Genomic DNA, 72,089 nt, shown 5'->3' with positions numbered 1-72,089 from the left:
TTCAAACCCCACAAGATGGAGTCAAGTTACAAAGAGCAACAATAAAAGAATATTAGAACAAAATCTGATCTTGAAATACAATATGTTGTAGAAGTGACAAGAAGGGCAAAGACAAATACATCCAGCCATAAGAAACCAAATCCCATGAGATTTGATCATTACAATCATTAATAAGGCATGGAGATGCATTAATGCCATGGAACAAGCCCCAAAATGTCGATTCAGCATTAAAGATCAATCCTTGCAACGTGCCATAGGCACAACAAATAAATCCACATTATTCTTAAAGAAAATGCAGGATGGGATAACATGCAAGTTAACCTAGTGCAAAAATATAGAGTTGACCATGAACCATCGATGTAGATCTTCATTCAAATATGGATGAAAAAGGTGCTGCAAAAATCTCCTCAAAAAGTGAATAAAACCCAATTGTAGATGCATATTTTCCTTTATAACCACAGATGGGTGAGATGCACTCAAAATACCCACAAGATGCCCCAAGATCTAATGGCCATCGTATCTTCACAAGAGCAAAAGGAAGCAATGCAAAAATACTACCACTGTTTGATTAAAAGCAACCTAGCATAAGAATGATCTTCCATGTGGCATGCAACAGTTGGTTGGCACATTTCTTGAATGTTCAGTTGAAGAGGTAGCAATGATTATGGTTAACACAAAATATTAGCTCGGGTAGAAAACACACGTTAACCCACAACTCGACATGAAGGAAAAATGAGCCAACTCGGCAAGTGCTTTCTATGTTGCGTGAAATAACTACCTTACAACTTTGCATAGCGACATAGAGACAACCATAGATGATCCTTAATCTGATGGTGAGTAAATTGGCCCACCACTTGGCATTCATTTGTCAGCACATTCCCCAATACACAGTTGAAGAGTCACTTCTCAAAATAGAAAAAATAGTTAATGCACAATGTTAACCCTAGAAGAAACATTTATTAACCCGCAACTCAGCACATGAAGGAAAAATGGGCTAACTCAATCAATGAAGGGACTAAACTAGCTTGGCACATGAAGGAATTGATCTAGCTCAGCATATGAAGAACTTGAGTTAACACAAGATGTTAACCCGACTAAAAAGCATGTCAACCCACATCAAAGAATTTAGCTCATTGAAGATTTCTCAAATCAATTATCAATGATGGGCTGAATGGGGGCAAAAATGGCCAACAAGACCCCCAATGGCTACTTGGGATTGACAAAATTATTGACAAAGTCATTTTGGGTGTTGGGTTGGACATGGGTCATGGCCCTTGGTAGTGTATTGGTGGTAGCAACTCTCAGGTTCAACCTATAGTCATCTGGTCCTCAGCCTCTCCATAAGGCGTGCACATTCTGAAAACTTTAAAGGGGTGAAGAAAGGTAACCACTTTCCTGGAAGAGATGATGTGGTATAAGGAGGGCACTAGGAAAGGCCATATAAAATTGACACCAAGCAAGTGTGAGGATGCCAGGGGAACCTCTAATTCCTCAGATTGCTCAAGAAACCTCAGGGGAAGAGGTAGTGTTAGGCATGTGGGTCAATTTTTCCAAGGTAGGTGCATATATTGCTACCATAGCAGGTGGGAAGTGCCCTCGGGGACTTGTGAACAAGGGTAAGGAGTAGGTGAAGGGTGTTGATTGAGGCTTCCCAAACTTCACCAAAGAAGACTCAAACAAGTGGTTTAAGTGTTGTTGGTCTATGTTTGTGTCACTTCCAGTCTTTGGTATTGTTATGTTACTTCTTTTTTACTATGTATGGTCACTACGAATGCAAGGGTGTATGATTTTTTGGCTAGGTGTTCATGCCCATTTTGTCTAATGTAATATAGGGTTGTGGGTGGAAGTCATTTAAGATTTGTGTCAAGATACTCATAATAGTGGCAAGCTTTTAATAGTTGATACATTGTAAATCTTATCTACTTTAATACAATTAAATGTTATCTATCTAAAAAAGGATAACAATATATTCACTATAATACATATGGATTTTTCTTTCTCTAAACTAATTCATTAATCCAACATGGAGAGATTTTATTTAGGATCTTGAATACTCAAACTACTATTTTTTTTAGTTCAACTAATTCAAATCATATACACATTTTGGGTTTATTTGGGCTAAGGAATATTTTAGTTTTTAGTTTTTCTTTTCAACATATAATTTGTTCATTTGAATCCTCTTGTCATTATACTTTAATGTCTAATAATTAATATGGCAACTGTAGGTTGTATTTTATTCATGTTTATATTTCTTCTTCTTTTGGGTGAAACATTATATTTATATTAATAATAATTGATTCAAAAAAGCTCCTAGAGAAAAGAACCAGAAAAGAAAAACTTTGGTCATTGCTTGATACAAAAAAGGGATGCAGCAGAAAAAATATTACATCAAGAGAGAGTATCTATCAACACTAATGAATCTTGTCCTAGAGATTCCTAGATCGAGAATATAGTAATTACAAAGAGCCCAAAACTCATATGAATACAATTCATTGATTGGTGCCAAAGATAAGACCTAGAGCCTAGCCAAAAACTGTCACAGAGATTACCATCACTAATCTAGATCGAAAACTTCAATTAAGGCCATGATATTAGAAGGCCATCTGATGCAAGTATAATCCAAGACCTTGACCTGCATATAGTATCTCAAAAGAACAAGTGAGATCCATAAAAGAGAAAACATGCGAAATCATAGAGAAGTCATGATTTACTATCAAATAAAATATGAGGATCACTCAGCCTTATTCTAAACATATTATTTTGTCTTAATGTTTACCAAGTTGGGGAGATCAAGAAGGTTAAGTGGGGAAAGTAAATAGCTAATATAAACCCCATCAGTACCCAAATTGGGCAAACAATCAACTAAAAAAATTCCTTCTCTATAAGTATGCATGATGTAACATTCAGAAATTGAATCAAGAAGAGACCATACTTAATGTAATATATACTGTATGGACCAATTATATACATGATGTTTAATACATGCATTAATAATAATGGATGAATCCCCTTCAACATGTAACTTAGATATAGAAACTGATTTTGCAAGTTTGAAACCAAAAAGCAAGGCCAAGGCCTCAGCTTTGTTATTAGTACACTGAGGGAGAGAATATGATTTTGTTGCAATCACATGACCTTTAAAATCTCTAATGAATATGTCATAGCCAGAGTTGCCTAGATTTCCTCTAGAGGCCCCATCAAACTTGAGTTTGAAAAAACCCTCACTTGGAGGAATCCACTTGGATTGTGCTCGGCTAAGAGGAATCTTGGATGGACATAATGGCGCAGGAAGATGAGGAAAAAGTAAACCCTTCTACTACTAAATAACATAGCCACCTTAAGGAGAAAAAATGTGTTTACCCCTATATTTACTTACTGAAGCATTAACAAGCTCAACAATTGATCTCTCTAATCCTTTCAAAAATTGAGGTATTATAGATGACGTCTGTCTAAAAATTCTCTTGTTTCTTTCCCACCAAATTGTCCATACTATAGATGTAGGGATGCACTTCCAAAGACATGAAAACATTGATTTAGAGTATAAGATTGGCCATGCTTGGAATAAATCCCATAGAGAATTAGGTAATGGCATATGGAAATTAAGCTTATCAAGGATAAAATGCCAACAATCTTGGGCAAAAGGGAAATTTAAAAGGAGGTGATCTATTGTTTCTATAACTTGCAAACAGAGCACATAGTTAAAGGGATCAGAAATATTCAATTTGTGAAGATGATCACTAATTAAAATTTGGTTCTTCAGTGAAATCCATGCAAAGCAACTTGCTTTTGGAAAAACTGAGCTATTCCAGCAAAAGTCAAAAGCACAATATGTGGCTTGATTATACTAGTTATGTTGGAGAGCCAAGTATCCTAGTTTAATAGAGTATTTACCATCTTTAGATAGAACCCAAAAGAGGCAATCTGAATGATTAGACATAAAGACATTCCTTTTAGTTAGTACTTGTTTGAATGAAGCAGCCTGATAGTGGGATATAGGAAGAAATGAGGAGTCTTGCCAAATGACTAGCCCTGTAAACCTATGAATAGCTGAGACATAAGTAGAAAAGGATGTCACCCAAGCTTGAATCACTATGTTTGAAAAATCCTTTAGAGAATCAATAATGGCAAGTGAGGGCGGGGGGGCATTCCATAAATCAAACCAAAAATTGACACTATCCTCGTTGTTCACTTGCCATGATATGAATGAAGTAATAACTTTTTGAGAAGCCATTATGAAATCCCAAATGAGAGACCCCTTTGGTGGGTCTAGCATAGTAAGAACTCTGGAAGGTTCCAAGTTATCTAAATATTTCTCTTGCAAAAGGCGACACCATTTGGTAGAGGATTTTTCATACATTTTTCAAACAAGTTTAGCATTGAAAGCCCTATTCCTATTGGTAATGTTGGGAAGTCCAACACCTCCTATTCTACAAGAGCTTGACATGGCATAAATAGAATTTTGTAGTATTTTCTTTTGAGCATTCAAATTATCTAACCAAAGAAAGGTGTGGATTAAAGTTTCAATTTGAGAGATGATACTTTTAGGGGCTTGTAGAATGGAGAAGTAATAGTTAGGAATGGTAGAAAAAATAGTTTTGATAAGCAAGATTCTACCTGAGAGGGATAACCATCGAACCTTCCTAGCACTAAGTCTATTATTGATATGATCAATCGCAAATTTCCAATAAGAGGGTTTTTTTAATCCCATAAAAAAGGGAACACCAAGATAAGTAAAAGGTAAATAATCACGAGGAAAATCAAGAAGAAAAATTATTCTTTGAGAAGCCAATTGGGATGTATTAAAAACTTAAATTTTAGATTTAGTTGCATTGATACATTGACCTAAAACTTGTGTATATAGGTCAATGGCTTTCTTCATACTCTATGCTTCTTGATAAGTAGATGATCCAAAAAGTAATGTATCATCAGCAAAAAGAGAATGGGTTATGGACAAAGATGTACCTATAATATTGATACCTTTCCACAACCCTTTTTGATTAAAAGAGTTAATAAGTTTGTTGAGGGCCTCTACCATAATGATAAATAAGAATGGAGAAAGAGGTTCACCTTGACGAACTCCTTGGGAAGAGGCAAAGAAACCTGTTGGTGGACCATTAATGAGAATAGAAAAATGTGCACCTAAAATGCAAGCTTTAATCCATTTACACCACCTAGAAGAAAAACCAAACTAATGGACTAGAAGAAGAAAAGACCAATTTAGTTTATTGTAAGCCTTCATCATATCTAATTTGACAACAAAGGCCGAAATAGTATGTTCTTTGATGGAATGAAGGGTCTCATGGGCTATAATAGCTCCCTCAACTATTTCTCGACCAGGAACAAAACCCCCTTATTCCCTTGATATAATTTTTGGAATAATGGGCTTAAGTCACAAATAAATAGCCTTTGTGATAATCTTATAGATAGTGTTACATAAAGAAATAGGACAGAAATCAGCAAAAGAATAGGGATCATTAACCTATGGGATGAGAGCAATATTGTTGGTATTACAGTTCTTCAAAATAGAAATATTTCAACTGGATTCTTTAAGAGCCTCAAGCAATTCAAAACAAATTACATCCCAACATTTTTGAAAAAATAATGCAATGAACCCATCAAGGCCTGGTGCCTTATTAGTAGACATAGAAAATACTACACCATGAATCTCAAAAAGAGTAAAAGGCGTCATAAGAATCAAATTGTCTTATTTTGTAATCAAAGAAGGAATGGAATCCAAGATCTCATCCATAAAGTGGGAAGAGAGTGGATCATGCAATGGAGGGGAAAGAAGATTAGAGAAGAACCTTACACTCAGTTTGAATGCCCTTAGCGTTAGAAATCAAATTTCCTAGATGGTCATGAATTGTAAAGATTGTGTTATTAGCCTTCTTTTGGTTGGTAGATACATGAAAAACTTAGTATTCTGGTCCCCTTGTTGAGCCACAATTCTCTAGACTTTTGTCTCCAATACTCTTCTGGCTTACATAATTTAGACCACTCCTCTTGCAAATTATTTTGTCTTGAATGCATATCAGCATTTAAACCATGGAGTAAAATGTGTTCATTAATCTTAGCTAGTTTTTCTTCTACCACCTTTTTCTCCTCAAAAATATTTTTTTTTAAATGTTTATTCCAAATCTTGATAAGCCCTTTGACATATTGTATTTTCTTGTCAAACTGAAACATTTTGGGTCCTAGCTCTAGTGGAGTATCCTTCCACCATTTTTCAAGAGGTCATCAAAGTGGGGATGACGATAACATACAGTTTCAAACTTAGAAGATGGTATAGAAAAACTAGTAAGAGGAGAATCTGATGGAAGAATGGACAACTGAATAGGGAAATGGTCAGATTCTGAATATGGTAGTATATCTAATTTGATAGTATAATTTGCCAATTTCCAACTACAATCTGGTGGAACCCATCTCTTCTATTAGTCCAAGTGAAAGATCCAGCTTGTGGGGGAACATCAAATAGAGCATTATTGTTAACAAAGGCATTAAAGTCCTGGGTAGCTCTAGGTGGGGGAATAATACCTCCATACTTATCCCTAGGATGAAGAATGGCATTAAAGTCACCGGCAATAATAAATTTGGCACCTACTAATTGCTGGATAAAACCTGTAAGAGTAAGCCATAAACTTTTTTTATTAGACGTAGGGGTAGGCCCATAAACATTAATCAAATGAAATGAAAGTTTAAAGTGTTGAATGGATAACATTTGCCAATTAGTTTCTTGATGAAGATGTTGAGCCTTGATAGTCTTTGGATTCCATAATACAGCAAGGCCCTTAGAAGCACCTAAGCTAAGAACATGTGAGGAATTCCATGTCAACCAACATCCAACATATTCCTAAAATTTATTTGTTGATAGCTTAGTCTCCTGAAGCAAGATTATATCACATTGAATAGAATCAAGACACTACTTGATCCTATTACATTTGTCAGGGGCATTAATGCCCCTAACATTCCATGAGAGGATCTTCATAACTGACAAGGAGCACTCCTAGTGCTCCTTGTCAATTGTTTAAAGGTAGAAAAATTACCATCCAAAGTTGACTAGATCCCTGCATCAACTTCTATTTTAGCTTTTGATGCTTTCGATGGTCTACCCCTAGGCTTAGAAGATTTCTTAGTTATAGGAGATGGTGAGAGAGGGGTTGCAACATAGACGATTTCTAGGAGAAATCAAAACTAACATTAGTAAGAAGTGGATCAACAATAGGGATTACTTTAGTGGTGAATCTTTGCCTTTTGGCAATCCCGTCTGACAAGTCAATCATCATTTGGCAAATAGCACATGCAACGTAGGTCAACTACGTCACCCGATATGGATTTGGGTCCAATGCCCAAGGTAGTCGCCCATTAGTTATCACATGATTGGTCAATAATATTGATCCAATCGCCAATGCAATATACATTTTGGATACATTTATTTTAAACATATCGCTAGCCTTTGCATTTTATTTCTTATTGGCCCATGTTCTCTCGCCATTACTACAACCAAATAATTTTCCCTACATTAAGTGTCGCCAACCATTTTATCGACGTGTGTCGATCACCAGCCCCATTTAGCCAACTATTTCCTACTATGGGCTTGCATAGGAAGGTGCATTTTGCTTGCATTTGACATTCCCTCTTGTTAATCTAGCCTAATTCACCAACCTAGATTAGACTATAAGATATTATTATTCTACACAATTCACTATTTTCTGGTCTGGAGACTGGCATTTCTTATTGCTACCGAACTTTTAGAGTGCTGAGTGCATTGGCCATTAACTCGTGGACCCTGGTTATTGTAAAAGGCAAGTGATTTTTAATTTATTTTTTATGTCAATGGTGGTACTGGACCACTAGTATAGTGGTACTGGTTATTTTTTTAGTTTTACTATCCAGTGTGCGTTGGTGACTAGACATCTCACATGCTAGGATAGCCTATAGGTTTGTGAATTATATTGGGTAGTACCGTAGACTATAGTACCATAGTAGTAGTACTATTTTTTTGAGAATGAATCATATTATTATTATTATATGTATTCTAAGTAGTTGAGTCTTTTTTTCAACAACTAAGTTAATTTTTTTTGCAACCTTTATTGGTTTGCCATGTCAAACAAGAGGGGTAACAAGGTTCCAATAGGATCCCTAAAAGCCAAGAGAGGCCACCATTACCAAAACGCAGAACCATAGCGACATATTTTGGTGGTGGAAATGTTGGCAACCTACAAGATTTACAAGTTAGATCTCCAGTGGTTATTGAAAAAGGAGATTCATCAGAAGTTGGACCCTTAGAGCGTATTGAAGTTCAAGTTGGTGAACTTGATATCTCTGTCAAGGACGAACTTGAACAAGATTTGGAGGCACTTACCCTAAGTAGGGAGTCACAAACTAAGATTATAGAGTTGGATTTAGTCCCAGACCAGTCAGGTGAGAAAGCCAAAACTGATTCCATAAATCGTGTTCATGCACAAAAGGGGAAAAGAAAATTGGAATCGACGAAAAATTGATCTCACTGGGATCTGTCCAAAAAGAATTTTCAATTAGAATGGGTGGAAAAGTACTGGTTCATTGAACCAATGCCCAATCCAATCGATGGTGAGCCTCTTGCAAAATGCAAATGTAATATTTGCACAGAGATAACAAAGAAGGAGAAGAGGTTGCAGCTTAAAATTGATACCATAGAAAAGCATGTTGGTAAACTTTACAAGAAGGAAACTATAGATGGAGTTGAAAAATCCATGCTAACTTGGAAAACAAAGGAGAACTGTCTGCATATCAGGAATGTCAAAATATATGAGTTACACCAGCAATTATGGGAGAAGCATTCTGCAGTAAAAGGTTCCATTGAAGATTTCATTGGGAAAGCAACGAAAGTGCAAAATATGAGAAATGTAGTTCAATTAAGTGTGGTGTTTTATATATTGCAAAGAGGATGTCCTATGACAAACTACCCTTCAATTCCTACCTTATTGCACTTTTTGAAAACTCAAAACTATCCGAACAGTCACTGGTCAGTAAACAGCGGGTGGGAATGGGATAGATGTCTTGCACAAGTTGGAAAAGAAGATTTGAAGGACAAAATTAAAGACTCTAATTTCATTGCATTGTCTCTAGATGAAGTTATAGCAATTGATAATACTTCCTAGGTGTGCATGCATGTTTATATTGTAAACAATCTTTGTTGTCAACCATTTCTACTATCTGTTGCTAAATTGAATCGTAATACGACAATTGAAAATTTATATGAATTATTAAAGACTACTCTAATTAAATCTAGAGGTTTGGATAGCATGGAGATTTCCAAAAATTTGGTGTGTGTTGGAGTGGATGGAGCTTTGATTACGCAAGGTCATAAAGGTGGTCTTTGCAAAAAGATCATGAATGATTTGGCACCCTATGCTATTCTCATTCATTGCATGGCCCATCGAATGAATCTAGCTTTTAGAATTGTTAGCAATTTTGGTTGTGTAAGTAAAGTGGAATCTCTAATCAAAGAGATTTACCAATACTTCTGTCACAGTCCAAAACGAATTCGGGAATTTCAACACTTTGTTGAAGGACTTGCTGATGGGAAGAAGCTTCTTAAAGACAATGATACCAGATGAATCTCTTTGGATGGATCAGCGCATCGAGTAATGTTTGAATACTCATCATTGCTTGGACTAATCCACTATGTGTAAGATAGATTCCCTCGGCTATATTCAAGCCTAACTAATATTAAAGTAATCTTAACTTTATCATCTATTCTCCCCATGCTATAGGACATGAGAAATATTATAAAAAAAGTTCAACAAAGAGCTATGTAAATTGCAGAATATAATAAGCTGCGTAAAATGACATGTAGTAGCCTAGATACTCTATACCGATTAATACCATTAGATGAAACAAAGTTTGCAAAGTGGTTAAAAATCTCATATTTGAACAATCCTAGAAAATTTTTATATATTGATGCAAATGATAAGGTATATGCCAGGGTACGTGGAGTTAACATACCAATGTAGTACTATGCCCACGTCAACCCTGACTCCAACCCCAAGGAAGCAGGAAACAAAGTTGAATCAGTACCAAAGAAGGTACTTTCACGTCTTACAAGTGAAGACTTCAAGAAGATCAAAGACTTTGTGCTTGACTCTGTCAAGTGAGTTTGCTATAATCTTTCATCAAAAATCAGATTTAGATTCCCTCCAGAGGAACTGCTCGAAGCAATGTCAATTGTATTTCCACAATATTGGTCTCTAAATTGTCCAACTTATTTTTGAAGAAGGATGACAGTTTTGATTCAGCATTTTTGCAAACCTAAAGTAATCAATGGAGTCACTATAAATGGAATTTTAGATGAATCTCGACTGAGAGATCAATCATATTCTTTTGCAAACATAATGAGGGAACAATATGCTCTTATGGAGAACCCAAATGAAGAGGGAGCGGTAACAAAGCGTTGGAAAAACTTTGGTGAGAGAAATCAGTTGAGAGAGGCAATACCAGAATATTTCAAGCTTACTAATTTATGTTTGACAATGATATTGGGTTCAGTGGAGGATGAGAGAGTTTTCAGTACTTTGGGCTTCTTGAAGTCAAAGGTTAGAAACAAATTAGACAAAAATTTGGATAATTGTCTAAGGCTCTATAATTCTAGGTATGAGGTAGAAAATTTCCCCTATGACAGGGTTGTCAGCATTTGGAGAAACCAATGTCAAAAAAGAGGGATTGCCACCATTTCAAACCCAAGTGGCAGTGGCAGTGGCAGTGGTTCATATCCTGATATTGGAAGTAATGAAAATGATGTTGACTTTGGCATGCATAGTGAGTCTAACACTTACAGTGAATTTGAAGAAAACACAACAGACAATGAAATATTGTATGCAATAAATGAGGAGGATTCTGATGATAGTGATGCTAAGCCGGTCCAGGTGGAATGGCAATTATAGTAGAGTCTCAACCTCAAGTTCTAACTTATGTGTGAGTCAAGTAGTAGGCTAGTAGCTCTGATCTAAGACTCTACCTATTAATTAATTATGTAACATGTTTGTAGAAGTTAATTTATAGCCTTCATTCATTGTCCCTTTATAGATGCTTAAATTATTATTTTTTGAACATGTTGATGTTACAAACTTACATATTGAGATTTTCATTGATTCTAGTTTCTTTAAAAAATTGTAACATAATGCATTTAACAAAATAAGCTCTATTTATAAAAAAAAACTTATTATAATTTATAATTATAAATCATCTTGCAACATAATACATTTAACAATTTTCAATTACAACCCTTTGCAAATGAATCAATGTCAAATTGAAATGACCATGAATTCCCTTTTATAGATATAAGGGAGCAACAATAGTTGTAGGTCGGTTTTTAATTATATATATAATCATATTATTACTACATAATACATTATGTGTATACAACATAGTTCCAAGAATCATGGCGATTCATATGATTCAACAATTCGATTCACAATTCGATTTGAGTTTGCCGATTTCGATTCGGTTTTGATTCTTGTTACTTTGGTACTATACAATCACATTGCCAATTGTACAATTTTTTCAAGTAGTAGGACTAGGAAAAAAAAATTCCATCTGCTCTGTGTAGTAATAGTATACCAGTTCTTGGCTGCCCAACTATCCTAATATGTTGGCTCTTGATTCCTTTAACAATTAACATTAAACAAAGTTGAAATTAAATCCAAAATTTGAAATTAAAGAGCAACAAGTAACAAAATGATCATAGTACTATCACTTACTAAGTTGTTACTTAGTGCTATTAGCTATGAGTCATGATTGCTAATGACAGCAACCATAACAACTTCAGTTTGAGAAGATGACCTAGCTTCTAAGAATTTCTTTAGGGCGCTCCATTTTGCATCATTTGGAAGCTCCATTTGTTTGAGGTTGTAGCTAAATAGTTGTAACCTCGTCAACAATAAATACTTTTGAAAGATATTTTTACATGAATGGAGAAATTTATCTACAACTTCATTCATTGTTAACAGTGGTTTGATGCAACTTGCAATTCTTTCTGGAGTGGTTTCCTCAGGAAAGTTGCCTAAATCGTAATTCATGTTGTCCTGCAACCTTTTCATGTAATTTTCTTTTCCAATGAATCTGCCATTTGAGTCAGCTGGATTTGGTAATCCAATAGTCAACAAGTTCAGTATGATGTTATTCATCTTCTTCAATTCTTTGGAAGCAGATTTGAGAGCTTCACCTATTTCTGTTACTTGCTCACAATGGTGACCGACTTCAATGGTCATTATAAAGGCATCCAAGCGGTTGTTTATTCCATGATTTGCCAAATCTCTATCATTGGATATCTTTACTTTATTCAAAATTTGGTCAAAAAGATTTTTTAAGGAATTGGTGAAGATTTATCTTTTACCAAAAATATCACTTTTTACATTTTCAAAGACAAGTCTGATATTGCTATTTAAATCAAGCCATTCAAACAAACTATCATTGTTTTTCATTATTTTGCCCCAAATTTTTTTTTTGATAAGCTTAACCATGTTTATTATAGTATCCTTCACATGATGGTCTTCGGAAGAGGTCGCTTTTTTTTCTACCATTACATTCTCCATCTTTTTCTTCATTTGAGACATCTTTTTTTCACTCTTTTTTTGTATTTCCTCTAGTTGCCCTTGCTAATTAGTTGCTCTCTTCCTTTCATCCTCCAATTTCTTCTTCAAATCTTGGATTGTCTTTGCAGTAGTTACCTCTTTTTTCTTCTCATCCTCAAGTTCCCTTTTCAAATTATGGATTGTCTTTGCAGTGGACGACTCCTTTTTCTTCGCATTGTCCAATTCCTTCTTCAAATCATGGAGTCTTTGAGTAGAGTCAGTAGACTTCTCTTTCTTCACGTTCTCCAATTCCTTTCTCAAATCGAAGATTTTCTTTGCAGCTAACTCCTCTTTTTTCTTTGCATTCTCCAATTCCCTCTTCATGTGGTGGATTGTGTTAGTGCTTGCAATGGCACTAGACTCTATTTTATTTGCATTCTCCAATTCCCTCTTCATGTGGTGGATTGTGTTAGTGCTTGCAATGGCACTAGACTCTATTTTATTTGCATTCTCCAATTACTTCTCCAAATTACTGATAGTTTTTGCAATTCACTCCTCTCTTTTTTTCATATTCTCCAATTGCTTATTCAAATTTTTGATTGTTTTGCACTAGACTCCTCTTTTTTCTTATCATTCCCCAATTCCTTTTGCAAATTAAAAATCATATTTTCTCTAGACACCAAATGTTTCTTTTCATTCTCCAATTCAGTCTTCAAAATATTATTTTCCTTGGCAGCATAGTCTAGCTCAGTTTTCAATTTATTGTTGACCTGTGCACTACTCTCTATAGACTTGAACAACTGTGCAGTAGAGGCTTGTTCATGCTAAAGTCTTTTTTGGCACTCATCCAATTCTTTAGTCAATTTTTGCACTTGTTCATTCATCTTTTCTTGCTGGACAATTGCCTCTATAGGAGAAGATTTATTTATCCTATTTTGCAATTCTTTAAACCTATTGTCTTCTGCTTTCTCCTTCACCTTCACATTATCAAGATATGCTTGTAACTTTTCTATTTGTTTTCTAAGCCTTTTTTTTTCCCTCTCCTCTTTCAAAAGTGTAAAGTAGCCCATTTTGTTGCTCTCTTTTGATATATTGATTTTGTCAATATTTTTCACTTTTGACAAATCCATTTGAAAACTGGTAACTTGTATATCGTTAGGATTTATTACATTTTGTGGTGGATTATTATCTCTACCCAGGGGCATAATAGCCATGAAGTTCATCATTTCATTGTTTGGATCATATGTTGAAAATATTCTGTTAGTAGATCCATGACATTCAACAACTGCATCACTTTTCAAAGTCTTCATAATTTGCCTATTTCTTTCACTTGTCTATTCAAACTTTGATGCAAACTCGTTCAAACTAAAATTTGGTTTGCTAACACAATTGAGTGTTCGAAAGGTGAATTATCAGTTGTATTCTTGTGTGCTCCTCCAAATCTAGTTAATCTTACTCCACCTACAATTTTATTTTGAGGATTGCCAACAGACTAAAGATGGCCCATTCCAAATTCTGGCATTTTAGGACTATTTTCTAGGTTTTGTACAAAAGCTACTAGTGCATACATTGGTGAAGTAACCGCTAACATTGTTGGTAGTGTAATTGTCATAACTTTTTACTTTTTTGCACAAGGTTCATCCATGCTAGTGCATGTGGGATCAACTACAACTGGATTCGAAGATTTAACAAATAATGTTTTGGGATGACCTTCAAAAGCAAAGGCATAATGTTTTTTCCTCTTTCTAGATGAATCATCTTCATTCTTAGAGAGTCCAATGATTGGTTTACATCCTGTTTTGGGTGGGTCTGGTACAGGAACTAGATTTCAAATCCCTTCACCACTTGCACCAATGGGCCCTATACTTGCATAACCCATTTTTTGTATCATACTTGCCCCTCTACTATACGTTTGTTTAACAAAATCACTCATTTGAAGTGTAACAATATCTCTGCCCCCAGTTGACCTAGAATCCTGAATACCTTGAATGTCAGCATCAGACTAGAGATCCTTTTTCCTTTCATTATCACTGTCACTACCAAAATCATATAATACAATTGGATGCTCTTTATTCCAATAATTGCTGAAAATTTCATCCTCAATTTCATCAAAACCAACTGATGTCTTTGGTTCGCCCAAATTTTGCCTCATTTTCCAAAAATCAGTCATCTTGGTTTGACACCACATTTCAGTTGTGCATGCCTTTTTAATTTCTTTAGGCATAGACCTCTTAAAAGGTAGAGATGTTTTATTGTAGAAATTTAAGTATGTCAGAGGCTCTGATTTCTGCAATGTCGTAATTTGGGATGACAATTATTGCATTGAAATATTATTCTCTGTTGCATGTTTCTCCATCTCTTTCTTAACCTCATCCCATGAATCCTTGTTTTTAGACTTTTCTATCAATGGCATCTCTTAATGTTGATATTTGCTCGCAGAGTTCCTATTGGAAATAAGTCTCATTTTTATTATGTTCAGTGGATCATAATTCCAGTGACTGACAAAATCAAAGCCAAAAAAATTTACCAATTCATTTGCCAGTTTGAAAGCCTTTCTCTCAAATGTGAGGCCTCCAATTGCAAAAGGCAAGGAAGGAAATATCGTTTTCTTTTGTTGTCCACTGAAAAGTTCATCTACGCTCTCCATCTTCCGTACATATTTCAATGCAAAAACCCTTTTTATAACATGCATTGGAAGTTTGCAGGGTTCAACCGCTGAATCATAAAACCTTAAGATAGTGTACTCTTCCATGAAGAACCAGTCAGCCAATTGAATCTGACTTCCCAGTTGAATGCAATCTTTACAAGACACAGGCAATCTAGGCATCGAAGTGCCTATGATTTTTTGGTATAGGTGTCAAAAAGAAGTCTACAAAATGGTTGTAATTTTTATTTGTAGCAGTCATCCTCATCTTATGTGTCCACTCATATACTGGACTTGGAGTCTCTAATTTCTTCTGGGTTCTCTCATCAAACTTATAGACCTCAATATCAAGCTTGTTGTTCTCTATCTCAAATATTGAGTGATTCTTTGCTAATAGAAGGTAGCACAAGTAACTTGTGAACCTAAATGTCTTGGTCTTGCTTGTAGTTTTACTTTGTTTAATCATCAGTAATTGTTGTTGCATAGATTCAACAATGTGCTAAACAAAATTATATCTTACATCTACCTGCTCAATTGACTCACCTCGACAATGGATATTATAAATCATTTCAAGAACATTGGCCCCCACTTCCTTGTTACTATTTAATAATAGAAAAAATGATAACAAAGAAATAGTATTCTAAACCCATGGCACAAAAATATCATATTGATAAGGAGGCTTATGGTCTATGTCCAGTGTAACACTAATAGAACTAGAGGACTCTGAGTTTATTAAACCCTTAATAAATGAATCTTGAAAAACTTTTTCCAGTTTGTCATAAGCCTGTGCTAGTTTATTTAAGTCAATGCGCTCGTTAGAGCTTTCTAGTTTAAACCCTAGCCCTAGGTCTAACAGAGTGAAAAATTCACTCTCACTTATGGATAAAATTTCCTCCTGGGTGTTTTGATTTACAATTGCCTTTCTATTTTCATCGTAATTATGAGCACATAGCATTACAATTTCAGGGCAAGGGAATACTTCAAGTACAGCAAGGTTTGCTAATCCAATAACCAGAGCAGCTAGTTTATTTGTATGTGCACCAATACTATTGTTATATTTGTAATAAATTCTTCCCTTCTGTGGATCTTTCCACTTATTAAACAATGAATGTCTAATTTTCATGATTTTTAAATATCCATGGATAACAAGATCAAAATAATCATGACATTCATCGGTGAAACCTAGGGTTTGTAGCACTTGCCTAAGTTCTATAATGTGTTTCTTTTCATTTATGCTTGCACTCGTACAAGAGGTTTTTGACTTTGTTTTGCCCATGCCTGCTACTGGTTATTACACAAAATTCTTCTTCAGGGCCTATTTAAAATAATTGTAAAGTGTAAACCTAAGACAGTTAAAATCAAAATTTCTATTGTTGCAAATTGCAATAAAAAAAAATTTCAAAAAATTAAATACCCAGAATTGAGATTGGATAATTGATACCCAAGTTTCACACTTTCAATCTTCAGAACACAAAATGGAATTCTGTCAGTCTGAGAAAATTTGAAATTTGAAAACCCTGTTAATGTATTGGACTCTAAAAAGCAATTAACATACAAGATAGGGTTAATATTTAAAAAGAAAGTATTGAGTAATTAATGGTTTTAGGTACTTTATTAATAGTATGTACAATGTATATGTAAATGACATAAAGAGTCAAGACTCAATAATTTAGTAATGTACATAACAATAATAATAAAAATTTAAAAAAAGAAAAAATTATTACATTGATATACATTTGAATAAATTTGTTCATTTTAAATAAATTAATTAATAAAAATATAACTTAATTATCGATGATTCAATATGATTTTCGAGTGAATTTGCAGAGTGATATCATCACACATCTGTCAATCGTGACATCGTGACATTTGTCGAGGACATGTGTCACAATTTCGGATGAATCTAGGCGCCTGGGAGAGCATTTCCCAAATCAGCCTGAAATTCATCTCGGGTCGTCGATCTTTCTTTTAGTCAATAGTTGGGATTTCAATTTTCAAGTAGAATCTTGTAGCACACGTGTCCTGATTTTGGGTTAATTTAATTATTGATATTCAATGAAGATATATTAAACTTTATAAAATAAAATTGGTGCAAGATGAAACAAGTGCCACTAGTACTTGTCTTTAGTTTTTATATAAATCTAATTTAAATTTAATAAATTTATTATAATATATAAAATCTTTTAATTAATAAAAATGTAATATAATTATATTTTTTTGTAAATTTGTAATGATGTTAATTTAAATTTAAATTTTATTCATAAATATATTATATAATCATTGATATATATGTGCTATGACATATATATCATATGGTTATAATTTTATTATATTATATTATAAATAATTATATTATATGTTCTATTATATAATAAATAATTATAAATAAAAAATAATAATATTTTTATAATAATAATAAATCTTAAATGATTATATAATATAAGTAATATTATTTTTAATTGAATGACAAAAAAATATATTATAATTTATAAAAAAATACATTATTAGTACTTGTCGATAGGCTAAGTACTATTGCATCACTTTTTGAATCATTGCTATTAACTAGTTATTAAATAATTCTTTTCCAAGCAATCTTTACTAATTAGAACTAAACATGTTTTAAAAATAATGTATTTGTATAGTTTACATGCTCATTTTTTAAGTTAATAAATTGTGAAATTTATTTATTGATTATGTGTTTGGTTACGAAAGTTTTAGTCTTATATGGGCAAACTCTAGAATATAAAAAACTAACACTTTTGTTACCAGATTTTTAGCTATATGTTGATTATGAAATTTTTAATCTTATATGATCAATTTATAAAATATAAAAACTAACTATTATAATGCAATAGTGAATGTTTATTTAAATTAATTTATTAAATTGTAATTTTATGCAAGCTATTATAATCCAATAGTGAATGTTTATTTAAAATTAATTTATTAAATTGTATTTTTAGATGTGAAGAATATTATATCTATAACTATTATATTTTTTTAATATTTATTATATTTTATTGATTTATTTATCAAATTATTGTTTTGGATATAAAAAACTAATTTTGTGTATTATTTATTATTTAATTTTATTTGTGATTTTTATTAATTGGACTTCTTATTTATTATAAGGATTGATATTAAATATTATTTTAATTAGTTTCTAACTATAATCATTCAATTTAGTAGTATATAATTTTAATAATAAAATAATAAAAAGAAAAAAAATTAAAAATGATATTATACACTATTGAATGATATTACAATAAGTATATTTATTTCTAATATAAAAATATTTTGAAATTTTAAAATAAATTATATAACTTATATTTGACTTTCACAAATACATTTTTCTATATATATATATATATAATTTATTATTTAACTATAATACTAATAGGCAAGTACTTAGCCACTACATGGCCACTTGTTACAATATAAAATATTAAATCAATGCACTTACATTAAAAAAAAATATGAACGTTAATGAATCACATTGAAAATGAAATATTTAATGCTTAACCCTAAGCCTAGTAGCTACCAGCAAGTACTAATAATTATTAATAAATTATAATGACAATAGTTTAATTTAAATAAAATAAATAAATTTCTTTTTTAAATTACAAATGTTATATTTTTGTTTATATTTATTATTTAGTTTCAAAATAAAAATGTAATATAGTTTAATTATCTATAAATTATTAACATATATTGATAATTGTGATAATTGTTTATAAACATAATTATTAATAATAATATTAACCAAGTCTTCCAATTGGCAATGACCGGACACATGTCAAGATTCCAGATGAATCTAGGCACATGGGAAAGCATTCCCCAAATCGGCTCGAAATTCATCTCTGGCCGTTGATCTTTCTTTTAGTCAACGGTCGAAATTTCAATTTTTGAGTAGAATCTTGTAGTACACATGTCCCAATTTCAAGTTAATTTAATTATTGATTAAAATATTTCAATTGATAAAAATGTAATATAATTATTATTTTTGTAATGATGTTAATTTATATTTATATTTTATTCATAAATATATTATAATAGTACATATATATCATATGGTTATAATTATATTATATGTTCTATTATATAATAAATAATAATAATAAATCTTAAATGATTATATATTATAAGTAATGTTATTTTTAATTGAATGACAAAAAAAACATATTATAATTTATTAAAAAATACATTATTACAATATGAAATATAAACCAATGCACTTACATTAAAAAAATAAAAATATTAACCAAGTCTTCCGATTGGCAATGACCAGACACCTGTCACGATTCTGGATGAATCTAGGCACATGGGAAAGCATTCCCCAAATCGGCCCAAAATTCATCTCGGGCCGTCGATCCTTCTTTTATGCAACGGTCGCAATTTCGAGCAGAACCTATTACCAATCAAAAAAATTATTATAATAGTTTTAATATAGAAATAAAATATTTTCTTGTCTATTACAAAATTGATTTTATTTTCTATCATAACTATAAGCTTTTTATTGTAAAGATGATATGAAAAATTCAATGAAGATATATTAAATTTTATAAAATTAAATTGATGCAGAATATCATGAAATAATAATAATAATATAAATAAAATAATTACAATTTAAAAATATAATTGCAAATGCTATATTTTTATTCATATTTATTATTTAGTTTCAAAATTAAAATATAATATAATTAAAATATCTATAAATTATTAAAATTTCACATATATTAAAAATTGTGATAATTCTTTATATACTATTCTTCATCATTTAAAAGATTTCATAATGAAAAAAAAAGTTAAGAATAGGTAACAAGATAAGTATGAAATAAAAATTTAACACATAAATTATCAAAATTATATTTAACTTTGTTAAGGCTATAATCTATTAATCTTTAGTTTTCTTTGAAGCTTCATTTGTTTTAACCAATCAGATTAAACAAAAATAGTTAATTATTAACAGTTAACTATTTTTAACAAAGTCATAGACTAACAATAACATTTCAACAGTGCATTGAGAATCAAGGTGCCAAAAACAAACTTACAAAGTCGTAGACTAACAAGAACAACATTTTGAGAAGCCAAAAACTATTTTTTCATTAATAATATTTTGGACTGTACAATGTACATAGTACTGATTCATATTTCATAGCATAGATATTCAAAATAGCTGATTAAATCAACTTAGTTTTATTATTTTGTAATTTACGAAAAAGGGCAAGGCACAATCCAAAAAAAAAATTAAAAATAAAGATATCTTTAAAACATTTTTTTGCCCTAAGGGCAACAGGTAAGGAAACAAGTTACAATGTTCGGAAACAGGGTTGAGGGAACAGGGAACCAGGGAACCAAGGAGGCTGGAAGCATGAGCGGGCTGAGGGGCCGAGAGTTTGAAGCCTTTAATCAGAAAGGTCTTCAAGTTCGTCCACGAGGAATTTGTTGGAGAAGACGATGTCACTGAACTCATCCAGCCATGTGAAGTCAGTCTCACTAACGTCGTCCAACGACAACCATTTTCGCAGAAAATCCCTTCTGAGCCGTACCCACTTCCAATGGCGAGTCAATTATTGTTCGTTCATGCCGAGCAAGAAAGGATGCTTATGTATAATGCACCCTATGTCTTCCCCCCAGAACTTGTCTGCTACATCTGCAAAAGGGATGCCAATACCCGGCCCCGATATCTGCTCGGCTAATACAAAAATTTTGACATCATCTTCTAAAAATATTTCATTAAAAATGTTACGTAGAAGCATCAGCATGTCTATTTGACTGCCTCCAAGGTCGAGAAGAGACACAAGGAAGCGAGAGGTAATATCCATGGACACACGGTACATCTTATCGTTTCTCAAGAATTCATAGCTGAGTACCATGAATATAGTATGGCGGATAAAAGGACTCTGGGCATCTACCTTGCAAACCATGGCAAGGACATCATCAGGAATCCTTCCCAGAAAGGGCTTTTGTAAAGCCATTGTAGTGCATTTGAGGCGAATTGGGGTATCCATGACTAAGATTCAAGAAACTCTGTAAACTACAATTGCAAATCGAATTCAGATTGAAGTCTGAAGAATATGAGAAATGATAATGAAAGAGGAATTGAAGAGGCTATTTAATGACACTTGCTATTTAATGGCACTTCCAGAGCCATTATGGCAGTTGCATTTAATTCTTTGGCGTTTGTGATCTTTCATATCTTGATTTTTCATATTCCTATTAATTTTAAGTGTGTGAAACGCGGAATGCACTGGCATTAATGTCGAATAGTTGATAGTGCTTGACATTGAGTAATGATTTGCATGCAAACCTTTCTACGTGTCTCCATTCCAAAGAATTATGTGCGACTGCAAGTCTTTTCAAGCGAGTGGCCCCGAGATGCATCTTCTATTGTTGATCTCTAAGTAATCAACAATCAATAAAACTATTGTATTTACTATTAACAATATGAAAGTGATGGTAGCTGACTTGGTAATAGTGACACTAATGTAACGATGTTACGAAATTATTAATAACACACCTAAGACAGTACACAAGTTGATACTTGAAGTGACTACTCAGCAGTCACTATAGTCACTAGCCAATACATGTGCAAATTTTGCTTTCAGACTAAACAATTTTTCAATTTACCACTGAAGATTAGCCAAGACCATTATTATTCATTTTCCTACAAAACAAGTAATTCACCTCTGACATTATTAATTCATTTTTAGCAAGAGAAAAAATAGCCATCATTTATTTATCCATCAGCCAAAAAAAATATTAATTCGCCACATTTAAAATGATTTTTGCTGGGGCAAGACGAAAATCGCCAACATATAATATTTTATTTCCCTATATGGAACAAAGAAATTGCCCTCGACATTAAAATTTTCCTGCCCACAAAATGTTGGATTCACAAGCATTTTAGGCTTTTTTTTCGAGAGGGGTTTCTTAAAGTTATCCCTGATCAGCAAAAAGGGACCTAATCTGACTAGAACATCTATTTGAGCATGATACTTTTTGACTGCCAAGCCAAGATCTAAAACATTCATAGAGTCCTCCATCCTAGGTGAAGGGAGGTCCAATTTAAAGCGTACATTATCCTCATGAGGGTCATGCAGCATGTTATCTTCATCAAAGAATTTGGGAGGAATTGGTACACTACACTCTACTGCTAAAATTTGGGCATATTCAGAAGACAATGAATATCCTTGGGAAACTGATGCAGCCTCTAATCTAGATAAGAAAGAAAGGGGTTGGTCATTAAAAATGAGCTCATTAACAATAGCATCCATCTAAGAGGAATAAATAACTTCTTCTTCATTGGCAGTCAGATATGTAATTGCAAGTTTAGAAAATGTTGATAACGTGAAAAGAGACTGATCTAGACTTATCTCGATGAGTATACCATTCAAAGAAAAGATGGGTCAAAAACAACATAAAGTTTTTAGCAAAATCAGAGGAGAAGGACACTAAATTGGGAGAAGCCAAAAGAGGAAAAGAATTCCCTAAAAACAAGCACTGGGAGTTATTAGGACCCAAACAGTCTCCGTGGGATTGATCTTTTTGTGTATAACAATGACCTTTTGATGAATGATAAACAATTGGATTTACAAATGAGAAATGATATGGGTCACTTGACAATTTAGCTTGAGATACACATGCATCATTAGGGGCAAAAGGAACGGACTGTGTCCTAAAACTACACTTTGGTGGGTTAAAGTTATGGTTACTGCAAACTATCAAATTAGAGCAACTTGGATCTCAACATTGATTAGTAAAATGACCCAACCAACCTGCCACCTTAACCACAGTTTGTGTTTCTTGAATAATAATTGTTTGGTTCCAATGTCCATATTTAGATGACATAATTAAGGAAGAATGTAATGGTTTATTCAAATTTAGTAAGGCACAAAACCTTATAGAAAGAGATGGTTCATCAAAAGGCACTAGATCATGTCAAATGAATACCCCAATTTTATTTGCTATTAATTCAATAATTTGTAGATCTCCATATTCCATTGGTAAAGCAGGAAGCTCAATCAAATGGCATAAAATCACAAGTTGAATGACTAGGTTTAAAATTTGGAGACCAAGCAGTGGTATAAATTCCCAACCCTTTACAAAACCAACTCTTAATCCAAAAAGCATTATCCCGAGCAAGCTTAGAATCAAATATAGCAATAAAAATAAAAAGACTCATGATCAATGTAGAATAAATCAATAACACCATACCAATAACAATTCGCCCAAGAAAGAAGATCTGCAGCTAGGAGGAAGGCCAAATCTTACCAATGATTGTTGTGTCAAGCATGTAAGCGATTTGTGGTTCGAGAAGTCCATCTTCAATCACAAGAAGCTGGGCACCACCCTCTATGAGTGTGGCATTTGAAATATCCAGATTATAATTGGGACCAATTGATCTTACTGAAGGTGTAGACCCCAATTTTTCCTTCCAAATTTTGGCAGGCTAATTTCCCATAGATTTTTTTTACCTCCAAGTGAAATATTATTAGGATAAGACAAAAAATTTGGATCGATAATGGAGACACTATTTGGCCATGACACATAAGAAGGGAGTTGATAGTTGAAATGTCTAATTTCCTCACCAATTTTAGAAAAAAAGGTGTGGACTACTAAAGTGACCCATGACAAATGTCAAAAATCCACTGGTTCTGGGGTTTGGTAGTCTTGAGACCGTGTTTTATCTTCTTTGCACCACGTCCACTATAGCCAGAGCCATATGATATGTTGAAATCCCTTACACCTATTTTTCCACCATGATAACAAAGAAGAGGAAGATGAGCTTGGTTCGAAAGCCTCCCATGCACATCAAGAGCTCAAGTCCTTCCACCTCATTCATGCTCAACAGAAAACTCAACCAATTCTCCTTCTACCAGAGATCTAAATTCATTATAGTGAATCAATGACTTGTGAATGAAAATATCTTTGTTGTCATCATTAGGGGGGTTAAATCCATAACCCTTTTGTAAATCGAACCACTTGACCTTTCTGATCCTTTTCCCACTCTGCGCCATATTTGTGTTTCAATAATCCAATTACAGACCTTAGTAAATGTATACAAAATCACAGATCTGGATTCGCTGAAGGTCGCAAGTCCTGATTTCCTCTCATGTAAATATAGTAGAAAATTAATGATTGTCAAAGATCACAATTCAGAATCCTAGCCTGCAAATTTGATTCTAACTTGTTGATTTTGTATTTGAAAGATAGGTTACGGCCCTGAGATACTATGTCAATGTCACCATTTTAATGGCTTTCAAGGAAACGAAATGAGATCTGGAATTCACAGGATTAAATTGCACCAGTTCTTCAAATTATCCAGTCAGTGTTAAAACTTATGTTTTCTTCCGCAAATTAATCAATCCCAAGCAACATTTCGAGGTTTCTGAGCAGAAAGGGAATTGATTCTCTCTGCAACCTTGCAGGCACTACTGCCAATCTTTTGTTGTTCTGACTGGATGGCCCTTGTAGTATTTCTTGGAAAGCCTTATCTAGAAGAAGGGTTTCGAATGAAGAACTAATCTAGTCTCCTTCAACTGTTGTTCCTTCCTCTGCCCTGCCTCTACCCATGTACAAACAAAGATAATTAAATATCCATTGAGATTTCGTTGTTGTTATTCTTTGGAAGATCGCTTTAATTATTTGTTTGCTTTTCCTTATTTGTCGTCTGTGTCTACTGTTTGCTCCAAAAACCTAAATCAATTTGTGTCGAAACAACTTAAATTGTTAATTTTTCGCATTTATCTAATTTTATTATTATAGAAAGAAATACATTTAAAAGCATAAATATTATTTTAAAAATTGTTTTGCATTATATAAAATATAAGATATAATACTATTATTTTAACAGTGCTTTTAATGTTAAAGATATTTACTTGTAAAGATAATCATGTTGTTACATCCCAATGTTTTACCTAATTTAAAATATAGCCGTTGAGGTTCACATAAAGTCAATTAACGATTTGATTTGTTATAATCTTGCAAAATGGTAAGATGGTTAGTCATTATAATTTCAAATGAAGATAACAAGCTAGTTGATCATTTATCACGAATTCATGAAATTTAGAAGATGGTTAACCGTTATGATTATTTATGATTAAATAATTTATTATGATAATATAATTTAACTGTGGAGAATTTCCTTGCAGAAAACACATCGAAAGGGTGGAAGCATTGTCAAAAAAGAATTAGGCACAGGAGCATCACCATCTTTGGGCAAATGGGTCGAGGACCTAGCGACTTGAAACAAGATACATCTGTGGGACCCGCATGAGTTATTTAAATAAATAATTTGAAAAACATAAATAATTGGGTTAAAATATAAAACTTACCTCAAAGGATTTAACATGATCTTTCACCTTATTATTATAATAATAGATATATCTATATACATACATATAGATATAAAAATGAGATGGCACCATTATATTATAATAATTTAATAAAGTGATGTCACCCCATTAATATTTACATTTTACATGTACATATATAAATATAAGATTATAATAATATACCAGATATAATAACATTCGAATTATAATCTTCCAACTCTATTCTTCCATTTTAATATTCTTGTTTTTAACCAATTAGCACTTGGCATGTTAAATTGATTTAATACTTGGTATTTGAATTGACATGTTATATAACCGACAGAAGCCAAGAAGGCACGGCCTTCCTTTAACTTAAGTTGTGCATGAAGTTCAGCATTTTATTATTTATGCTCAATGGCCTCAACGTTGAGTCTCTTACCTTGAATGTATTTCACACATCTCAACCATCTTCATATTATTGCATTCCTTTGTTATCATTCTATCATCAGCTTTCTAATATCTATTGTGTTCCTTGTCCCTTTAATATCTTTTACATTCGAGCCCACATAATCCCATGAGTTGAAGTTCACTATATTGACTTCCAATTTATGCTCCCCACTGTCATAGAAATTATGTCATGAGGACTTAGACCTTGGAGAACTCTGCATTGAAACGTCTATAGCAAAAAAGGAATAGTTTCCAATTCGGATATGCAAGGGATTCGAGCATATTCTGAGTTTATATCAGGGCTTGTGATGACATTACCATATTATTTTATTTTCCAACCAGCCAGTTAGGCATCTTAGATAATTATCATATTAGATTTATTTTCAAGAATCAATATTAGATGTTACTTATTCAGTATCCTTATTATCAATCATTTTTCCTTAAAACTTCCATAATGATTAGATACAACCCTTATGGAAGTGTATTTCCAAATGCATTAAAGTCTGGAATGAAATATACTATCTAATGATATTTTCCAAATAGTCTCAAGAACATAATCTTCTAGTCACAGTTGTGATAAGCATACTAAGCAGCGAATCTATGCATAGAGCAGATTGCAACAAGTTTCAATATTTATCATGATGATATTTTGTTTGAATTTATAAGTTGAGCTTTTTTAATTTAGCCTTGTTCATGGCAGGTGATAACCAAGTAACCATAGTATATATCCTTATGCCAATGGATATTAAAATTAAACAAACAATTCCAAAATCTTTAAATAATATAATCTCTCAAATCACATATTGTGATACGCTAGAATGTATGTTAATTATGAAACAGTTGAGAATCAACAGGAAGAACCGATTGTTCTGAGAATTCTGAACACCTTGGACTCACCCGACTATGTAGCCAAGGAAACAGTTGATGAGGTGAGAAAGGAATCTGCAATTACATGAAACAGTATCAGTTATGACATAACAATGTTTATCATTTTTAAGAATCATTTAATAGCTCATGCATGAACATGTTTACCTTCCTATTGTCAAGTCAAATGGTGTGTTTAGATACCAGGATGCTCAGTGGATGATAGGATGATCATTGTCTATTTTGAGTAGGGAGGGCCTTTCTCATTAGAGATTGTGTGGAGAAAAGTTAAGGTCTGAAGTTGAGTAGTAAAACCCCTAACAATGTTTCACCTCTTCTCAAGTTGTCGAGCGTACAACAGAGAAAGATTAGCTATGCATTCAATTGTTTGTCAGAAATAGGTATTATCGCTTTTATGATGTATATGCAAGAAGGTAAAGATCAATTGAGTTATATCATCGTTACAGTTATTTTACACTTAGAGGCAAGAGATAGATTTATGGATTGTCTTTCATTTATATGAATAATAAATATGAGCATATCTTCTATCTTGTCATATTGCGACAGTTAAGCAATCAAAAGGAAAGAAATGATTCAATGGTATATGAAGCCCTAAACAATACAGTGGTATTTGAAGCCCTAATTGATTCAATGGTATCTAGAGCCCTAAATGATACAGTGGTATCGGAAGCCCTAAATGATTTAGTAGTATATGAAGTTCTAATTGATACAGTGGTAACTGATGCCTTAAATGATCCAATTGTAATCAATGCCCAAATTGATACAGTGGTATGTGATGCCCTAATTTTATTTAGTGGCATTTAAGGAGAATCATCATTTGATTTTGATATAGCAGTATTGGATGGTAGTTGTTTTAGATTAAGGTAAAAACATGTTTTGAAGGGGCCCCGAAACCCTTTACATCAAAAAGAAAGATATACCATGAAGCCCTACCAAGTTATAAAAGGACCTGAAACCAGCTGAACATCTAAACCAGGTTTTACTGGGACCTGAAACCAACAGATGCATCCAAAAAAAGCAACCAGAAAATACACTGGAACTTGGGAAGTAAACAGACTAGAAAGCAAAGCAACCAAACAAGCCTCCCAAACCAGTAACCAGCGAGCCAATGCCACAACCCGCTTACCACCACAAAAAAACCAATCTGAACAGGGGAACTTAAGGATTTTCCTTTTGATTTGAAGTTTCCCTTACGCGAGCGAAGGTTCATATCTAAAAGGGGAGCGGAAGGCTTAGATCTCTTACTCTTAACGGCTATCCACCCATCCTCAATCTTTGTAGCCTCAGCAACCCAAGCCTCAGAGGAAATAGAACAGTGGACCCCAAGGGGCGTCGAAGCCGCACCAATCTCCCTATGAGAATCAAACGACAACTGGCACTTAGGAAGAGCATCTGAAACAGGGGTAGAGACCACCTCCTCTACCACCAGCTCCAAATGATCGCTAGGAGAGACCACAGCCACAGAATCCACAAAAGTATTCAAGGATTGTTTCACTGTATAATGCTTAGAAGAGGCCCCTAACCACCAAGAAGGTGGTTGCCTCGATTTAGACTTCCCAGCAACACACCTAGCAGCAAAGCAAATCGCCTCAAGGAGGCCCTTAGAAACATCCAACTCAACAAGAAAATGCGCACAGGTCGAGTGGAAAATATCGAACGTGCCAGAATCCACATATAAGAAATCACCAATAACATTCCCAATAGTTTCAAAAACCAAATCATGCCAAAGATGTATCGGAAGATTCTGAAGTATTGGATGGTAGTTGTTATTTGGTATTGTTATAGTGGTATTTGTGGACTAACCTAAGTGGTTACAGAAGCATCCCAACAATGATTTTTTATTTTGAATTCCATGGTATGTATATTTTGTGAATTTTAATTTCTATAGTAATTCATTATTGATGTTTTAAGTTCTTAGTTAAGAAATTTGTATTAACTGATTTTAACTGTCAATCTCTTTCATATGAACGAAACTAACTTATCTTCCTATGAAAATGAAGTAAGATTTATATTTCTTTTAGTATGTTAGTTGTTAATTAAGATTTGGGAAAACTAGTTGTTACACACATCCTTGAAATTAGAAAGGATGTTACACATCTTCATATGGCACTAATAGTAGCAATGATGTGGGAAGTTTCATATTTGTACATATAAGCATATGCTCTAAAGCAAATAGAATATGTAACACATAATATATAAGTAGAAGATATTTTTTGAAGCAAGTCAAATTGTGATATTAATGTTGGGATTCAACTGTGTAGTTTTGAGTCAAACTCACCAATCTATTCTTCATCTCCTAGGAAGTTTGAGTCCTACACCTCTCTAAACATCACCTAGATGTAATGAATGTTTAAGCATAAAATTCATTCTCAAGTACTTGGATGAGATAATGTCTCCCCACGATTAGGGACTCCCACATCATGAAGCAAATTTGGGGTTGCTGCATGTGAAGTTCTCATATTTACATTGATGCATTTGAAGTTCTCATATTTACGAGTCATGGTGAAAGATATTTGTACGTTGACTCATTGATTATGGAGATTTAATGTATGTTATGTAGTATATATCACATGAAGAAATCAACAAAGGGCGCTACAAGATTCAAATACACAAAATAAATTTGAATGATACACAAGTTTTCATTATATTATATAAATGAAACTAAATTTTATTTATTTATTTATTATCCTTATTAATTTTAAATTATTTTATTTTAATTTTTATAATTTTATTTTCTTAAAATCTCCTATCATAATAATTAGAAAACTTAAATATGTTAAAATGTACTATATTTTATTATGAATTTAATTAATTAAGTGCAAAATTGTTTGGTCAGATTTATAAATATAAATGTAATAAATCAAAAAAAAAAAAACTTAGTTCTCATTTTCTCTAATATTTTAAAAGTTTGTTCATAATATATCTAAAAACTTTTTATTTATGAAAGAATAAATAATATTTATTTTACTAATATAACTAAATAGAAATATTTTTCTTAATTACATAATAAGAGTTAAGAATTTACAACAATAAAATTATAATCATATCAATTAAAAAAATTCTACTAAGTAAAGTTATACTAATAATTAAAAATTACTACCAAGTAAAAGCTTACTTTAATATACTAGAATTAAGTACTTAGAACAACATAAATATTTGTATACACAATATAAACATAATAATATAATAAAATACTTTACAATTAAAAAGCAATAGTATAAATATAATGTCAAGAATCAAATACTTAAATAATTACAATTAAAATAGGACAGTAAAAAGTTACATTCATGAGATGACAGGCATATTGTGCGGACTGTAAAGTGACTCGCATATTTTACGGACATAGCAGAATGTGTCAGTAAACATGAGCATAGCATCCGATGGGCAAGGCACTCGGCCGGTGCAAATATGTTGCACCGTAGCCATCTCTCTTGGGCCAAAAAAAATTAGAAAAAATTACATGGTCTCACTTAACCCAAAAAAATACCAAAATCTAGAGCCTTGTTTCTCGAACTAGATCAGGTACATTATAAAGAGACCCAAGCTTCTTTCTGAGAATTGAAGGATTGCACTCTGGATACAGACCATTTAATGATCTTGCCAGTTGATTTTTGGGATATTCAGTGATGTATATATTTGAGTAGCAGTTTGGACCAAATAAACCATTCTTGTAATAGGACTTGTTTAGAATAGCTTGACATTTTGAGATTATATTTTTACAAGACAGCCAATGCAAACGTCAATCCTTAGAAAGATGGTGTCTACTCAAATCTTCTGGAACCTTGCCATGAGCCGTGTAACCTACAGAGTCTACCCAATCCAAATTCATGGAGTTCATTGAACCCATTAATAATATTTCTGCCTTAAATAGTTTACCCCATAGCTTTATGAAAGGGGCAATTTACAAGCGGGTTCTAAAGATCTACTCAATTCTACGGAGTAAAAAAAATTTCAGTTTCAGTCAAATTCATGTAATGGATAGCCAACTGCAACAGATGGAAACGCACTAAATATATAAAGCAAAACTGCATCAAAGACATACCTAGGCATCCTTCTAACACAAGAATAAAGCAACAGGTATCATGGTGCGTTTACTACATGAAGAAGGGATCTCAAAGGCTAGTTTGAAGACCATGATGACCCGAATTGCTAGTACTCCAATAATCTACTAAACTTTGGCAAACTGATCTATATCCCTTTTTATAACCTTTCAGATTATCTGATAAAACAGAAATTAGAATAATGTTCACTGATTTTCAAAGCACCCCACAAGACCTGGCCAAAAGAAGCATAATGCCCTCCAGTAGCATGATCAAAGCAGTAAGCCTGTGTCCAACAAAAGAAAAGCACACTCCCTACGCAGGAGGGACTTTCTCAGCCTACTCCTGTTAACAGCCCTAGCTTTGCTAGTGATGGAAACAGAGTAAGCACCCCTGGTGCCATGCTAATTAGAAAGTGTACATGGAACACTGTAATGGAAAAGTTGAGAAATTTCTCCTTTGAATTGAAATATTATAATTTATAATACTTACGTAAGAATATAGATGGTCTGTTTTGTGAACTAAAAAATAAAATTCTCCCTTAACAGTTGCAATAGAAAATTAAAAACTACAATTTTGAAAAACAAACGACACCAATTTATTTGATTCTGCGTATCTGAAGATCTCCAAACAATTACGACCTGCAAGTACAAACAGATCACAGCTAGCTTCAATACAAAGCCTATTAATGGTTATAGTACCAGATATGATAAGGAAGAATTCTAACATGCCTCTTATGAATCAGAATCACGTGAATGCGCCAGTGCACTGTTTTCTTCACTGGCATGGTCCAAAGGAACATATATTTCCCCTCCAGTTTCTCCCCACTGCTCTCCACTGACAGTTTTCTTTGCAGCAAGAAACACTGCACTCATGTCATCCATGCCATGCTTGATAGCTTCTTCTCCATCTCCATAGCCATGCTCTTCAGCATACTTCCTCACATCATCTGTAATTTTCATGGAACAAAACTTCGGCCCGCACATAGAACAAAAGTGGGCTACTTTAGCACCTTCTGCAGGAAGGGTCTCGTCGTGAAATTCCTGAGCAGTCGTAGGATCAAGAGACAATGCAAACTGATCTTTCCAGCGAAATTCAAAGCGTGCCTTACTCAAAGCATCATCCCATTCTTGAGCAAGAGGATGCTGTTTTGCTAAATCTGCTGCATGGGCAGCAATCTTGTATGCTATGACACCAGCCTTGACATCATCTCGATTAGGCAAGCCAAGATGTTCTTTGGGAGTAACATAACAAAGCAGTGCAGTACCAAGTGCACCTATATTAGCAGCACCAATAGCTGAGGTTATATGGTCATAGCCAGGAGCAATATCTGTTGTGAGTGGGCCAAGTGTGTAAAATGGTGCCTCATTACACCAATCCAGTTGTTTTTCCATGTTTTCAGGAATCTTATGCATTGGGATATGACCGGGTCCTTCATTCATCACCTGCACATCCTTTTCCCAAGCACGACGAGTAAGCTCGCCTTGAGTAGCAAGTTCTGCAAATTGTGCAGCATCATTGGCATCATAAATAGAACCAGGTCTCAAGCCATCTCCTATAGAAAGAGAAATGTCATATTGATTACAAATGTCAAGGATTTCATCCCAATGCTCATATGCAAAATTCTCTTTATGATATGTCAAGCACCATTTTGCATGAATGGAGCCTCCTCGAGACACAATTCCAGTCATCCGCTTTGCAGTCAGAGGAATATAACGAAGCAGAACACCAGCATGTATTGTGAAATAGTCTACTCCTTGTTCAGCTTGTTCAATCAGAGTTTCCTTAAAAATCTCCCAAGTCAGCTTCTCAGCAATTCCATCAACCTTTTCAAGAGCTTGATATATTGGTACTGTACCCACTGGCACAGAAGAATTACGCAAAATCCACTCACGAGTTTCATGAATGTGTCGACCAGTGGATAAATCCATTATTGTATCTGCACCCCACATGGTTGCCCACTGTAACTTTTGAACCTCCTCTTCAATTGAGCTTGTCACAGCCGAGTTTCCAATATTTGCATTTACCTTCACCAAAAAATTTCTCCCAACTATCATAGGCTCCAACTCCAGATGTTTCTTGTTTGAAGGAATAATAGCACGACCACGAGCCACCTCAGAACGAACAAATTCAACATCAACATTCTCTCTTGTAGCACAAAACAACATCTCTTCAGTTATCATACCTTGTTTTGCATAAAACATTTGTGTGAAACAACAATCATCACGTCTTTCGCGGATTTCAATCCATTCCTTTCTAATCTTAGGAAGACCTATGCATTCAATGACAAACAATCTCTTGTGATAGCCAGCTAAGAAGATAACCTTAATAAAAAGATTATCTAGTAAATCAACTCAGAATATAAAAGTAAGCAGACTAAATGGTTCCAGACTCACCAATCCGAGGATTTATATTTTGAGGACCGCTTGTATCATATGCATCAAAATAAGGCTCTTGTCCAGACAAGTGTATGCGACGAAATGGAACATGCATGATGAAGCCATTTGGCTTATGAATAACTTCCCTAGAACACAGATAGCAAAACATTATTTGCACTGCTGCACATTTTCTTTTCCTGATCTATATTATGATTTTTACTAATAATAAATTCCAGAATCCACAATCTCATTGGCCAAAAAGTGATAAAATTGTGAATAATACATTCGATATTCATATTGATGAATTATTAGATAAAAAATATAATATTTAGTACAATTTCCCTACATAAGAAACTTAAGCTGAATGATGAGTTTTGCAAAGAAATTTAACTATGATGCCTAAGATGACATCTACAGATTCAAAAGAAAAACCAAGAAATCTGTGTCTTCTTTATTCACACAAAATATATACCTGGATTCCTTTGTGCTGCTGGGGAAACATTGTTCAAATGATGGAAGTGGCAAAAACTCTGGAGCTGATGGATCCACTGTATGTCGATTGCGCTTGTCCTTCCCCAATCCAACAGAAGGACCTACCGTCAATGTGGCCCTTATCCCTAAATTCCTGAGCCTCCTAATGTCATTTGTTCCACTTCCAACAATTGATATTTTATGGAAATTGTCAGTGCCTCCAAAGGATGTGGCCTGTGCTACTTTCATAACATCCCCTCGGCTACTATGACCCGAAGCATAGATATCCTTATGCACAAGTGAAGTTGAAGTTGCTGACATGCACGCCATGCCTGAAATTATAACATGATCAACAGCCTTACTTTCCAAAAGAAATATGTAAGCACAAGGGATCTGTTCTACAAAAACAGTGACTGCTTAGTTAATCAGTACTAATCGTATTCTAACTTTCTTGAATGATGATTGCTTTAATCGTATTCCCTTGGGCATCCTAAGCATCTAATATAAACTGAAAGGAGTAAAAAGGGAGGAAAGTCACAGATTAATTTCAAAATACCTTTCTGTAAGGCTCTAGAAATCTCAACCAAACTTACACAATACTTTACAAAAAATTCTCATTTGAAATATTAGATTCGATGTTAATTGAATAAATATATAGCTTTATTTCTTGAAAGTAAGAGACATTCACCTACAGGGTTAAGAGTCCAGTTGATGAACTCTGAACCAAATACTTCGTGAATCCACACCAACCCATCGAACTAAACCCTTAAGAAAGGAACTTGCATTTGATGAGCATTGTAGTGTTGCTAAGTTCAGTAAGGAAGGCACAGCACATATAGGCACCAATTTGTAATAAAATAACTCGAAATCAAGTACTTAAGAATTTGAATCCATGCCAAACAACCAGACTAGAGCCTTCAGAAATGAACTCACATTTTAAGGTTTTTACACCCTATTAGTGGAAGGCATGTAAGGTGCATATAGGCATCCGAACATGAGAATAAAAGTCAGAACTAGAAAAGTTACATAATGTTAAACCCACCCTCTAAATCCTTCATCCATATCCCCATAGTTGTTTCTAGGACTTAAGTCAGGGGGTATCCCTACCAATCCTCAATCTGCAAGAAGTTTCACCAGCCTCCCTAGGATGCCCAAACATTTGAAATACTGCCACGAATTTGGCCATCACCACGACATCTGGGATGTTCCCCAGCCATCTTGGGGATACGAGGAATCCATGATGGCAAATTTCTTTTCCAATGTTTTGTTTTCTAATACAAAATTAAATGAGGTGCAGAAATCTTGTTTTCACTAACATAACTAAATTCCATTAAAGAAAGAGTCTGATTTTTTTCAAATTAAATGATTCTTGTGTGATGTCATGGAATCTGGTTTTAGCATTTAAAAATTCATTCCAAGGAAAGATCTCATTAAGCATCACTGAACTCTTGATATGCCCTTTTTTAATTATATTTTTTAGCATTAGATTGATTTTACATTTGCAGATTACTGAAATCATTTTAAAAATTACATTTGATATGAGACAAATACATGCCATATCATCTGCAGCTGGCAGATTTTAAAAGTTGCATTCTCTCTATCTATCAAATACCTATCAATTTTAAAAGTTGCATTTGAATTTTGTACTCTCTAGCATATCACTTGCAGATTTTAATTTTTATTGCTGCTATAATGCTATCAGCAAAGTCAATTGCATTGTCCACCTTCGGTTTAAGTTTAGTACTGAATTTGATATGTTATAAGAATGTCTATAAACTTAAATTTTGATGTTGTGTATAGTTAAACTTGTAAAAATTTGTGCACACACACAGTTTCTAACTCTAGTACTGAATTTAATATGTTATACGAAAGTCTAAACTTAAATTTCAATGTCATGTACATTTAAACTTGTAAAAAATTGATTTTCCATCCCCAAAACACCAAGCCATTTGGCTCTGAATTTGGAAATACAAATGTCACAAACTTGATTTTGATGTTGTGTATAGTTAAACTTGTAAAACATTGTGCGTGTACACTGTGTTCCTGTAAAAAATTGTGTGTACACCATGTTCGTGAACCTGCCGTGAGTTATGTGGGTAATATGATGATCCATGGGCCGAGCAATGCCTGGTGGGTTTTCATGACCAGCCAGGTGACCTGGTGGGTCATGAGCCATGACCCAGCCAGCGGCAGCCACAGGCTGCAGTAAGAAAATATTAAAAAATTAATCACCTCAATGCCTTCTAATTTACCCTAAAAGCATTTCCAACTGCTTTTTATGGGAAGAAGAGAGGAAAAGCAAGAGCAAAGAAAAAAAAGAGAAGCCATAGGTTTGCAACCAGCAGCGAAGAAGAATTTCAAAGAGACCACAAATCACATTGGGGAGGCCATAGGTTTGCATTGAGAGAATCATGGAGGCCATAGCAAGACTTCTAAACGCATTTGAAAGAAGTAAGTGTTAAATTTTGTAGAATTTGTTGTATTTTTTAGGATTTTTATTTTTATTATTATTATTTAAGTTTCCAAATCTTGAATTTTTCCAATTGTAATATATATTGCATACATCAATAAGAGAAGTATGACAATAGCAAACCCTTGATGTTTTTAAGAGAAAAATACAAAGATGTATGTTGCTGATTTCTCTAAAATAAATTATACAATGCACAAATTTGTAATTTTGTCTTATTACAGCAGCCTTCAAGTTTTGAAACATTAATTCTTCCCAATGCCTCCAGAGTGTGAATCTTGGAAATATATTGAAGAGCTTCCTAGTAGACTAAAAAACCAAACAAAATTTATGTTTTGTATAGAAATTTTTCATGTTGGCATCAACAGGTTTAAATACCATGTTGTCAACATACCTAGGAATGATGATGATCCATGTTTATTGGCAACTCCCGAGGCAATTTGTTTCTATTGTGTCTAGTTCGAAACACATGCCAAAGAAAAGAAAAGAAAGAAGAGGCAACATGAAGAGTTAAATGCTATTGGCCCCCATCCATCTGCATCCGCATCCACAGGCTACATTGAAGAGGGTGCTTCCACGCCTCCCTTTCATCCTATTGCTAGTGCTGGTGCTTCCATTGCTGCTCCTTCCAGTGGTACTAATACCCTTGGCCCTAGAGTCCAAAAATCAAAGTTGGGCAGTTACTTTGTGCCACACGCTATTGCCAATGCACAACTCTCTCGTAAGAGCATGGATTGGAACAAAGAGGTCCATGATATTGCATGAACCCAAATATGCAAGTTTTTGTACTTTTTCAACATCCATTTGTTGCAGCCAGGTAATTCTTTTTTATTTGCTTGCTTTACGTTTAAAATTAAATTTTAAAATTTATAGCTTGATGTTGAACTTTACTTTGTTTAATGTTTAACCATAATCTATTTGTGACAGGTCTCCTTTTTGGCAAGGCATGATAGATGTCGTAACCATTTGTTAGGTGGGATTTAAAGCCCCTACTAATACTGAGTTAAGTGGCCCCCTCTTGTTAGAAATGGTTAATGATATCAAACTTGAGTTAGAAGACCACAAGCAATCTTGGAACCAAGAGGATTGCATCATCATGACAGATGGTTGAGAGAATACAACGAATGGGACACTCCTAAATTTTCTCATTTGAGGTGATTGATTATTCTACTTCCCTAAATGCAGTGAAAGTTTTAATTTATATTTTGATTTGCTCAATGTTCCATGATAATTGATAATTATTTTGCTATACTTTCAGGTCACACCATGTTCTTGAAGTTTATTGATGCTTCCTCAAATGTGAAGAATGCCACATTCTCATGAGAGGTTATTGAGGAAGTTATACATGAGGTGGGAGAAGAAAATGTGGTGTAGGTGGTGATGGATAATGCAGCAAGTTATGTTCTTGTTTTTTCTATTGGTAAGATGCTGGACCCAAGATTAATTATTGTGTTGTAATTAGTTGTTATTATATATTAATCTTAAGTAGACTCGAACCCAAGACCTCCCAGATACTTTTATGTATGATCCAAATAGCTTTTCCTTCCTTTACGATTCTTCTTTATCTTCCCTCTTTATACGATATCCTTCTTTCTCTGATAGCTTCCATTCCTTGTCCATGAATCTTGATAGAGGCTACATATACTTGTTCTTGGTCAAGATCATTGTTAGATTTACTCTATTTAATAAATGACATGGAGAGGAAGAAAAGAAAAATTGATCAATGTAATCTTATTTATTTTTATTCATTAAAAAGGGAAAAATACATAATAAAGGAAATTAATATATCAATCTCTTATTGTTTGAAATAATTTCTGTTGTGCAAAAAAAATACTAAGTTGGGCAACCTCCAACTCTAGATACAGGGAATTCAATTAATTGGTTTTCTTCCTATGCCTAAATAATTTTAGTGAAGATTTGTAATTGTTTAACTTTAAATCTAAGAATTGGATTTAGGATTAGAAGATTTAATAATTCTTTAACAAAGAGTCATCACCATCTGCTCCTTTATTTGCTAATGTATCTGCTAATTTGTTTCCTTCTCAAAATATATATTTAATGCTAATATCTTCAAATTTATCGATTATCTTAGAACTTATTCAAGTTTAGAATTTAGTTTCCTCTTTAGGAGTACTACTTTCGTAAAGGCATTTAGAATAATCTAACTATTCAAAGCTAGCATTAGCCTAGAGCATGTATCTAACTTATAATTATCATATTAGCTTGTATTATTAGAATCTCTTCTCCATTTTCTCTGCTTCTCTATTGCCTTCCCTATAAATATGTTTTATGATTGTCTCTTCAAATTCATCAACTATGGTTAGAGCATATTCAAGTTTAGAATTAAGAATCTAGTTTGGGGTCTCTCTTTTTCTTAACACATTTAGGATAATTTGCAAATCACCTTCGATTACTAATTTATTAATAGCCATCTCTCTACTAAGAGTTAAGCCTTCAATCAAGGCCTCTAATTCTACTAAGTTATTAGACATTACTCATAAGGGCTTGGCGTGTTTTGTCAACCATGATCCGTTATCTGAACAAATAATACATCCTAAGCCTATTGGTCATGGATTGCCCTTAGAGGCCCCATCAAAATTTAACTTTAACCATACTACAGGAGGAGATTCCCATTTACATTCTGTCCTAGCGATCTTGTTGTTGGATTTTGTATAGGTCATTGGTGAATTAATTAGGTTAAACCAATTTTTACGCAATTCTACATCCCACTCTGAAAAGAACCTTCCTCCTCATATGAGTTTCTGAAATTATTGTTAGTTACCTCAATAATCCATACGTCCAGTTTATTAAGAAAAGATGTTAGATCCATCCTTTCACTACAAAAATTCTTCTATTCCTTTTTTTCCATAATTCCCATAGCAGTATGGAAGGGGATATTTTACATAATGCAACAAGTTATGTTGTTGCAGCTAAACTTTTAACTTTTAAAGTTTTGATTAAGAGGCATCTATGAATTTATTTTTCTTAACACATCTAAATTTCTAATTAATTTAAAACTATTGCAGGAGAAGTTTTGATGGAGGGGCACCCCAAAAAAAATTGGCCTCCATGTGTCGCTTATCGCCTTGACCTCATGTTAGAGGATATAGGCAAGCTTGAATGGGTCAAATCATGTGTTGATAAGGCCAGGAACATTTGAAAGTTTTAACTACAATCATGCATTGGTCCTTAGCATGATGAGGCAATACACATGGCGAAAAAAGTTGGCTCATCTTGGTATCACAAGATTTGCCTCTTATTCTCACACTAAAATCCTTGTTGAAATCAAAGGCAACTTTGAGACACATCTTTGTTGGTGAGGAGCGGACTGCCTCATTTCATGTTACAATCACTACAGGGATGGGTGTGGCAGATTGTATTTTTGATGAGCCATGTTTTTGGACCCCTTGTGGAGAGATCATGGAGGTAAATATATTTTTGTTTTGTTTGCAGCTTTGCGATTTTTCTTATTCTAAATTTTTGATTTTGACTTAATTGATTTTTTTAACATTATATGCAAGTCACTATACCCCTCGTAGTTCTCCTGCGAGTTGTTGATAGGGAGAAGCCCTCTACAAGTTAATTATATGAGGGCATAGATAGGGCCAAGGAGGCCATTAGATCCAAGTATGCAAGAGTTGAGGATGAGTATGACCCGATTTGGGAGATCATAGATAAGAGATGGTATAACCACCTTCACAGGTTGTTTGCTAAATTTTTTTACATCACTAACCACAACTTACAAACTTGTGACTTAAGGCAACATTTCATGAGATTTCTCTCTCCTCTTGGCAATAGGGGAGACCCCCTTCTTACCGCAAGTGATTCCAATAGAAATATAACTGGAAATTACAAAAACGGCGGTTCTCTTAATCAATTCCTCTCTTTCAGTAATGATTTGCAAGCAACTACGACTTTCAAGCTTAGCAAAAAGGACAAAGTGCTACAATAATACCAGTGGCTTGGGGGTTGACGTAAAAACAACACCAAAGACAGCAGTTATATATTTTTGTAAAACAAATACAAGAACCCAAAGTCTCCTGCATTTGCCTTGTGAGAATTCAAGCAAAATGACCAGTAAACTCTCAAATTTAATAAAAACACTTACAACTAAAGCCCAAAAGTATTCAGCTCTAAGTAATTGCAACCACTACTAACTATCACAATTTGTCCTTTTGCAACACAAACTCTTCAAAAGTTCAAATTGACTCTAAATACAATAAGCAACTCAAAGATTGCACAATTGAATTCAAATATTTTTTGAACAAAGCAAAAAATTCACAATCAATTCAAGACAACCTCTTGCCACATAGCAGTTTGAACTTGGCACAAAGTCTCAAAACAACCCGACTCTTTTATTAAAAGCAATTTGATTTACATACAAGCACAAAGTCTTAAAGTGCACAATACAAAGTAAAAGAATTTACTTGCCTTGCCCAAAGATGATTATTTACAATGAGCTCCCTCCTTAACATAGGAAAAGAGATAGAAAGGTGGAGAGAAAGGGGCAAACCCTCAAACACCTTGACTTATTCAAAAACAAACTCCTAATCAACTTTGACTAATTCAAAGTTGCATGCCTAATGCAGTTGCAACTTGATTACATGTTACAACTTTGCCTAAGGGAGTGAGTCTTCTTTCTATTGACATTCAAAGAGTTTTTATTGGTAATTTTAAACTGCAAATTAGAGATAAGATTTAGCTCATGAAATTTCCATTATTCACACACTTGTGCACAACACTTCATCATTATCAGCTTTTGGTTACTCAATGTGAAGGTTCTTCCCCAATGACTCTAATTAACAAATCCAAAATGGCTCCCCAAACTTGCTAAGCATCTAAGAAACTAACAAAAAGCATATTATTGTAATAAATGCTAATTCTTCTAATAACATTGAAAATCAAATTGCAATCTACATCTCTCATTGCAGCTCATTGTTCTTCTAGACCAAAGAATTGACACTTTGCACAACATCCCAAGTCTTTATATACCATCATGCTTCAATTGGCAAACAACAATTTAATTTACCTTTCCCCCATCCATCCCATAGATACATCCAAACCTTTACCTCCTTCATTTGATCCAAATGCCTTTTGTCAATATCATTATACTCCTAAACATGATATTGAGTGGTGTATGCATCTAGGACGTGAAGTCCAAGACCTCATTGACTCTAATATCGTGCAGGTGGATGTTGTGAATGATAAAGGGAATAAAACCACAGCACCTCCTAACCAAAACCTGCAAATTTTCACTAATCCTTTGCCTTCTCGTTCCACAAATGTCATTGAGCCTAATTTGATTGCATATATATGAATTATCAAACCAACCAAGCTGAAAATCTAGCACGTGTGATTTAACCTTGTCCTAAACAAGAGAGACCTAAACCAAAGCTTGCACCTAGTATTACTTTACCAAAGTAAAAACTCAATGCACTTGATGGACCATTATACATTATTGATAGAATAAGCGACAAACCCACACATGGAGTGGTTATTGATCTATATGGTGAATGTGCTTACTAAAGAATTTCTTTACATATGAATTATATCAAGACACTTGAGATAAATCTGAAGTTTAAAGGTAAATGATAATTTCAATCGTCCAATGTTGATTTTACAGCCTTCAAGTTAAAGTTGGACCTAGAAGCTTACATGTTCCTTTTACTACTCCCTACCTCGGACCAAATTTGTATGAAGTTGGGTCATCCAACACTCCTCAATGAAACCAGTGCTAGTGATGTCCCCTTTTGGGATTGCCCTAAAATCATGATCTCAATTAAAGAAAGATATGTCGTATAGTTAGAGTTATAACTCTACCAATTAAAATAGGGATTGAATGAGGGAAGCACAATATGGTGCCCAAGGCATCCCTATACAACAACCCCCTTGGCCAACATGGGGCAAGATACTATCCATCCAACATGAGGTGGTCTACCTAGTGGGGGAATGCATCAATGCCCTCCAAATTCATGTTACTTCATTCATCCACCTATGATTGTGACTTCTCTTAACTCAATTTCAACAATTAAAAAAAGAAGTGGTTAAAGAGAAAGCTACAACAAGGAGCTCAGAGTATTCCTCTTATTTAGGACCAACGAAGGTACACCTCCCTTGGTCCACATGTGGTAGGACATCATCCATCTGTCATGGGCTGGCCTCCATGGAAGGAATTTCGTATTTTCTATTCCTCCTTGTATTTCCTTACCTCCACATAATTGTTTGTGGGGAAATAAGTAAAATAAGGAATAGCATTTTATATTATTGCTTTTACAAATTCATTGTAATTAATATACTGCCACAATTTATACCACAATATTATCTATATCAACCAAATTGCTGAATGAGAATGCGGGTTCTCATAATGCAGATAATCTGCTCTGAATTCCTCTCTCTTTTTTTTTTTAATCAAAAAATGGATGAGGCCTCAATTCCTTTCTCTTGTTCGATCTTCATTGATTGATTATCAGCCGATCGATTATTGATTTGTAGATTTGTATATTTGATCTATTCCCTTTGACATCTTGCTCCAAGAAGAGGTATGCCTTATTTAGTCCTCATGAGACGATGAATGGTCACAACCTTTCGCAAGGTCCTTTCGCAAAAAAGAGGTGCCTCCTTTACAAAACTGCTGTCTTCTTATTCCAGTGGGTCTGATTTTCTGATCATAGATTTAATGCTTCTTTCCATGTGATGATACTTCCTTTGATTTGCATATTCTGCTTTCAAATATGCTGTATTCATGTGTCTTCTGTGTAATAATATGCATTCATATATCAGCTGCAATAATATGTACTCATGTCTTCTGCACCAAGACTGCTCTAATTCTTATTCCCTTTTTCCTTCTCAGCCTGTTCTTGATAATTCGATGATTTCTTCAAATGAGACTCACTCCCTTCCATGTGGTAGGAATGGTCATGTCTTTTAGTCTTGAATAGAGACAGTTTGCCATTACCACCCTTTCCTTTCATTCGCTGCTCTTCAAGAATCGCTGCTTGGTGATGGTTTCCATCACTTACAAATAAGTAATAATTAATATCATTGACTCAAGATAAATAATGGATTGTAGAGGGTTTATAATTTGTTCCTGTCTTGGAGTTTTTCTGTCATTCTGATAGGCATAAGGAAGTGATCAATATATATTTCCTCTGTTGTTACATATTCCTTTTAATCTGGTTATCCCTTCAATATAAATAATCATTGACATTTCATTTTTATTTATTTTATTTTGGGTCTGCTCGATTCACTTAAAACCCAGACATTATTATTTATAAGTATGGTCTAGATCTTCTCTTAGTTTGGGGATATGACAATGCCTTTCATACTCTATAAGTTCCTGAAATTCTCATTTGAAGAACAGGTGCATACTATGTTTAATTGTGGGTTCTAGTCCTTCTCTAGGCATGGAAACTTTACAATTGACTACTTTTGGCCTCAACAACCCCAACGTATGCAACCTCATGAAGGCTCTTCGTTCTTTTCTTACCACAGCTATAAAGCCAAGAGAATGGTTCAGTTATTGTTCAATACTTCCTTGAGACCCACTCCAACTACTAACCCTAAAGATCCTTTGATGTTTGTGGATACCAAAGCAAATCTTCCTACCCCATAGGTAATGAAGATTCACTCCTAGACCAGGAATCCTCCACCTCTGCTATCCTACAAAGACAACAAGGCAAATGCCAAGCACTATCTAGGCCTTCTACTATCTCTCAACCTCTACAAGTACAAAGTGAGCAATATGAGCAACATTGGTGCCACACATTGAGCATGCAAAATACAAAGGTACACCTTTTTGGACTAGTAAGATACACAAAAACTTACTAGTTGCCATATAAAAAGACAAGGCGTGACATATTGCTCAATGTGTGTTACCAATGTTACAAATATAATCTTGTCTCTCCAATGTTTTGATAAAAGAATCTTTGGTTTCTTATTACTAAACATGAATGTAATGTCATAACTTATTACTTAAGTTCATACTCCCACTAAGTGGAGCCTAAGTGTAATGTCATAACTTGAATGCCTCTACAATTTCACACTTAGTTTGGACCAACTTTGGCAATTACGCCTAATTTATACGAAGTTCGAGATTTATTTTGTTAATTTGGTGCATTTCCCTATTCACAACCTTTTTGCGACTCAAACAACTGGGACTTCTATATAGGGTACCCCACTCCGTGCAATTTGGTCTTGAATTTCAAAATATAAATGTTGGCTTCCCAAGAACAAAAAATTTGCCCTCTGATGTCGACCCTCCCTAAAAATTAAATTTGAAAGGGTATAAGTTGCATATGGATATACAACTTGTTGGTTCCCAAAATCGTAAATTAGAATCCTACGAGCCTCAACTGCTCGAAGTTGGTATATCTAATCGGTTGTGGCCAACTTGACAAGATCAATCAATTCAATTTGGATCTTCTGCACTTTTGGTTCTACAAAACCAAGGCCGGTGCACCTAATCCTGGATAACAAACTTGGATCCAAGACGTTTATAGCAAAAAGATTTTAACGCGAAGACAATTTCTCGAAATGGCAAGAGGTTAAGGAAACTTCTGGATTGCAAATAGTGAGAATTTATCTTCGAAAATATGATTAATAAACTTGTGAATGCTGAAATAAGATTAAAAGTGAATTATTAAAACAAATAGATATCAAACCCTTAAAGGAAAGAGATTAGAATATTGCCAACATATAAATTGAGAATTATGAGCGAGTTAATGATCAATGCTAAAATTTAAAAGGGCAATAGAGTCAAAACTATATGTTTTCACATACAACTCTATGATATTATGTATATTAAATCTATAAACAATTCAATTATCAGGATGCGTCAAATCACTTCATATTCATGCGTATTTGAACCAGTCTATAATGCTTTAACCCTTATAGAGACAAAATAGATACAAATAGGGAAACAATCACAATATTTCACAATATTTGTATTTATAGGGTTTAAATAGCAATGGACAATTTGATCCACTTATCCTAATAACAGATTATTAATAGAAAATAAAAATGATTATAAAGGACGAAATATATAGTAATTTAACTCTAAAGCAAATGAAAAATCTTACTGATTATATTGTAGAGAAATTCGTATTGAAGACACTCAAATGTTGATGCTCCACTCAACACAATTTTATCTCACACACACTATATCGAAATGTATGCCCAATAATTCAATATCCAGGAGCTTGGTTCAAAATTCAATCTTTTTCAAGGAAGGAATTTTAATAACATGTATGCTTCAAAGTTTGCAGAGTTTTTGGTAGATATGAACGGTGGTTTTACTTAGTTTTACATGATGGTTTTACTTAGTTTTACATGATGGTTTTACTTAGTTTTACATGATATATTTATAGAGAATGAAGATACATTCCCTCAACCATCGCATCCCCTCTAAAAACCTAATCCATTTTAATAACTATAACTGCACTAGTTATTATTATTTAAACTTTGTATTTGTTTTAGAACAATAACTCTAGGATTATCAGGGGATCTAAATCATTCCAAAACCACCGCCAAATTCATTGATATGCTTCTTCTGACATTCGAAGGGAACCTTTATCACTTTGAATCATCCGCAAATGGTAATTCATCCTTACCTCTACACTTTGATGACACAAAAGAAGATCCGAGTCCATGCTAAGTCGTGATATGACTTCTTCAAAGATTATGATGATTTGGACTTGTAATGCAATTGCCGTTAAATTGAAACTATCGCTGCGAATCTTGATGGCACAGACACCAATCACGCATAGCATCCAATCATCTTCATTTGCCAATGCGAAAAAATGGATAGTGTCCTCACATTCCCAGTAACTCCGTCAATCATATAAAAATTGCAAATGACAGAAGCATGGTTTCCAGGTATAATTGATGTTGTGTGATGACATCGTTTTTTCCATAACTGCAGATATTCCTTACTGAGATCAACCACGGGCCCTCATTTCTGTAAGAGACACAAAAAGAAACTTCATTAGATTATACAAGAATGGTCAGCAATATATAACCTTCGCTTGTGAAACCCTGCAAGATAATAAGTGATAAAGCTCTCAATATCATGAATTCTTTTCAGAATGGCACTTCTCATGATGATAATATACTTCAGGACACTCCAGAACAGGGTGTTTGTTTTTCTCCAGACCTGTAATAGAACATCGCTGGCTGTATAACAAAAACAAAAACATGGCCTATGATCCCCTTTCTCCATCAATTCTCATCATAAAAGGATGCAGCAGAGATATTTGGTGTGCTAGAGTACTTGTGATCCTTGACCTGAATGCACATCTTTATGCTCAGAAAGTAATCTGGTATGCTCTCAATGATACATCTGTGACTGAATCCCTTAATAATTCTGCCAAATAATTTCATATACTTGACACAATGCCATGGGCTGAGATGCCAATGTCCTTCAAATTGTCCATGTGCTTATTCTGATTATCAAACTTCTGCAAAGGATGACTCACAGTAGTCACTTAGTTATATACGACAGTAGCAAGTGTATTGCAGATAGGAGTGTGTGATTTCCATTGTTTCCGGTACAGTAGATTTCAAATATGGCCAACAGCATCATGGTGTACTACTTTTGAAAAATACTACAGAATGCTTATACCCTGTCATGATCAATTCAATGATTGCTAGCCCCTTTTTTTATAAACACCTTCAGCATGCTGAGATTTCACAGTCTCTATTTTATCTATGCCATTAATGTTGCACCCAAATTTCAAATCTTGCATAAATGGAGCCTAGAATTTCGGGCTCCATCACAACTCTCTCATTTCAAACTAAGTTTCAAGAAGTGTTCAAACTTATCCTATTGACCACACACAATTCAATTGAACACAGACCTGCAATCAAGAGAAAAGAAATTCAAGCATACATCTCTGTTCCAGCAATCACAATCAATCTCCATGTGTTTCTTCATGATGAAGCATGCATTAAATCTAGCAACATCAAGCATTTGTGAGACTTCAAGCTAAGGGTTTCATACTTGAGGTTATATTTGTCAATTCAAGCATTTTCGTTATAATTTAGCCTTTGTCCTCCCTAGGACAAGCTCTCGTTTACATCACAATTAGCTGTTGTGAAGGTGGAAACACCAATATGGGGTTTGACTTAGGCAATCCCCTATACAGAACAATACATTCCCCTTTTACTGTATATGCAGGTTCAGATACAACAGGGAAAGTGTTGCAGGAGTGCAGAGCAATTTGTCACAGGTTGAAACAACTTTTGAACAGGCAAAAACACCTAGACAATGATGCCCAACACACGTGTCTGACTATTTTGCGATCAAATTTCGAGAGAAAAATATACAAGGCCTCCAAACTGCAATTCTACTCCTTTCTATCAACATAAACACCCTCTAACTGGGGTGCCTTGCACACCAATCCAACACTTTCAACCTCCATTTGGAGATCCAGGTTCCTTTCTCTGTCAGTTTCCAAATCTTGTCTACCATGTAAGCAATTTGTTACGTAATCTATTGTGATTGTTGAAAGTCATCATTTTTCTATCATTAAGCCTAAATCTTACATACATTAATTCCAATTCCACCGAATCCCCCAACAGAAACATACATCCAAGCATTCAGATATCCTATTACAATTTTCACTGAGCCTATTTATTTTCCCAATAAATATGGACAGTTGAGATCCTAGTTTGCTTCCATAGGATAGTACCCCATTTTCACACACATCAAATAATACACAGAACTTTATCAAATGGTGCCACTTTGTCACTTCATATTCAATACAAGGCTGTCAAGAGGAAGCCCTGTCCAATGTTGATCACTAAACAATGCAAGAGCAATGAAATGTCAGAGATATTGTTAGAGGTTCAAGAAAATGGATGCTTGGTCATGAAGACGGCAAACTAGTTAAGCGATTGATGCATTGAATTTGAAACTAACAATGACAATGATGCAAGGGTAATGTTGACTATGCAATGAGGTAATTACCAACTTCATAAATTTGCCCCTAGGAAGAATTCCTACTGTAGATGGGAGCTGGAAAAAACAGCCTTTTGAAAGGTGGAGGTTTCATGATGGATATACCCAGTAATGCCAGTGCAACTGAGATTATGTTAGTTATCCACATCTCCTACTTTTGAGCGTACATGGTTTTACTTATTAATTTTAAACAAAGTACAATCTTTGGCCTTTACTAACAGACTTCAATTTGTTTGTAGCTTTGGAAAAGCACAACCAAGGACCCTCTAAGCATTTCATGAGTGTAATTTATACTGTGATGTATCCTGGTATTGATAATCACATCAACAGAGGCATGCATAACCTAAGTTTTTTTGTGTTCTTTTGGTGTGGGATTCAGGATTGTGCAGAGATTTCGGGTTTTTCTTACCTTTCAAAATACAGATTCTGAGAATCTTCATAACCATTTTTATCAAATGCCAATATTAAATTCCTTTTTCCTCATTTAAAGAAGGATGAGAAAGCTAGATTTTCTTTGGCCGGTTTTCTCTTGAAAGAAAACTTGTGGCAGCTATAATAATTTCCATTATTATTTGAAAATTGAGATGCAATTTGAAAGGTTGGATAAACAAACTCTTCACTAACTGCAGCTTGCTGAACACGGGATATGGCATGATAAGGAAAACCTTCCACACCAATATTCCCAAAACAGTTCATTCTGCAGTAAAATATGATGAGATTCTTACAATTATACCATATGATTACAACTAGGGACCAAGTAATCACCAGCAAGGGAGTAGAACGAAGTAAGAACCAACATTACAGAAGATATTTTTTTGTATTATAGTGTTGCTCAAAACATGTAAAACAATTAAGAGCAAAGCAAAGGGCTAATCTCTTCAGTGCAGATAAAAGTCTTCTGCATGTGAAGGTTCCTGTTCTGAGAGAGGGTCTCATATGCAGGATGAGGCAGAAAATGGCATTCGACATGTCTTTGCTGATAAATCAAGATGATTTCAATTAATTTTCTTTGATAAAGATAATACAAGGAAATTATTACACCTAGGCTTGCGGCAATGTAACAAACTCATGAACCGAAAAAAAGTCAAAATGTAAACATAAATAATCAGGATAGACCAATACACTCTTCCCCATAGGAATCCACACCCTCTGGATATTAATACAAAGTATAAACAAAGACAATAGAGTAAGGTATCAAAACAGCTCCAACTCAAATTCCACGGAAAACATAGATCATACTTATGCACGCTGTAATACAGTCCAAAGTTAAGGTCAAATGATTACCACTGTGATGAACAGGGTGACTGACTTCTGAGCGGTACTGCCCAAAACCTTTCACAACTGCCACGTTTAAGAGCTGGTTGCAGTCTTTTTATCCTTTTAAGTGTTTATCAAGTTTTGGGGACAGAAATTTTTTTCTCAAAATTTGCTTATGTTGTGGTGAAGCTATTAGAACACATTATACTTTTTTTTTTTCAATTCAAAGTAATTAAACTGAAAGAAAAATTCAAAGTAATTAAACTGAAAGAAAATGACTTTTAACAGAATAAAACCTGAATTTTTTATTGTTTCAAACAAGTAATGAAGAGCATATGAGTTGGCATTTTCAGTACGTCTGTATATCACTAGTTATTGAATGTTTACGATGGTTAAGATATTCCAGGTTTCTGTTTGAGATGAACCAATGCAAATAGGATTAATGTATGATCTGAATTATTAGTTGACCAAATAAACTCACCTCACCTTACTAATTTTCCGTCATTATTCCTTTGGAAAAGAAACACCAGTTAATATTACAATTCCTACTCCTGATACTATCAGCAAAAGGAATGAGTATTTCCATTGAAAGGTTAAAACTCCATGTAGATAATAGAGAATAAAAATTGTCCATCGTGTATTTCGACTACAATGTATGCTCACAGTATTCCATTGAAGCATGAATTCACATAGCCATAAGACTTCTGATGGGGAAAGTTAAAAGTTAAAGTTAAAGTAATGTCTTCGGCGGAATTGGACTGAAAACCCTTATAAAAATATTTTAAAATAATTAATAATCAAAATACCTCCACAAATTTATGTATAGCTGGCCAAACAAGCACTTAATCAGCTCAACATCTCTTCCTTTTCAACATACCACGGTTGGCCACAAAATAACCAAGAAACCATTAATGAATTGCTTCAAAATCGGAGAAAATGGAACTGCTAATGAAACATCTATAGACATAAAAAGAACATTGTAACATAACTGATTTTTTTTATTATTTCGCATGAAAAAGTTGCGGGCCATCCCCAGCATTGTTAACCCTTGGCCATTCTAGGGATATCAGAGCAGTATCATGCAATCTAAGAAACATGACACAACCCATTTTTTACGGATGTTCTTGGATGACCCCAAATTTCAAAAATGGAAATGCAGAGCATCACCTTGAGCTATCCATATCATCATCCCGAACCCTGAGGATATGTTCCGATGTAGCACATTATTGCGGGTGCTTACCAATTGTCTTACGTCAGAGATCAAATTTGATGGTCACATGCCTAATTATGATTTTCAACTGTTAAATACGATAAAAAGATTTGAAGGCTGTGTCAGACCCAAAATGAAAATTTGGGCAGACCAGCAACAATTCAAGAGAAATATGCTACTATGAATTTAGCTCTGGCGTTTCCTACTTTTACATATCTAAGGCAAATGTTCAATCGATTATTATTTAGCCATCTCTTTACCCCCACCTCGCTGTTCTTACGTGATCCAATCTCTCGGCATCTTTTATTCAAGGTCTTTTAACTCTACCATGTGTGCATTGTAGAACTAAAAACCATTTGCACCAACCTAGAACAAAACTAGAACCAGCGTTCAGTTAACATTACAGCTTTTTATATCTAACAAATGATCCACATTCTATGAAAATTCTTACACACATTTCTTTAACGCTCAAAAGGGAAACTAAAAACTGTACCGCTTAAGTTGTTTTCCCAAAGTGGTGTACAGTCACTTAAGAGATGAATCAGAGCTCAAAGTTAAGCAACGCCCTTTGTAAACTCAACGCCTGCAATCCATAACAAATCTACACAAATCTTGTGATGTTTAGAAGTGAACCAATCACAACTTGCATGAAAGATTTTAAAAGAACTGGGATCATACAAACCACTGGCAAAGAGAGAGAATAACATATGCAGCGAGAGCCCCGCGAAGAATGGAGAACTTGTATAGGTGTCTGCCTTATTATTATCTCCATCACCCGTGTGAAGAGACTACGTGGAAGTTATTCGGTGGAGGAGACAAATATCCAAGGTGTGTTATAATCCACTACCATATTCCTAGACTTCTATCATAGCCAAAAATATCTAGGCCGGGGGATTCTCGGATCAGATATGACTCTTGACGTTTTTCGCCTTTTTAGTTGTTTTTTAAAAACTTAAGCCTGTTAGGTAAGTAGAAATAAATGGTAATTGAAATGAAATGAAAGGTTTTAATAACGTAAGACCACCTTCTAAGAGATCAAAAGGACATTTAAGTGTCATGTTGAATTTTCTTCAAGTTGTTCTTTTTGTTGTGGAGTTGTATTAGAAGATTAGTCTTTTTGTGTAACCTTGTCTCCTCGAAAAGTTCCTTCATGGTACTCACTTGTAAGTGGTCCTTGTACTTATTGTGAATATCTTCGTAAGCCATACACTCCTTCACGAAGTCTCATTTTGCTTCTACCACACCCTTGTTGCAAAATGTACATGTTATTTCTTCCCACCCCTCGTTAGGCACCTTCCATCTACTAGTTTCACATTGTAAATGATGAGAGTTGGTCCTTAACTGGGTAGTAAAAATTTTGGCCTTGCCTTTAATTATAGATTCTAGATAGTCTTTGCCTCCATGTTCGGCTGTGTGATTAAATTATTTGATGTAATATGTTTTTTTCCTACCTAACATATTAGTCCACATGACAGATTTGAATTTCTCTAACACCCATTTCTTTATCTCTATATTGGTGTTTGCACATTCCTGAGGGTTAATGTTCCATTTGTTCAACCACTTCTTGTTTGTTTCCTCCACGTTTTTTTCCTACGTTCTAGCTCCTCCCTAACTGTCAATTTAGGCCAATGATGATTATCCATATTTCTCACTTTGTTTAAATAGCTAAGCAATCAGATTATAGTTGAGGCCTCAACTAGAAACATGTTTGCCTCCACTAAAATGATCTCATAAGACACTATTGACTTGACCTTGATATTAGAAGTAATGAGATGCTTTTGGATTCTTGAACTATTGTTGTCATTTATGGTTTAATAAATTGCTCCCCCAAACTTAACACCAATAAAGAATAACCGGAACCAGCAAAAGACCAAAGAGGGTCTTTTTGTTTTCCAATCCCATAGTTTCGCTTTCTTGCAACTATTTTGAAGGAGGTGTATCTTGGGTCCTCTTTACACTAGGGCGATACTAATTTCTTATGGGTTGAGACTTTTTGCAAGTCATCTCACCTAATAAATTGTGATGATGTTAACAATAGATTAATGTATCAAAGCTCATGTCAATAATGGGAGAGGAAGTAAATCTAAATATATAGAATGAGAAAGAATGAGAGTAGAAGAGATAAATATTAAGATATAGATAAGAAATCATTTATAAAGAATATAATGATAAAGTGAGTTGGAGAGACACAAATGTAACATTTTCTCAATAATATTGGTCATTTTTTGCACTTTTAAACTATATATGAGAGGTTGAAATTTTGATAAATCATATAGTATGAATTGGCACTCTTATTATTTTAGAATGATAAATATGACACTCAAATTTATTAATAAACTAATGAATTTTGTCATAGACAATATAATATTTTATTTTTTAATATAGATATATGATATATATATTTACGTATCTTATATTTTTATATTATTTATAACTGTGATGTTGTGAAATATGGGTCAATGGGTTTGACTCAAAAACTACACAATTAAATCCTAATAGCAATATCACAAATTGACTTGTTGTGGAAATTATCTCCTACTCGTCAATTGATGAGCATAAAGGGGCTTTCTAATAAATTGTTCATAAGGCACAACACTTGGTAAAGGTTTTACAAATGGGGTTGCAAGAAGAGTGTGTTTAACCATGGAGGAAACTATGTAGTTAAGTGCACTCAAGCTAGAGTAGTACTGGGATGTGTGACCTCCTAGGTGTTAAATGTTCTATTTATTCTCATGAGAGATGGATTTGTTGTGAATCACTACTCATGAAATATGGGTCAATGAGTTTCACTCAAAAACTACACAGTTAAGTCCTGATAGCAATATCACAATTTGACTTCTTGTGGAAATTATCTCCTACTTATCATTTATTTATAATACTATATTCAAATTAATTTAGAATGTTTTAAAATAAAATAAATCATATGAACTTATGAACAACAAAATCGCTTAATTAGTTTGATATTTGTACAATAAAATATATTTATTTAGAAATTTATTCTGAATTTGAAATTTTTATAAAGATTACTAATTTATACTTATTTTACATTTATTGTAGTTCAATCTCTTTAAATATTTATTTATAAAATATATATTATATTTATTTATTAAAAATATATTATAGATTATTTGTAAATTTAAAAATTAAATTAATATTCAATATTTTTACTAAAATATATATTAAAAGGCACTAAAATTTTATATGTCACAAAATATTCATATAAGAGGTAAGGGTGACAAATTCTACACTTTAGGGACCTTGCAAAAGCATACTATGTATTTTTGTTACATCCCAAATTTTTGATCTTTTAAAATATTCTTATTGCCTTTGTAATGGTTAGTTAAAAACTCTAAGATGTCATGATCTTGTGAAATGGAAGTTATGTTTAACTAATTTAATTCATGTGAAAATGACTTATTAGTTGATTATTGTTATTTTGACCAAAAAATGAATGCTTATATTTTAAGATAAATGTTAGTGGTGGTTAGTCGTTGTTACAGTTATCAGTTATTGTGCTTTCTAGATATTTTGATTTAAAATGGAGGAACATGTTATTATTGTGGAAATATGCATTTTTTGGTTGCAAGAGCACACAAAGGGGGGAAGCATCACTAAACAAGATTTAAGGTATGGGGCACCAATTTAGTCTATCATTAAGCCATCAGGTATGGGTTCTTAACACCTTGGTGAAGGATTTAATAGCTAGGCAATAGAATATACCTTGGACAGTCATGAGCTACTTGGTTGGTTCTTAAAACAATAGAAACATTAAACCTTTAATATCACGAGAGAAACTATTGCCTTTCTTCTATGTTTGACACTATGGAAGTGGTCTATATATATACTACATGTACATATACGTATATGTGTGTGTGTGAGCAATATTATGATAAAAGAACTATATATAATTATACATGCTCTCAAAATTTACACACACACAGATATATGTGTGTGTATACACATATAATTATAAGTAAAATCTAATAGCACGATGACTATATATATATATATATAATTAAACCATGAGAAATTATATCTTTATGTCTAATTTTGGCTCCATATTGATGAGTGTTTGTCACCTTCATATCAACATTATTCCTTTTTTATTTTGAAAGATATGAGAAGTTTCTTATAACCAATGTTTGGCCTTGATCGAGACTTCCTTCATGTAACCGATGAAGCCACGAGGGGCATTATTTACACTCCCCACAACTAAGGACAAGCTTATGGTATATCTATTTTTCTTCTTCATGGGATTACTCTGAGTTGAAACTCTTCCTCTTTCAGGAGACAAGCATTCTTCTTGGAGCACATTACAATACCTCAAGTGCAATATTGGTCAAAATTTTGACAATATTTCCATGTTGGAGTTGTGTTGTCAACCCACGACAACATATTCTAAGTTTGCATTTTAGGTCATGAAATTATTGAGCAAGTCTTATTTCATATGCTACATCTTTTACAATGCATTCTTTTTAGATAAATTCCACTACAGAATGAAGGAACATTATGATAATGTGTATCCATGATCTTGGTTAAGTATCTTAGTCGTAACCAAGGCATAGGAGTATTAAGAACTTTGATAAAATATCAACACCATTTCCATTATACATAATTGTTAGGAATAAGGGATCTCAACCTTGGATAATTCCTATTCTTATTATTTGTTTTGTAAATGTATTTTTTGCAAATAATGTAATTAAGTGTGAGTGTACATGTCTAGTTGGCATATTGATGTGTCACTCCACTTGTATGTGTCGGTATCTTGAATTGTGTGTAAGGAGATCATGGCTGAAATGATTATGACGGATTCCTATGATGCATAAGAGCTATCTCTGAAAGATTTGATGATGAGTGAAGATGTGAAGACATGTGGCAATTGATCATTGAGTACTATACACTCGAGTCTCCATCTAGCACATAGGGTTCAGGGCATCAGCTCGAAAAAAAAAATTGGGTTGGTAAAACCCTAATACAGTTGTTCTTTGGAAGTTGCCCTAAAATGGAAAGTGCATGATATAAGCATTTTTTAAGGTTGCAAATAGGAGAGAGTGAAAAGTGTATTGTCAGTTGCTATTGGATTGGTCTTTCGTGTCCTAAAAGAACTTGCATTACAAGTGTGTCATAACCTTTTGTGTTGAAGATAATACATTGTGCAAGTTTTGGAGGGGTGGGGTTGTTTTACCAAAAGGTTTTTCCCCACCGGCATATCTTTGTGTCTATGTATTTTCTTTCTTTATTTATTTTTTGTATTCATGGTTGACTGCAATATTATTGTTTACATAATATCGAATTTGAAATTGTAAATATTTAATAGGAATTTGCACAATACTTTCCTTAAGGGATTAGAGTAGGAAGTCGTTTCCGCATCGAGTTTCCTTACAATAATAGTTCTTTTATCTATGCATATCGTGTGCTAGTACAAACCCATAGAGTCAGACCCGAAGTGACTCCATTATGACTGTTGAACAAATACTTGTAAAATACATAATATTGAATGTTTTGTTAGATTGTGGTGACTGATCAGGAAAGTACTACACATACTTCATAATTAGTGGGGTTCACGAAAAAAAAAATTTGGTACTATTTGCCATTCGTAGATTTGCCACTAAAGTTATGGTTAGTTATGGCCAACATGTTATAACCCTAAAGTGATTTAATACTTGTATAAAAGGGTTTAGGGTTGGGTATTTTTTCATTATGTTGTGATGCGAAATTGGTTCTTGCGGTGGTATTGAGTTGTAAGGGATTACAGATTGTAATCAGGTTGTAATCACTGGATTGTAATAAGATTGGACTTGCTGTTTGGTGGACATAGCCCAGGGATTGGGTGAACCACGTTAAATCTTGGTGCCTTGTGTTCATTTCTGTGTGATCTATTATTTTCTGTTATTGGTTATATTTGCATGTAGTTTTTATTTATGTCTGTGGTTTATCCTAACATGTTTTGCATAAGGATGGTTCCTTTATTGTTCACAAGGCATATATATGACTTATATAGTGGTATTATCCATATACTAGTTGAGGTAAGAATTAGATTGGTATAAATAATTTTTGATTGATAAAAAAGTACATAGATACCAACAAATCTCTCAAGATGCACCCAAGACCAACAGGGTTGAGTATAAATGGGTGAAGAGGAGAGGTATCCCTACAAGAAAAAAAAAAAAAAAATCAATAACTAAAGTACATGAACATCTAAAAAAAGAAAAGAAAAATGTCTTAGTCCAAGTCATCTCATGGTTGTCCAAAGTATATTCAATTCTCAAGTTGAGTGGTGGTGATCAGGTTGTTCATTTTCCCATCTAAATCCTTGGCCAAGGTAGACTAGAGGCATGCTTTCCATAATCGATCACTAGAGGTCATGAGTACTAGCTAGAAAAGGGGAGGTTGACGAAGGAATTCCTTAGCCTTGTCTATTGCTTAGCCAACACTATAACACCAAAATGCTCGAATGGTAGGACTATGGTGCCCCAAACCTAAACCTAGGGTAGGGAGGGCCTTTCTCATAACACATTGTGTGGGGATATGTTAATGTTCATGGTTGGGAGGTTAAGCCTATGTCAATGCTTCTCCTCTTCACCAGATGTCAAAGCTTGCACAAGACATCGACACTTATTATGATACATGTATGAATTAATTTTTTTATGTGATATGATTGGATAATTTAAATGGAAAATTGAATTGAATGAGTACTATAGTGTCCTACCTTTGGAAGGAACTAATAATTCTTTTTTCTTTTTTAATTAATTAAAATTTTTACTTCCATTAATTATTTAAAAATAAAATCGTTAACTAAAAATATAATATTATATTTGGAAGGAATTTTTTATTCTATTAGAGCGATGAGTATTGTTGGTTTCACCAACCTAATTATTTTAAACTCCCATTTGTGCTCTACTTTATGTGAAATCTACTACATAGTCCAAAGGCAGGTTGGGAGTTTCTCTGTTTGGGTTCTCTTCCCCCATGAAAGGCCTTGGGAAGCTTGGTCCATCTATGATGGTACATGCTTCTCTTGCAATGTATTTTATGTCATCATTTACTATGCATCCTCTTGTTGTTTCTAAGAAATATTTAGGGGCTCATCCTTCTTCTTTAGTGTTTGATGGTGGGAGCGATCAAGTTTCGACATCTAAGAAGTTTGTGATGGGTGGTCCCTTTACCATCCATAAATTTATTGTCATGGATTTAGATGAGGAGATGTTAGCTAAATTTGAATGTGTTGCTTTTGATCTAGGAGGTTTGGGCCTAGCTTATCGAAGCTTCATTCTTAAATCTCCTAGCATTGGGATCCCATCATTACTAGTACAATCCATATCTTTCTTATGGCTAAGGGATTATTTATAGCTAAGTTTGAAAATGTTGTGGATAAAAATATGATTTTGTGTGATCATTTTTTTAGCCAGGATGGTAATTTCATGTTAATGATGAAACTGTGACATCCCAACTTCTCTCCCTCTTTCAAATCTTTCAATAAGATACCTATTTGGGACAAACTCCCTAATTTCCCCTTCATCTTTGGGTTGACTATCTTCTAGCAATTGCAGGTAACGCTATTGGGAACATGCTAATGGTGAATGAAGACTCCTCTAAAATGTTTCACTCCACATCTGCATATATCTTAATGGAGGTTGATGTCTCTAAGGAACTACTAATGGAAATTTTAACCTTCTTCTCCTAAGGGCAGCTGGATCCACTAGTTAGATTATAGGGGATTCCCTTTAGGTGTAGAAGATGCTTCAATACAAGTTACATGACATAACATTGCAAGCCTCAAAAAATAAAAAGGTATACCTCATGGTGAATGGTGCTACAGTGCAACATTATTTGATGGAGTTCTCTTCCCAATGGAGCTTCTCAATATTCAATTATCCTTCTCAATATTCAATTATCCATGATAGGACTAATGATGACTGTGTTGTCTCTTTGGCTAATATTGATCATGTCTCTTAGGATGTTTTTGGTCCTCCTGGCTTGTCTTGGAATGTTATTGCCTCTAGTTTTTCTTAGGTTGTTGTTAACCCTCCCTCTTGGGGTGTTGGATTCCCTATGTTGGACTCTTTATCTGGGTTAGATGTTGGTGTTCCTTTGCATACTACGATGTCAGGGGTGGAATTTTTAGAGTGGAAAGTAGTTGTGACTAAGGTGGAAGAAGGTTGGATTATACTGAGAGGAGAAAAATCTAAATCTTCTTCACCCTATTCTGGTATGACCCTTGCTGCCACAAAAACCAAACTAAAGGAAAATTTAAATTCTTTGTGGGTCATCTTATGCTTCTAGTTGTGTGTGGTTTCTCTATGTAGAAATTGTCTCAAGTTGTGGGAGCTTGTTGGTAAAACCCCCCTTTTTCTATGTTCCATGTAGTGAGCTTCAAAGGAATATCTTTTGTCTTTTAGTTTTGGGTTTGAGTCCTATCAAAACCTATTTTTTCTTTAATCAAAATATAATATATGTATATTATAATATGTAATTTTAAATATAATATTGAGTAGGCTATATTATAATTAAAGTATAAATTTATAGTTTATTTGATTTGGACAAGTTTAATATGCCAAAAATACTTTTAAGGGGAATGAGAAATCAAAATAGATATCTAAGTTCGAGTTGATCATGTCAAAGTTAGAGAGTAAAGATAATGAGGTGTGTTGGATGTGAAATCATTGAGGGGCTTATTCTTAAGGCTCAATCTTGATAGCCTCTCTAAATGTAAAACTAAGATTAGAAAAGCATATGATAATATCACACTACAAGTCAAAACTAAGGTCACAAACTTATGTCAAACATACTAGAAAGATTGAAATACATTAATTATAAGTCTCACTGCTAGATACAAATCTATCTTTCTAAATGTCATTTGAATTAAATATGGATGACCAATAGACTTGAAATTTGTTTCTTGAACCAATGATTAAATGAGTGTCATGTAAGTTCTAATAATTTCCTTTGTAGTATTGTAGAAATGGTATTTATTGGCCATTCAATAAATGAGTTATGCATACTAATTCAAGGGAAGACATGACAATTATTAAATGTATTACAATTTTATTGTGTCATGAAAACTATAGTTTTATTACTAGTGAGACTAGGCTGAAGTTGAATTTGTTGATTTGAAGAAATATTTGTCGAATACTTATAAGAAAGTGATAATTTAATTGAATAAGAAAATGATTAGTTAGTTAATAGCCTTCATTTATTGAATGGTTGATTTTGAGTTTAATATTAAAATCTTATAATCAACTAAATTTGTTTGATATAAAACTATATAAATATTGATGTAAATGTTTTACAATGATAGACAACAGAATTGGTTGTTAGTTATTTTATAACAACTAACAATGACATACTCATATTTGGGGGAAAACAACATTTAGAGTACATTTAGTCCTTCTCATTCATGGCACTTAAATAGCAATAAGCAAATAATAGATCAAAAAGAACTTATAGGAAAATAAATATGATCTTAAAGCCAAGATTGACATGCATTTGTAATACCATGAAAATGAAAAAAATTTGAAAGAAACCAAGAGCATTGAAATTTGTATAGCAACCATGTTGCAATAGTTGGATTTTAGTAGATTGATAAGAGATACTATGGACATACTTGTGGCAGAGCATCACATATTAGACTTTACCATTGTGAAAAGTAAGTTAGTTTAGTCCTCATCGTGTGTGATTTTTAGGGAAATGGCCTTGACTAAGGGTTTTGTCTACTTTAAACCCATGCAACCCTTTAACAAATTTAATAACACCACAAAATATTACAAAAATTCATGATTTTCAGCAGAACTTAATTTTATCAATATATATATATATATATATATATATATATATATATATATAATGCAAGAATAATAAAAACCATATTAATCCTTGATAGAATTCAAGAATGGTGAATTCTCACAAAACCCAGTGATCACCTACATGCAAATAACTTGTTATGTGCAAGAGACCTTAAACACACAAAGGTGCTCTAAAAGACTGAAACAAAAAAAGTATTTGCAACAATGTAATAATTACAAAGGGATCTATTACTTTTTATAGAAAATAATAATGCTAAAAAGGGAAAAGAAAACTTTGCCTAAAAAAGAAAACCCTATGATGATACATGCATAAATTAACAGAATCATTATATGCCAAAAAAAGCTTCCTAAATTTATCTTAAGTGAAAAAAGAAAAATATGTGACTTCATTAAATAATCAATGTGATTAAATCAATTGAGGTAAATAACCTTTTTACTCTAACACCCACTTAAGATAAACTTAGGGAGTAACTAATAATCTAAGTGCATAATTAAAACTACATGCAAGAGTGCAAACTTGGGTCTCGACAACAAGGCTTGATGAAGTACCCACCGCACTCATAGAGATAATGACCCAGCCAGAGTAATTGAATATAAAATAACTAAGGCTAACACACATGCCAAATGATGTAAGGCATAAAAGCCCAATGATCATGAATGAAATGCAATACATCATGTCACTATCTTGACACACTATAGAATAACTATGTAGGGGCTCTAGTGGAGTGTCATTACTTGTCTAGTGTAGCCCAAGTAGCATTAACACTTAATTTTGACTTTCATAGGAGGCTAGACTCAGAATATATCTTCATTTGACTCCCTTGAGAGGTCAAATACTGTGTATGCATTCCAAATCCCTTAGGAGACTAGGTGGTCAATAATCTTATCTTCCATTAAGTTTTATTACCCAAGTGTTTATTAAGTTATTATTTATTAGACTTCTCATGTAACCTTGTCAACCAATTCTAGGTCAAGGTAACCGTGAGGAGACACTCCCCACCTCTACCATATATACCCATGCTCATCATACAATGAGTACTCATGGGCAATGCAATTTACATACCCAACTCTCAAATGAACAAATACTCAACCAAACTCAATCTAGGAGTTAAGGTCTTGCAAGATCCATACTCATAAGTGGGCACAACCAACTTGACATAATAAAAATGATAATACCAATGCAAGGGTTAGATTCAAGAAATGCAACAAAATAATCTTGTACAAATATTTGCTTAACTAGACATCTTGATAGGAGTACAGATCCAATAATGAATCCTAGATTCCACAAAATAGAACCATGGGATTATTAAAACATGGAATACAATCCATTTCCATAACCTAAACACACATCACAAAATCCCAACAAAATTTGGGTGGTATGCAAAATAAGGCAAAAAGAAAAAATTCTAAAAACCAAACATCTTGAGTTTTAACAAAATAAAAAAATCCACTTCCAAAATGTGGTCAAAGTTCCAAAAATCTAATAAAATTCAAGATACAAGATTACACACAAAATCTAGCAACATGACACTATTAGAACTTTCAAATGAAATTGCAAATACCATGAAATACTCACACTTGTCTAACCAGGTCAAATCAAAGCATAAAAACAAAGGGGAACACAAGTTATCAACCTCCAACCATTCATCATTCAAAAGAAGACATTAAAATAGAAGAAAACTAAAGATATAAGAGACTCCTACCTCTCACAAATTGCTCAAAACTGAGAAATGCAAGAAGAAAACAACAAAGACACCTGATGCAAATAAAAACTTGGCAAAGAAGAAGAACTCCACTATGAATCCAACAAGCGTATCCTTGCGATGATCTAATGAGCCAATCTCCCACAAAAAATAGAACAAGGAATTCTCCCAAAGGGATTTTTGGAAAAAATTTATCAAAACATGAAATTAAAAGTGAGAAGTGAATAATAAAACTCACTTTTACCTAATATAAGTACTTTTATTAAAGTGATATGTAAATTAGATTATTAAATCATTAAATAATCTAATTGGCCCCTTTTCCCAAATAAATTATATAATTCCAAATAGTTGAAATTCAAGTATAGAAAATTAGTCAGTAATTAAAATAAATTAAATCAAATGGAGAATTTTCCCCAAGTCAATAAAATTAGAATTTTAACTAACATTTTTTGTGACAACCATCGAACCCTAAATGCACATACATGCTCACAGGTCTAATTACATGATGCATAATGAATTTGGATTTACCAATTATTGGAGATTCAATAATAACAAATTGTGTAGGGGGAAATGGAAGCAATCCACCCTACCACATTACGAAGGCAAAGATTAAGATCCACCCCTTGAATTAGGTTTGATTGACACAAAAGGAAGTATCAATGAACAACCTAAATGCAAAAGGATGAATCACTCAGGTTTATTTCCCTCTCACCTCCACCTTAAGAGTTTTTAAGAAAGATGATATGAAATATAGAGCTGAAATATAAAGATATGACAAAATGATGAAGTATATAGAAATGAAAGAGATGAGGAGGATATAGCATGAACATAAAAACCTTAAAATAGGTTGTCAAATGATGTCAAAATCTATTGCAATTTGAAATTTAAGCTAAAAGTTGTAAGACAGACAAAACCCAAAAAAAAAATCGGTGATCTGTCAGGGGCAAACTAGATGATCAGGGGTAGCCTGAGCACCATTGATGCATCAGGGGCAACTTGGTTGACCCTAATAGAATGTGTACAACATTATTCTAATTTTTCAGTTCCTTAGAAAGCCAAAAAGGCTATCAAGATCTATAGCCCATTTGCCAATCCAAAATTTGTAACATACAAAATAAAGGATTTGTTTATTTCTTTGTTTGTTGTTGTTGGTGGGGGGGTATTTCCTTAGTCAAACCCCAGTTTAGGAATTAATATTGAATTGAAATATAGATAGAATATTAGAAAGTAACAGTGATAGATCTAACATAAAGAATGTAAAACTATGAATATTCTTTTGAATTTGGATTGTAATAAAGTATATAAATGCAATAGCTTTGACTCAACTTCAAAAATCCTAGGAAGTGAAATTAATCAAAAGCTTTATGTATGTATGTGTTTGAAATCCACCTTATGAATGCACATAGATGGGTATAGATATTGAGAGAATGGATGTAAAAGATGTAACAAAGGATCTTGAATGTATGAAGGGAGATCTTGAATGTTGAAAATTCAATAGAAGATCTAGCATAAACTCCTTCAATAGCTTGAATGCATAAATCCTTGATCTTCAATGGAGAGAATAACTTGAATGCCTTGAATGCTTGAAAAACACTTGAGAACTTGAGAGCTTTATTTCTTTGATGATGACATGTTAGATTGGATATGAGAAATGGGGCAAATGGAAAGGTTTATATAGAACTCATAATTGACTAACTCTCGTAGCTCGACTGTCCTAGGAGTTAACACCCCAAAGGTATTTGGACATATGACCTAAATAAAGGACCCAAAATAGGGCCCAGTTAGGGGTACACTATGACCCTGATTGGCCCATCAGGGGTGCACTATACCCTTGATTGGTTAGGGATGCATTGTGCCCTTGACAACTAGTGGCCAAAACCTCTAAAATCCCTTTGGGATCCAAAAAGATATCTCAAATCCCAAAAATCAGGCACAGAGTTTGAGATATAGTCATTTTGATGTAGAGAGAATATTCCAAATGGTTAAAAGAAGGGAACAAAGGAACTAGCATGATAGATCCTACCTCAAGCTTAACATTGTGAAAATAGGTGCTTTAAATAGGATCTATTAGGTTTTACCCCAATTCCACCAAGGAGAAAGGACATAAAAGGGAAGAAATAAGTAAAGATGCAAAAGAATGATGAACTCACCTTAAATGGGTGCTAAATCATAATTAAATTGAGGTTCTTGTAATTTAATATGGTACATTTAGCCTCCACTTTAGTAAGAGTGTAGATCAATACACACTTGAGGTAAACTACATGAAAGAAGAATCTAGTGAATCACAATGAGATAAAACATCACTTAGAAAAAGAGAACAAGTTCCCAATACCAAGGGTCTTGACTCCACATACATGCAATAGGGTGCAAAGAAAAACTAAAGGGAACAAGTCCAAAAAGAAAAAGATACAATAAAGGGGTTAGTACTAAAAAAACCAAATCAACCAATGAAAGAGACCTCGATTGAAGAAATGTCTCATCCACTAATATCATATTTGGAAAGCTATTACAAGAGCATAAATGATGACATAAGAAATGCAAGAGAAATATCATTAATAGCACAACTTCATGATTTATCTCTACTATAATGAAAGAAAAAGAGAGAAAAGGGAGAGAAAAGTGCTTACCTCACCCAGTAGAGTGCCCACCCTACCGCGAATCACCAAAAGAGCTATTGCAAAAGATGGCATTGAATGTTTTGATGGGGTGGTAACCTACTAGTCAACCCACCAAAGTTACATCTATAGATCAACTTCCCTCATATCACCATTGTGTGGTCCTGTGTAAAAATGTGTTACCCATGTATGTAACTTATTATGTTGTTCTTGGATGCATTACTTATACTATGACTTAGGAAGTTGTTATGCATTGCCCATATATAATATTTAGCATATATGTCAGGATATGTTACCCATAAATGAGATTTAGCAAGTATTTGTGTTACCACCTATGAGATTTCGCATATGTGTTAGTTTGTACAAAGGATAAATAAAGTAACAATACATAGATTTGAGAATCACTTAGAAAGTACACCAAGCATCTAGTGCTAAAGTACTCTAAGCCATACTCATAATTCATATTTACTACACCATGAGAGTATGGATCATGTACAAGGAGGGTGTATGTATTCCCCCCTCCTTATCATTCCTATGTAAAATAGTCATGAGAATGAAGAGAAAGAGGATGCCCACTTTAAACAACAAGGAGGTATCCTTCAAGAAACAATGGGGACTATATTCTCAGTGAAGAGCCTTAACTCTTATAATCTAAGAACATAGACTATTGTGAAAAACATATATCTCTTATGGTAAGAGAATCCTCAAAGGGAGAAATATTAATAACAAGAAACCCACCTAAGAGGAGTACTTGATCAAGATAACATCTCCAAGAAGAAGGAAGGAGGACAAGAAGGTACCTACTCAATCCCCCTATGTATAGGTGAAATAGGGATTCTTGGATGAAGGATAACAATCTTGAAATAAGGAAAGAGGATACATAGGATGAGGTTGTAGAGATAGAGGTTAAGAAGAGGAAAAAACTCAATCTTGGGAGCTCATCTAGTTAGAAAAGGAAGATTAAGGAGGTTGACTCTAAGATGGATATAGATTATGAAGAGGAGCTAAAAGAGGGTAATGGGAAAAGTGGCAATGTTGCTATGGTTAGAAGAAACAAGGGGAAGACCACAGATAGGGTTTCAAAGATACCTTCTGATGATGAACCTCTAATTAAGAGGATGGAGCAAAAAGGAAAGAATGCACTTTCTCAAGGGAAGGCTAATGTTAAAGGGCCTAAGGAGGCTGATTATGAAAGAGACAATTCGGGTGGGGATGAGGATTACCTAACTCATAACAAGGACATTGAAGATTAGGGGTTTTTGAAAGGAATATTTGGTAATCTAGGGCTAATGAAGAAGGACATCAGTAGTTTCAAGCAACAGATGCAGGACATTTTGAGAGAGTTTGATCAGCTTAGCAAAACTACTAGAGGGGAGAGAACTCTGGGAACTCTGAGACAACATATTGATAGAATTTTTGGGGTGATTGGTAATGTTGAAGGAGTTAAGAATCTTATGAAATGTGTTCCACCCCTAAAATCCAAGAGCAGAGCTTTGGATCAGATGATTAAAGATTTCTAGTAAAAGTTGGATGGATTGGATAATAGAGTGGTTAATATGGAGAAGATGGTTAAGAAACTAGCTGATCAGAATTGTTTTATTCTAAAGACTGTGATAGACAACATTAGTACTCTTTTGAAAAAAATTGAATAGGGGAAAGGTCAAGGCTCCAAGGATGTAAAAGATGACCATGGACCTAGCAAGCATACCTGGGCTAATTCAAAAAAACTGAGGTTGTCGAAGCTAAAGAAATGGATGATCTAAAGGCCTCTACAAATAACATGAACATCCTTACAAACCAGGAATTGGATTTACTGAAGACCCTGTAGCTAGTTTAGCACTATCTTTTTGCTTTCTTTTTGTTATCTTTTCCTACTGGTTGTTTTATGGTTACTTATTTTAGCTAGTTTTGTTCTTAGTTATTGTTGCATAGTTCTTTTGGGTTTTTCATCTTTTGTTATTATGTTCCAATATAAAAGGTTTCAGGTCCTTTAAATTTTTTTTTACTTAATCAAAACAATCTTGACACAAGGGAAAGTGTATAAAATAGAAATAGATTTATTTGATAAAGAAGAGATGATGATATAGGACATGCACCTCTTATAAAAGAGAGAACCCATAGTCAAGAAACAATTCTTTATAAAGAAAGAAAAATGTCACATAATAAACAAGTTCCATGAAAGCTCAAAGAAAGTAAATCCTTTAAAAAAAAAGAGAAAGAATATATAAAACTTTTTTCTCTCCAAGCATGAGACAAGAAAAGGAAGCCTATGGTGGCTTATATAACAAGATTTGGAGGAATATAAGGATGATTCATAAGAAAAGACAAATAGTCATGCAAAAAATGCAAGCACTCGATATCCCAAAAGAGAGATACAATATTGCACCATAGAGGGAGAATGAGAAAGAAAACATCATAAGATAATCAATTCCAAGCAATGTAGGAATACTAGAAAATAATATCACAGATGAAGAAAAAAATACAAGATCATTTTATGAGAAGCATTAAGACCAAAGTTATGAATGATAATTTGATAGGTAAAAATACATGGTCATGCATGTAACTTGTTGTAAGTCTTATTGGGAAGCAAGATACTAAGAGGGATGTGAATAAGGATCTATCAAACTTTTAACTCCTTAAAAAAAAAAATGATTGATTGCATTTACTCCTAATCCATCTCATATCTTAGATCATTCACCATGCAAAACTGTAAAATAGATCTAACTATGCATCACATCCATCAACATGAAAAGTAAAATGAAACACATAACACAAAGATTTTTGGTTACCTAGAAACCCTCCAAGGTGAAGGTAAAACTGGAGTGGGAATGACACACACAAATCTTCATTGCCACAACGATAAATTTTTCTTATTAGGGATACAACTTTGATCACTTTTGATGATCTACCTTGTGAGGGGTCTTCCTTGTTAAGAGCTTTAGAAGACTGTTAAGTCCACCTTGCTTAAAGGATTTGAATTCACAATGAAGTAAGAACCCTATTAAGATATTTAACTAGGTCTATTAAAACCACTCTATTAAGATATTTTACCTAATACATTGGTTGTAATATCTCAGTACCTGATCCTTTAGGTAGTACTTGATGCTAGATTATGGATCTCCTCTTTCCTTGTTTGAACTAATCTCCTTATCTAAATTTCTATGTTCTACCCTTTACTGCTAGGTTGCTTTGTCAAACTTAGCCTCCCTTCACTCTTTTCTTATCCTTCATGTGCATACATAACCATCATTCACACACATAGTGATTTAGGGCTTGGTACCTCCTTAAATAGACAATTATTTAAGGTTCTCGATCATAATCAACAATCGAAAATTCATTCTTTTGGTGCTTAGTCATTCTAATTTTCTAATTTGTTACTCTGCCTTCATAGGGATTGATGTCCTTTGAAAAAATGTGTAATTGGCTTCTTGATTATCTCTATAATCCATAAATATCATATAGAAGTTGGCAAAAATGATTTACATAAGTGTTTGTGCCAATACAAACACATATGCCAAAATTGGTATACTTGGCAATTGAATATCCTAATGCTTGGCCATAAGTAACATTCATGCTATTCTTTGACTTCTATGGGCTCGACATATAAAAACTCACTCAACATAAGTTATCTCTTCTTCTCTTGACTTCCTTATCTATTACTTGGCATATATTGTGACTCGGTCTGCACTGGAGTGCTCGATAACCTTTGAATTGTTCAATGTCTAATGAAATATAAACAAGTCTGTAACTCGGCCTTCATTTTTGGAATTACAAGTGGAAAAGGTAAACTTATAGGGGGGGTGAATTAGAAGTTAAAACATGAACCCATAAAAATTTTCACCTCACATCCACCTTATGCATTCAATAGATAAACTGAAATAACATGAACAGTAAATGCATCTAAAAAATGTAAGCAATTAAACACACACATTTTGACAATAGATATGATTACCCAGAAACCCTCCAAAAGGGAAGGTAAAATTGGGGTGGGGATGACACCCACAACTCTTCACTACTATAGCAATAAAGTGTAGCCAATTAAGGTTACAATGGTTTGACCATGAAACATGATCCACCCTATGAAAGGTCTGCCCTATTAAAAGCTTACAAAGATTATTAAGTCCCACCCTGTTAGAGGATTTCAACACCCTATTAGAAGTGTGCCTAGTTAAAGGACTTCAGATCACTCATTTGGAATGTCACCCTATTAAAGGATTTGATAAGGCCTATTAGGACCACTCTACTTAGGAGATTTAACTGAAATCACCTGTCAAAATGTCTCAGCATAGTTCTTGCGATTGGCACTTGCTTGCCTGATAACAAATCACCTCTGTTCAGCCTCTAATGAATCCTTTACAATTTGATGTAACAATGTTGTATCCTCTAACCTCTATTATTCATTTAACTAATTCTACAATTCATTCTCACTGCTAAGTCACCTTGAATGCTCTGCAAATTGTCTTGTTTGCAGCTTTGATCATTCACCCCTTCACAATGCTCTCAACTCTCTTATCTCTCATAAAAAGTTTAGGGCTTCATCCTCCTTAAGAAGACTTAGGTGGCTTAGGGTTAGGTATGAATCTACGATTGAGATTCATCCATTTTTTTGCTTAAACCTTTCCTTTTCTGATTGGCTGCATGTAATTACATAGGAATTCTGCATGTAGTTTTGTCCTTATCTCTAAACAATCGAAATCTAATCTTATGTTGGCTGAAAAATGGTTTACATAGTTGTTTGTGCCATAACAAACAAATATGTCCAATCTATGTTGCTCAACATATGTAGTTATTGATGCTTGACATACACTATAATTTTGCTTCTAGCTTTCCACTTGAACTATTTAGCATCTAATGTTCACTCGACACTTGAATCACTCAACATGGTCTATCTACTCGGCACTTGAGTGACTTGGCACATGAGTGACTCGACAATCATTGCAACTCAACATGGTCTTGTATTTACATATTATAATCAGCATGCATTACTAGTTTGACATGAACTAAGTAAATGTCTTAAGTGTGTTGACACTCAATTTTCAAAACCACTATGAGATCAAAAATTTCCTTCTTTGACATGAGTGTCAAAAACACTTGAATATATTCAAACATTCTATTCTTCTCGAGTATAACATAACCATGACTCGACTTATATACAAAACTTCAAAAATTTCAAAAATTTTGCAAATAATCTATATACCTCAAAAATGTATAACTCCCTCTAAGTTAATGTGTCTATTTTTTATCCAAAATCTATTCTCCATTCTAAGTAGATTTGTCTCTGCTAACTGATACTCTTTGTCTTCAATGCACATATACTATTTATGCTCTGCCTTTAGCTGATATCTTCTCTACTGTTTCCTGCATTGTATTCCTCAAAATGTATATTACTTGGAGTTCTAATTACTTGCCCTTTGTTCATGCTTTCTCATTTGCTTTATTCATATCCCCCCCTTTCATTATTCTCTCCTCCTTTTAATTTGTCTCCCCCTTGCTTATTTATTTATCTCCCCCTTTTTGACACTTATGTCAAAGGGTCTATACACTCATAGTGTATTTGTCCAAAAATGATTTATGGACTTCCATGATTATTTTTATAACTGCATCCCAATTGTCACATGCAACATCTAATGACTTCACTTGGATGGCAAGCTTGGCTACAAGGTGTACTAGGCCATCTGATGTAGAAAGATTGGGATCTTTCTTCAACAAAGTTTTTGCATAGCCTAATTCTTTGTGGAGGATTTCCATGTGTGGGGTGAGAGAGGCCTAAATTTTTGTTGATTTGGCTCTTGTAGTAGCCTCTTCTACTGTTAACACAACTAATTGGCTCTATATTTGAAGCAATGTATAGAAATGCTTCTCACTTTGAGTTGGGTTCTTAGGTAGATGTGTACCTAATATACTTAAATTCCTCTCCAGGCTCAGTATTCTATGTTTGGTGTCTTGGGTGAAGAGTGTGGGATCCCACAATTTTGTGTACAATGAGAAAATATTCTCAAGTACCTTCTTCACATCCTCAACCTTGTTTGCCAAAGCAACTTGTGTTAGTGCTATATCACTAGATATCTTCTTATTCACTTTTCCTTGGAACTTTCTTTCAGACCATTCCAAAAGTTTGGCATTTGTATCTAGGTCTTCATTATTAACCTTTTCCACAATATCTAACAACTATTCCATTAGTGGCTTGGTTTCTTCTAGAGTAGGCAAGTTGAATGCATCTAAAAAGATGTCTTTAAGTTCTTGTAATGCTTACTTTTGTTTGTACTCCTTTCTAAACATTTCTTGGTGTTTCTTCTTCTATAATGCTTTTGTAGAATGCTTATTTGATCAATAGTTATTATATCATAATCAAATTTTGGAATCACTATCTCTTCATCTAAAGTTACATCTCCATAGTGAATTACCTTTTCAATCTTAGAAGAGCTTGAGCCTGGTGCTAAAATTTGTAGGGGTACAACTTCTGTGCTCAACTTCTGAAGAAGTTTTGTAGGTGAGGAGCCTAATGATGGTAAAGTTACCGATGCTTGAATGGCTTCCTACTCCTTTACCTTTGGTGTGTTTTCACCTTCTTCAACCTTTTCTTGATCTATGATAATGACTTGAGTTGCACCTTGTATTTGTGTTACAGGTATAGATGTATCTATATGTCCTATTTGCTCTGTTGTTGTCTCCTTTTCCTCTTCTTTGGCAGTATGCCCCTACTCAACTGTGTCTTCTTTGACACTTGTGTCAACCTTTATAAATATGTCTTTAGTTTTTTGAATTAAGGGTTGATCACTAGTAACATTAGGGATGACAGAAGGTAGTTCTTGTGTGTTCACCTTATCCCTTGTGATTTTAGCTACTACCTTTTGAAGTTCATCCACACTAACCAATACTGAGTTTTCACATAATCTTGGTTGAAGTGTAGATTGGTCTAGTATCTTTTTTAGATCTTCTACAATTAAATGATTGATGTTCTGAGTTGAAATGTCAAGAACATCCTTGACAATTACAATTTTTGTAGTTAAATTGGTGTCATGTGGAGGGTTGACACTTGGCATTCGTGTGTCTTGCATGCTTTGTTCTTCGTGTTGGTCTTCAGTTGTTGCCATGTCTTCATCTTTCTTTTGTGCTTCCTTTTCAACAATATTTTCTTTTTCCTTGTCATCCTCCTTATCATCATTTTCATCACCATTATTTCTTCCCTCAAAGGGATCTTCTTCTCCTTGTTTGATAGTTGCTAACCCATAAATCAATTTCCACATTTGGGTGGATTTCTTCACAACATCTTCAATGTTTTTTTGAAGAATGTTGAAGGCTCTGTATTTAGATGCAAATCTTCCACCATATTTCGTGTTTGCCTTGGT

General features: G+C 33.8%; 1 protein-coding gene across 1 annotated transcript; it reads right to left on the bottom strand.

Moving 5' to 3' along the window:
- Positions 1–31,454: 31,454 nt before the first annotated feature.
- On the bottom strand, positions 31,455–51,351 carry THIC (thiaminC). Its single transcript, XM_089797688.1, has 6 exons — positions 51,302–51,351; positions 51,113–51,220; positions 33,731–34,061; positions 33,277–33,404; positions 31,612–33,152; positions 31,455–31,521 (listed from the first exon to the last, which is right to left on the bottom strand). Exons 3-5 carry the CDS (start codon positions 34,057–34,059, stop codon positions 31,615–31,617), a joined length of 1,995 nt encoding a protein of 664 aa, XP_089653814.1. The 5' UTR covers positions 34,060–34,061; positions 51,113–51,220; positions 51,302–51,351; the 3' UTR covers positions 31,455–31,521; positions 31,612–31,614.
- Between the last annotated feature and the right edge of the window lie 20,738 nt (positions 51,352–72,089).

This window comes from Cupressus sempervirens, chromosome 8 (genome assembly GCF_028749045.1).
Source record: "Cupressus sempervirens isolate cs-2001-9-10 chromosome 8, ASM2874904v1, whole genome shotgun sequence".
NCBI lineage: Eukaryota > Viridiplantae > Streptophyta > Pinopsida > Cupressales > Cupressaceae > Cupressus > Cupressus sempervirens.
This window is presented reverse-complemented; position numbering and strand designations above follow the sequence as displayed.

Excerpts from the sequence above, each read along its gene's own strand:
- THIC (XM_089797688.1), bottom strand. The coding sequence starts at position 34,059 with ATGGCGTGCATGTCAGCAACTTCAACTTCACTTGTGCATAAGGATATC. Across the intron at positions 33,405-33,730 it reads AGCAGCACAAAGGAATCCAG|GGAAGTTATTCATAAGCCAA; the intron begins GTATATATTTTG and ends TCTGTGTTCTAG. Across the intron at positions 33,153-33,276 it reads AAATATAAATCCTCGGATTG|GTCTTCCTAAGATTAGAAAG; the intron begins GTGAGTCTGGAA and ends TTGAATGCATAG.